The following is a 72,089-nucleotide window of genomic DNA, read 5'->3' on the forward strand; positions in this document are numbered from 1 at the left end:
CAAAATTATTACCTCATATTTAGTCATCCGACTAGGTGTAAGATACTGTGTTCGAGTTCTTGTTAATAGAATCTTGACTGGATGTCCCATCACTATTGACTCACTTTGTTCTAGGCTCATACAAGTAGCAGCTACTGCTTTTAAGCAGCCAGGTAATGCTGAAGCCACAGAATCTAAAGTGGCTGAAAAATATGCAACTGGACATCTGCTGAATCCATGTCTTTGGGTCAGAACTAAGAGTGCACAACCTTCCCTCTCACAACAGAACAGTGCAAATTCTTTTGAATAATCAGACACCTAATGCTGGGGCTTCGCATAGACAATTTTGCAATTTTACAAATGCTTCCACACTTTCATCATCCCAAACTATTGGATCTTTAATTCTTTTTCGTGTCATCTGAATTAAAGGGTTAGCTAATAGGGAAAAACCTACAATCCACTGTCGACAATACCCCACCACTCCGAGAAACATCCTGATCTCTCTTTGTGTCTGTGGTAATTGCATTTGCCTAATTATTTGGATTCTCTCAGTGGTCACTTTTCTCACTCCTCTCTCTATTTGGTGACCCAAATATTTGACTCCTGTTCTGCAAAAGTAAACATTTTCTTGGGACACTTTGTGTCTTCCCTCAGCCAAATGATTTAGTAGGGCAATGGAATTGGTAACACAGCCTTCTCTGGATTTTGATGTCACTAGTAAGTCATCAATATACTGTACAAAAACTGAATCTCTGGGCATGACCAACTTTTCTTAACACTTTTTCAATATTTGATTAAAAATTGAGGGACTTTCTGTATACCCTTGAGGAACGCGGTTCCATGCCAAGATACGATCTTCAAACTTAAACAAGAAAAGATACTGGCTATCTGAATGTAAAGGTATTGAGAAAAAGGCTTGGCACAGCTCAATGACAGTAAACCAGCCTGCGTTCCAAGGGATCTGATAGAGAATCACTGCTGGATTTGGCACCACAGGACAACAAGGTACTACGATCTTATTAATTTTCCTCAGGTCCTGAACTATTCTGTTCTTTGCACTAGGTTTTTTAAGTCCTATTATAGGCGAATTAAAAGGACTACTCATTATTTCTTTTAAAATGCCCTGCTTAATCATATGGTCCATTTCTGATGCCACTCCTGCTTTTACCTCTGGGCTCATTTTGTATTGTCTTGTGTTGGGTAAACTGCACCTTCTTTCACTGTTACTTTCACTGGGTCTATGTTTGCGAATAGCCCTATCTCTTTTCCAGTGAAATCCCATACTTCTGGATTCACAATTGCTTTAAGTTCTTCTGGTAAATCATCTTTTGTCATCAAAGAATACATTTCATCTGCTTCTGTGCCTTGTTTAGCTAACATAATTTTGTATATCATATCTTCATCAAGGGTCTGGAGAGCAACTCCATCCAGTGTGCAATAAATTGTGCAGTTCATTTTGCACAATAGATCTCTTTCTAGTAAATTTACAGGACTAGAATCACAGACTACAAATCTGTGCATATCTTTAAAGCTTCCAATTCAAACCTTCATGGGTTCTGTGACTGGGGTTCTAATGTGCGGGTTGGCAACTCCAGCTACTTGGATTGATTCTCCCGAGAGAGGTAGGTTTGGGATGTCTGTTGTTCTCACAATAGAACGGGGAGCACCAATATCCAACAGAAACATGATATCATTGCCTTCCACTTTCCCATCAATAAATGGACCTGACTGATCTATGCCAAGTACTCATTCCTCCCCTCTCAGGCCCCGTCATTGTTCATTCTCGCTATCAGGGTTGTTCAAAAAGAGATATTGTGAAATCGCTGAATATTTCTCACCGCTTCCTCCTTGAAATCCGGCGTCAGCACTCTACTTTTGCTGGTTCACAAAATTTGGCATAGTGGCAGGTGGCACCTGACACTGCTGATTAACAACCTTCTGCGGCTGATACATAAGCACCCCATTATGCGTCTGCGGATTTAAATTTTGGGTTGAGCCATTATTATTCGAAATATTTTTACACACGTTTTTCCAATGTCCAAGCTTTCCGCATCCATGACAAGGACATTTCTTCTTTGCATCCTCTCTGCTCATTTGTCCTTTTGTTTTACCATTAGTCACCACATTATCACTCTGGTTCTGTTCTTTCATCTGCCATCAGTCTGACAATTTAATTTAAGTTCCTGTTATTCTGCTCGTTTCACTTGAGCCCACATCATTTTCTCTTTTATCTTCTTATGCCTTGCCTCAATGTCATCCCCATAATACTTTGCATCCTTCAGAATCTCATCTATCATCTTGCTTTGCCAGCACAACATGTGCTGCTGAATCATCTGACTAATTTCTGGTTTCAAACCATACACAATCGATACACAAAATAACCCATATCCTTATCTCCAATGTTCTCAAAGCCACTATATTGTTTGAATACTTGTAGCAATCTTTGATAATATGCATGACAGACTCATTCGTTTCTTGGGTTGTTCTATCTATTTTTATCCAATCTGTTTCTTTCTGAGAAATCTTCTCTTTTAAAAACATAATTACTTTGTTATATTTCTTCATCACATCATCTGTAGGTGCTCCTGTTTTTGCATCTCTTGGGTACTCTTCGCCAGGCCAATCAATTGTGATCTTACATTCTGTCCACAAATCATCAAGTACCACTATTACAAACAAACCATCCAAGTCTTTCAACAAAACCTTCGAAACCTTCACAAACCTTTCAACCTGTTTGTACCATTCCACTGGCTTCTCTCTCAGTTTAGGAAAATCGTTTGTAAATGACAAAATATCCTGTCGACTCCATGGAACATGAACATATCCACCACCAGGTATCTCTCTCATGGGACACAATCTTTCTACTTTTCCTGGCTCCTTCAACTTATATGCTGTAGATGCTTCCTGTACCTGTGCTTCCAACTTCTTTCTTGTCCACTTTGTTCTCCACCTGTCAATGTCTCCCCACTTTTGCAAGATACTCAACAACTCCTTTACCTGCAACTTCTTTCCAGATACATTCCTGATTTCTAAATCTTTATCAGTAAATTCCACTCTATATGGTTTCTGTAGTACTTTTGATCTCCCTATCTCAATTTCCATTTCTGAGGCAAGTTCTGTCAATTTTGCATGAAATAATCTTGCATTCCTAGTTATACTCCTACAATGAACAACAACTCTTCCTCATTGTAATTATTACATGTTTCTATTCCCACATTTCAAGCTATCATTTCCTCCAATTCTACTTTCATCATGTAAATATCCAATATTTTAGGGGGTGTACTCTGTTTGTCTATTCCCTGTCCCCATCTCTCCAGATCTTCTGGAGTTACCACTGTTGCACTTTTGGCCCCAGAAGATGTCACTGATTTTCCTTCTTTTGAACTACTTGGTGTAGCTCTTTTTGGGGTTTCACTTACTGAGTCTCTTATCTGTAAATCCATTAATGAAATTACTGACTCACACTCACTAGCTTGATCATCTATTATCATAGTTACTTTTCTGGGGTTACGTAAGGGAGTTGTTACAACTGTTGGTTTCAAGCAATTGGCTTTGTCTCCATATAATGGGCAACTGGACCTATGGCTACTGGTATTGTCAAGGCTTCCGGGTTCAAATTTACTTGACCTATCTTCTGTATTAATTCTTCTCTGTTTTTATTCAATGCTTCCTTTTCCCTATCATGAAGTACTCTATTAATCATGTACAATTTGTGGAACTAGGGGTGTTCCTAACACCGGTGCACTTGGGATGATTTTATTTGGTCCTTCTTGGTACGGTGGAGGTTTAGTTAAAATATCTTCTAGTAATTCATCTTCTGATTCACCATATCCTAGTGGGTTCAAGTGTTTCGGTTTTTCTTTACACTTACTCCCTGCCTGTTCTTCAGCCACTAATACTGGGTATAAACGTTCTGATATCATTGCTCTTCTCCATTGTTTTATCTGATCTTCATGTGATCCATTCATATGTCTTGAATGCAATCCTGTAAATCTTCCTGTTCTACCCTTTTCTCTCTCAAACAACTCAGTTTCCCATTCTTCTAATGCCTCATACTGAGTTAATCTGGGTCTTGGTTCTAATTCATACATCCGCATCCTCAAATTCTGTAAAATTCTTCCATTAAAAGCACCATGCTCTAGGAAAGCTAAAACACGATCATCCTTTGTGCATTCCATCCAATTCTCCATCCACACACAAGTATGATAACCTCTCTCCATCATCATAAATGAAGCAAACGTTTTAGGAGGCGGAATAGGAATTCCTTCTCTTGTCAAAACAGGCTTATCTTTCTTAAAGAAATTCTTAACTTTCTTGTAAATGACATTTTCCTCCATTCTCCATATATACTGGATACTCAATATATATAAAATGATCTACAAACTCGTGTGTTTTTCTGTCAAGGTGACTTTTAAAATGCCAATGAGATTTACGCATACAAATTTTCATCAACCAATCCAAAAACAGCTTTTATTCAATCGTCCATTCGGATTGCGGCTCAAGCTCGTAAACTGACCAATGTCAGTGTGGCCTTTCTGATGTCGTCAGTTCTGCTCCTTACTACTGCCTCCTCCTTTACAATTCGCATCAGTCACACACCCGCTGTTTCAACAAATCCCAGTGCAGCACTCTGTCACGTCAGCGCAACTTTGGCAACTGACGCTCCCTTTACAAGGTAATACAAAAACGTATTTCTTAATGTTTTGCATAATTTCTTCATTAATAACAACATAAAAACATTCGCTACTCTGCCTGTTCCACTAAAACCAAAGGATAGATTACTTCTTTTCACTGCGAGTAAAACCTTCCGCATACTCTTCACACACTGTGAGTAAAACCTTCTGTTTACCCCTCATTCAAGCTCAAGAGAACCTGTTACTCCTTCAGTGTTACTCTTTCTAGGTGATATAAGATCAACGTTTCACCAGCGAATCCCTTTTGCTTTCGCTCACTCTCAACTTTTATACAACACAGTCCCTAATTTAGCACTGCCAGCCCAGCGTAGCTTCTCAATGCTATTCTAACAGACGAGTAACCTCACTGCAGTATGGCTTCTATCACCACCCGCTATTCATTTCCCCAGGAATTTCCAAACCACATGAAACAATACACTAACTCTTTTTGTTAAACATAAATCAATAATCAAAATCAATACTTATCACCAAACTATTAAATAATAACCATAGCTCTGATACCAGAAAACTGATCCAGCTGGTTACCAGCAACAGGTACCCCAATATCATATACTCACCTCTGCCCATAACCACAAATTCACACTACCTGGTAATAAACCGCTGGGGTCAATTATTTGTACTTTTTATCATTCTAGATTATTCTCAACTAATCTTTCACTGATCAAATTTTTCTTTCCTCTGGTCAATGGACCAAATTAGTTGAAGTAGTTGATGGTGAAATTAATATAAATTGAATCTACTTATATTTGATGAAATAACCACAGACTCGTGAAATATTTTGAATCTTTATTTAGATTAATTTAGATTAATTTCATGTGAACCACTTACAGAGTACAGTACAGCCACTACGTTACTCATAGGAAGGAAGATTCAGTTAATCAATCAGTCAAACAATTTCTTAATCTCTACAATGACGTTGCTCAGACAGGAGAGGATAGAGACAAAAGCACATCTGCATCAATACGGACAATATATTTACCAGGAATGGTGTGAAAACCAGCCCCCCTGGCCAAGGAGCCTGGAAGGGTCCCCTGGAAAAGATCAGGTGACAACAGCTTCAGGACAGGAATCAGGATAGGATAGATGACCACTCTACCACCCACGCTTGCGTAGCACCCCTCTCTGACACTCTCTTCCTCCTCGAGATTCTTCCGCTATCTTCTTCTAAGTAAATTAATCTAAGACAAAGTTGCTCTGCATTTGATTCTTCTTCAGCTTCTCTCGTCACTCCGACAGCGTCCCGAGCTCTGCAGCATTCAGCATCAACGGCTCTCTAACTAACTAAGAACTAACTCAGTTATACCCTACAATATTCATGTTCCTCCCAAAAATTGTTTCAATATAAAGAAACTCCTAACTCTGATTGGACCGGCCTGGGGAGAATGATCATCACATGATGCTTAATTTCCCATTTATTCTTTCAATCCATTGTTAAAAATCCCAACCCTTAATGTCTTAGTCCTAATTCTTTATTTCCCACCCATATTCACATCATATTAGAAACAAAAGTATAAAGTTCTCCCGTTTCCATTTGTCTTGGAGGTTCACAAGCTTGTTTCCAGGGTATGTATCCGTTTCGACCTTGAGCTGTGTCCAAAAGTCACCTCACTTCTTTCAGCTTGTTCCTATCACGCATGCGTAGCAATCTGATGGCAAACAGAGTTTAGACTCATCTGGAGGGCCCAAGACACACTAATAAAAGAGTTAAAAGACATATGCCAATTTGAAACTTAAATGGTTTCACTGTATACCACCGATCTCTACTCTAATCCCATTCATTTATTTAAGCTTTCCCCGCATTCGAGTTAGTAAAATAGCATGTTTTAGTTTCAGCAAAGCAGATGCTGAGCATGTAAGTTTTCAAGCAGCCATGTCAATAGCCTTTGCGCAAGCGCAAGAAATTCCCTCCAAGCGACAGCTCGTCATACTGCATAGATGCAGCTGATGCATACGCAGTACAGTTTTACCCCTTAGCGGCCATTTTAGAATTTCACTTGAGTTAATTATTAGTAATACACATAGGCAAGCTTCTCTTTCTTGTATATATAATGTTGTGCGTATTAATTTACACAATACACGGTTAATACAATATTAGAAGTTAAATGAGAGGATTATCTCCGAGCAAGTCTCTTTTCTACGAGTCCTAGCTCCATCACTGCCAATCTTGGCTGTGACCTTGGTGCAAGTGTCAGGTTAGGCTCAGCCTAAGATGAGCCGACTGCAGCGTCTAAGTCCGTGGAGAGCCAGATCCACTGAAGTGCTGATGCAGCGTCATGGCCAGTGGTGCTTCTAGTCAAAGTGCAACATGTTGTCTCAATGTTGAGCCCTTAAGAACACGTGTGATAGATTGCCAGTTTGAATACACTTAACTATGGCCTCGGCAGGCACCATGTATTGAGAGTATTCTTCTATATGATTTGACTTGCAATATTAAATGCCTAAATACTGTTCCAGCATTGTTTCCATCACTATCCCAAATGGCAGTTTCTGCTACGGCTTCAGGGTTGTATCCACTTTGATCCTTGTACAACACAGAGCCCCTATTGCCCAGGTTTCAACTTTTGGGTAGAGGGAGAGTGGATGCACAAATACTGCAAAACTAGGCCCTCCAGATTCAGATTAAATACTCTTCTAAGAGATGCATAGGTGCAACCTTTAACAACATCATGCAGTCTGTTGAGTTCTGGTAATGGTTGTGGTATGGTGTTTATTGCATTTGGCATCTTTAGCCATAGCTTGTAAATAAATAAAGAAAAGGAGTATAATTGAATAGGCATTGGGATCCGTTGCTTATGAGGCAAATGGAGAACTTACGATTCATTTCTGGATTCCCAAAGGACATAAATTTGAGCAAACTGCAACTAAGAGGCCAATTCCATGTTGCTCTTGTGGCTCAGGATTTTATTCTGCACCTATACTGGACAATTATGATTGTTCAGGCCATAATGGGAAATACCTGAAGGGGTGGAATTATCATACCGTTAAGTGCATGTTTTCCTGGCTTTCATCTCCTTTTCCTCTCAATACCTTCTCCTGCTTTTAGCAGGTGGAATTTTTTAGCAGAACTGAAGTTGTACTTACTGGATGCTTATGGGACAGTACTAGAATATCGGTGTCAGACTATCGCCTGCCATACATATTGTGTTCTATATGTAGTGTACACAAATATTGTCCAATCAACATTATGATTAGAAAATCTACACCCATAAGATTTGTATATTTGTAAAGGATATTTAGACACACAATATTTATATCAGATGATATTGATATTTCTGTATACAATATGAAGGAATATTTACAAGTGAAGATATAACTCCACACTACTTCATATAACTGGTTTCTAAAAAAGCAACATAACATAACTTAATATAACGTGTATTTGTTAAGCACACATTCACTCAAGGGTATCTTGGCACTGAATAACAGATGTGTAAACAGAAACAGAAGACGACTGCAATGGTGGGCTCAAGTTATTTCAGGCCTTATAGGGTTTGGTGGAACGGGAGCACTGGAGTAAATCAACAAAGCTCCTACCCAGACCAGCTCATGGTTCCCCCACTCTCTTCAGAGACAGGTAAAGCACAGTGTTTACACTGGTGGAGCCTACGGTGACTCGCCTAGTGAAACACTCTAACCTGGCACCTAATGCCTGACAAGTCACAGTGAGATTTGCCCGTGACGGTTCACGGATTATATCTGCCCATGTCCATCATGTGATGCATGGCATACACAGGAAGGGGAGACGTAGAAAGGCCTGGAACACATACCGAGATAATTCACTGCATGTTGGGGCAAATGTTTTTTTTGTTTAGTGGCAATGAACTCTCCCTTTGGAAGTTGGAGTTTTAATCAGTTGCCCACTCAGCAAACCTACAGTGCTGTGATGGGAGCCGCCACAGAGGTGGCTCCCTAAACAGCACAGGAAACTTGTGCAGGCTGATGGGCAACTTTAATCAGGATGCACATTCCTCCACCAGAGTGGTGGAAGGCACTACTTCAAAGAACCAGGGGCTTATTTACAAGCCCCTTGCGCCATCAGTGCGTCACTTTTTGTGACACACCGGCTGTACATTTTGCTGCTGCATGTTTACAAGAACACGAAAAGCCACCCTGTGTGGGAAGGGACACCTTCCTGCACATAAACAATCATCCTGAGACGCAGGCATCTTTGCACCATGGTGAAAGGGTGCCTGCATCAGCGGATGGTTGGTAATTGTGTGCTAGCACAGGGTTGAGCACAGGGATCTGTCATATTGTTGACAATATGAAGCATCCCAGTGGTTCAGAATTAACACAGCGTGGTGCAGCCAAAAGTCTTGCGGCACTGCACTGCGTTAATTCTTTGTAAATAAGGCGCCCAGTGGCTCAACTATAAATTACATCTTTAGTTCCTTGAGCAAAGGCAGGAATGACCCTGGAATGGAAAAAACATTTTTTATTCAAATTAATTTTATGTTGATGAATTTTTATTTTTTTATTTGGCACAATGCTGTATTATATTTGTTTGTATTTTTTTAGAAAAAGGCCCTCGCTCACTTTATTTTATCTGAGCATCTTACCATCATCTGTTCCTTCACTGTTGTACATCTTACTTAAATGTAGTTATTCTTTACATCACTGTACTTTGTTCTATACAATGGTTTTACACTTACACACTTCACTAGTTTTTTCTGCAATGGATGAATTTATTCAAAAATATATTTGCTGCATCATGTTTTATTTTAGCATGATAAAAAGCATCTTTGGTGTGAAATGCTTTCCAGCTGCTTATGTAACCTTTACATGTGTCACTACTCTACCACATACCACTTATTAGAGATTGAGGAATAATAATTCAGTTGGACTTTGCTCAATGATATATAAAATACCACAAGAAAATTGATAAAACGTTCTAATTTCCCTCCTGCATGTTTGCCATTGCAAATGTTTTGCAATTACAATGAGACCAGTTCAACCACTCCAATCTGGAAATGTTGATGTGAAATTGTACTGTTTAAATTATAACACATAGTATCAGCATGTAGCCTGTTTCTAAGAGCACCCATTTATAGCATATATAAGAACCGAAGGGTATATGGATTTAAATAACTTGCTCTAGATTACACAGTGAAGAAACAATGAGTAGAAGCTGGGAATAGAATGTGATTCAAAATGTAACAATGTATCTAGTAGACCACTAGCCAGATTTAGACCACTAGTGCCAGAGCAGTTTATTTGCTTAAGTTGCCTGGAGAGGATACTTCCGCAGCTATGGTATGTTGAAAGTGTGAGACATGTTTTTGTCTGATGTACTGTCCCATCTTGGCTTATATCCGTATTACCCCTTCCTTAGTGAACCCTTAGGGGACAACTTATATTGACTGGTTTATACAGCCTGCCATATCAGCCAGTAACAAAAGGGGCTGGAATTACCAGTACCATTACAAGGGACCTCATAGTGCGGCCTCTAGTGTGAGATTAATATGTTATGTTATGTCTCAGTCTGGTATTTTCTGGTGACTAATGCAGTTGTGAAATGATGCGAAGCTGTGAAATATATACTTGGGATGTGTTGTGTACATGTGGGAAGGCCTGTCAAATGTGTTCTGCTGGATATTTCGGAGTGGATTTTATTGGTGGTAAATGCTTTTAGGTGTACAGTGCTAGTCAAATATATGACACGTATGTGATCTGTATGAAGTATGGGAAGTGTTCTGTCTACTTTGTTCAGGGTGATATTTGTGTTTGGTTTTCTTGGGGGTAAGTGCGGTTGGAAGCACCCTTGTGTTCACTATATGTGTGGTATATAGGGTGTACATGACAGATTTTCCCTAATGTGTTCAACTAGTTATTTAGGTGTTTGTGTCGAGTTTTTTGGTGGCAAGGCAAATCCTGCTGAAAGTATTGTGGTATCTAATTATTGATATATCAGTGTGTATCATGTATAGAGTGTTAACATTTTCTGATTATTGTGCTATGCTTGATGTATGTTTGTTATAATATAACATATGGTATCCCAACTGGTATTATTTAAAGACAATTACAACGGATATGTTAAAAACATTATCAGAAAGGAAAAAGGAGACTCATTCGAAGTTATAAATGTGCTCATGGCATCATATTTATCCAAAACAGGAAGTTACAGTTGTAGTAGCACTGTAAACAAATCAATTAGTACAACCCTAATTGTACTTGGTGCTCAAGAAATGCAAGTGATGTGCCCGGTGGCGACGCAAGTGACAATGTGAACAGCAAAGGCGGCGCAAGGTGACTAGTGCAGGAATATATACAGTGACTTGAGGCAACAATATGGTTCCAGCTGAGTTGTGGTCTATTTGGTTCTACTATGGGCTGGCTATAGTTTTAGATGAACCACATTGTATGTTCGCGCCTTCGATTGCGCTGCGTGGTCGACAGCGTTTCGATCCCCATAATTTGGGATCTTCATCCAGACTGGGTTGATTGATGGACAGTGCTGATAGTTTGGTTTTCCGGGGAAAAATTAGGAGGTACTGTACGGTGAAGACAGTGGTACACATCAATTGAAGAATCAAGGTGAGTCATGGGGGTCCAATCGGGTGGGAACAAGGTAGCGATCCAAACATGATCGACGCAAGGAGACTCAATCTGGAGGCTGTGGGTGCAGGGGAGTCCCGTACAGTCGGAGATCGGGGCTCTGATCCAGCTCGTCAAGGCGGGTAAATCAAGAGAGTCCCGTCGGGTGGGAGTGGGGCGTCGATCCAAACGTGATCGGCGGGGGGGGGAATCAATCTCTCACAGAGTCGACCTTGACGAGCTGGATCGGAGCCCCAATCTCTGACCGTAGGGGACTCCCCTGCACCCACAGCCTCCAGATTGAGTCTCCTTGCGTCGATCATGTTTAGATCGCTACCTTGTTCCCGCCCGATGGGACCCCCATGACTCACCTTGATTCTCCAATTGATTTGTACCACTGTCTTCACTGTACAGGACCTCCTAATTTTTCCCCGGAAAACCAAACTATCAGCACTGTCAATCAATCAACCCAGTCCTGATGAAGATCCCAAATTATTGGGATCGAAACCCCGGCGACCATGTAGCGCTATCGAAGGCGCGAACATACAATGCGGTTCATCTAAAACTATAGCCAGCCCATAGTAGAACCAAATAGACCACAACTCAGCTGGAACCATATTGTTGCCTCAAGTCACTATATATATTCCTGCACTAGTCACCTTACGCCACCTTTGCTGTTCACATTGTCACTTGCGTCGCCACCGTGCACATCACTTGCACTTCTTGAGCACCAAGTACAATTAGGGATGTACGAATTGATTTGTTTACAGTGCTGCTACAACTGTAACTTCCTGTTTTGGATAAATATGATGCCATGAGCACATTTATAACTTCGAATGTGTCTCCTTTTTCCTTTCTGATAATGTTTTTAACATATCCGTTGTAATTGTCTTTAAATAATACCAGTTTGGATACCATATGTTTATATTATATTATTCACCCTAATCCCAACGTGGTTGATAGGTTTTTGCTCCTGTGGTTCATACATGATGTATGTTTGTAGCGCTTGCTCTTGAAACATTCTGCTACAACATGATGTATGACCTACTATTAGGATTTGGGTATTTATTTTACCCCCCTAAGGGGTTTCTTGGTACTATCTTGTCACACTGCTACCGAGAAAAATGGCAGGAACCAGGTGTTGAAGGTTGAACAAGATAGATGTTAAAAATAAGCCATCTTTTTAAGGCCATGTAGGAGCTGGGCTGCAGAGTCTGAATTATTTGGATTTTAGTAACAAGATTAATGGAAATCCGCATTGCCATAGTCGATTCTGGATTGTAGTATGGCATTAACTGCTGGGATCCTTAAATTATATTCAAGTAGTGGTTGAAGAGACAATAATATTTTTAAATGAAAATAGCGTGAATTAGTGAGGGAACTGAAATGAAACACCAGTCCTAAATTAGCAACAACGAGAATTACTCGATTACGAATGCAAGCAGCCAGTGTAGGTGCAGGACCATTTAATTAGGCTGTGTGCGTCCTACTAAAGTTCAATCTTGAGCAGTTGATAATATTTCCATTTTGCTTGTACTTAATAAAAAAAAAATTAAAAGTTGGATGACATTCATCATCTAGTTGCAGTCAAATTGTCTGCCACAGAAAATAGAGAGTATGTATATGGGAGGATTTAACAGGATCAGCATTTGGAGATATGATGAAGATCAATTGTCTGCCATTCGCATACGTAGAACAATTGGTGTCTAATTGATGTAGTAAGTGAGGCAATAGAATCATATAAATACTAAAAAGAAAAGGGGACAAACCAAACCCTGTGGTACACCATAATGTATGTTCCTAGAAGAAGAATAAGGTCTGGGGTGAGACCGTTTGCTGATAGCTTGCTAAAAGATGTTTCAATCAAATCCTTCAAATATCAATCAATCAAGAAATAAGAATGTCAATATCTGGTGTGTCAAGCACTCCCGAAAGGGTCAGAAGCACTACAACTCTGAAATCTGGCATCCTACATGCTTCTCGGGTCACCCAAAATGGAGACCACCACAAGCTCAGTACTATGGTCTCGGTAAAAGCCGGTCTGTTAAGAGTCAAGCAGTGAACTGGATGCTATGTGCTCTTGTAAGAAGACTAGTTTTCTGTTTTGACAAATACAGGACGAGGGATATGATTCTACAATTATCGAAGTCAGAGCTCTCTAAATAGTTTTTTTAAAGGGGTTTGACCACAGCTCTTTTACACAATGAAGAAATCTTCTCTGACTCCACGGAATCATTAAAAAGTAGTAATATTTCTTTCATCATAAAAGGATTTGTTTTTCATATGCCTTGCGGGAAAAACGTTGGGGGGAATCTGGATGGTTAGTTTCCATGGGACACTACCAAAAGCATAGTTTCAGCGATTGTTACAAATTAGGAAAATGCAAGAGGATTTTACGTTAGCTGAGTTTCATCTGCAATATATAAGGGGTGTACACAAGAGTCTTTCTCAATTTCTGTTGAAATCTTGTTTTTTTTTTCAGAATAGAGGATGCAAGATTGTTACAGAGTTGATCTGATCATAAAATCACTCTTTAAGTTTATTTTGGTTCTTGTAACACTATTACTATTTTGAAAAAGTTTAGCCATAGCTTAATTTAGCCGATTAGATAAATATGACTGTTTGAACCACTTAATCTGGCTATTGTGCTGCTTTACTGTAGCCTTGTATTTACTTTTTATGTCTGCATCAGAGGATCTGAGCTTTGCCCAAACTATCTGCCATAGTTCTATTTACTAGCTGCTATGTCTGCTGAAAACCATGTGTTACCTTTTGTGCAAGAAGATTTAGTTTTTTATTCTAGAGGGATTTCTTGTTCAAGCACAGTAATGATTGTTGTATTGAGGGCCATCACAATGCCTTCAGGGTACGATGCATTAAAGTCAGATCAAATCAGGTTGGCCACTAAAAGAGATTTCAAAGGTCAAAGAAGTCAGTCCATTTACATTACAAATTTTCAACTAGAATTTACAGACCTAATATCAAAAGATGTGGCCAGATGGTATGACCAACAAGTGGAATTGATTTCTCAAAAGAAATGTCATAAGCGGAGGACACAATCTATATATATAAAAATGAATGTATGTCTGTCTGTTTGTCCTTTATGCATTACTACACCATTCATCCGATCGCCATGAAACTTTGGGAAGTTGTTGAGTACACTCCCGCGAAGGTTTCTGGCATAAAATTGTTTTATATATCGGCCCCCCAGGGCCCTCATAATCTTTTGAATACTGATGTATGCACCAGAGGGAAAAACAACAAATCGTGTATCCACAAGCACTCGAATAAATAAATAGAATTAAAACCCCATTCATCCGATCGCCATGAAACTTTGGGAAGTTGTTGAGTACACTCCCGCGAAGGTGTCTGGCATTATTTTTTAAAAAATATCGGCTCCCAGGGCCCTCATAATCTTTCGAATACTGATGTACGCACAAGATGGAAAAACAAAAAATTGTGTATCCACAATCACTCGAATAAATAAATAGAATTAAAACAGCATTCCTCCGATCGCCAGGAAACTTTGGAAAGTTGTTGAGTACACTCCCACGAAGGTTTCTGGCATTACATTTTTTTAAATATCGGCCCCCCAGGGCCTTCATAATCTTTCGAATACTGATGTATGCACAAGACGGAAAAACAAAAAATCGTGTATCCACAAGCACTCGAATAAATAAATAGAATTAAAACAGCATTCATCCGATCGCCAGGAAACGTAGGGAAGTTGTTGAGTACACTCCTGCGAAGGTTTCTGGCATAAAACTTTTTTTAAATATCGGCCCCCCCAGGGCCTTCATAATCTTTCGAATACTGATGTACGCACCAGACGGAAAAACAAAAAATCGTGTATCCACAAGCACTCGAATAAATAAATAGAACTAAAACGACACTTTGAAACGTTTTCCATATTAAAATGAATACGTTTCAATAAAAATGACACAATGTAAATTGAATGTTATCATAACGAGTTTCCTTGAATTTCCTTTCTTCGGAGATCGCAGCAAAGCGCGACGGGTAAGCTAGTAGGATATAAAAGATGCCCTGCTCTTTGAGTAGGTGTTTTGAGTTGAGCTTGAGACCAAATGACTCAAGGCTTTCCACAAAACTGCAGATTTGGCCCACAGGTTGGTCAACCCATAAATAAAGGTAATCAGACAGAACCGATTTCTTCAAAAACATTAGGTAAGAAACTAAGTGGAACATCAGGTGGATGATAAAGTAAAATAAAAAATGTCTGGGTTTTATTACTATTAATAGTTAATATCAGGTAGTCATAATGGGGCAGGTTAAAGTACTATATATTCTTAAATTGTATGGTATCACAGAAAATGACTGTGGAGCCTGTTTCACGTTTATCTTTTTGGTTATTCCTGATTACAATAAATTCTTATTGGATACATTCATCTTGAATTACATTTGTGTGAGCCATTAACCTTTTTGTTAGTAAGAACACATCAATCTTATGTGAAGCTAACAGATTATGTATTTCAACTCTGTGTTCTGTACCTGAGTAAACATTACATAACATTGTATTAAGTTTGTTAATGCTTAAATCACTTTAATTGTTCTTGCTAAAAGGCATGGACGAGAAATTGGCTCTATTAAATTGAGATTAGTAATTTGGACTGATAATGTCGACTTAACTAGAAAACGTTAGCATTCGTGGCTTGTCTTACTCTACTACACCAATGAGAATGCAGTTGCTGACTTATATAGCCACATATAGGACTATCTAAGGAGTAACAAGGAGTCCTTGGGGATTCTGAAATGCCATGGTCAAAAGGGAGATATCTCTGCTCTGTTGGGTGTATGTGCAATATTCTGGTTAATGTGTTCTGATGAATGGTGGAATGTATCAGAGGGGAAATGCTAGCTAAGCAAACAATGCCACCTCACAAGACTGACGCCTTATTTTTAACTGTGGGGGACTTCAAGCTAAGGGGAATTATTTTAGGCACTCTGACACCCTGAAACACATTATCTGCTCGTGCCCAGCCGCTTCTCTTAGCCTTTCCCGGCGGCGGTGGGCGCCATCTTGTGTGAGGCTGGTGGGGACAGCGCTCAAGTCGGGCCGTCCTTCCCGCCCTCTTTTTGTATTTAGATCAGCCCATCCGCAGCGCTCAGCGCCTTTAGAAGCTCTCCCTGGTGAGGGGAACTGGGGCTGCGAGCTGCAGAGCAATTGTACTTCATGTCACTTCTGTTTTATGTATTTAAATAGCGTTTCTGGAGCGTTTGTTACAAATTTTTAAATCGCCTTATTTTTAACTGTGGGGGACTTCAAGCTAAGGGTAATTATTTTTAGGCACTCTGACACCCTGAAACACATTATCTGCTCGTGCCCAGCCGCTTCTCTTAGCCTTTCCCGGCGGCGGTGGGCGCCATCTTGTGTGAGGCTGGTGGGGACAGCGCTCAAGTCGGGCCGTCCTTCCCGCCCTCTTTTTGTATTTAGATCAGCCCATCCGCAGCGCTCAGCGCCTTTAGAAGCTCTCCCTGGTGAGGGGAACTGGGGCTGCGAGCTGCAGAGCAATTGTACTTCATGTCACTTCTGTTTTATGTATTTAAATAGCGTTTCTGGAGCGTTTGTTACAAATTTTTAAATCGCCTTATTTTTAACTGTGGGGGACTTCAAGCTAAGGGGAATTATTTTTAGGCACTCTGACACCCTGAAACACATTATCTGCTCGTGCCCAGCCGCTTCTCTTAGCCTTTCCCGGCGGCGGTGGGCGCCATCTTGTGTGAGGCTGGTGGGGACAGCGCTCAAGTCGGGCCGTCCTTCCCGCCCTCTTTTTGTATTTAGATCAGCCCATCCGCAGCGCTCAGCGCCTTTAGAAGCTCTCCCTGGTGAGGGGAACTGGGGCTGCGAGCTGCAGAGCAATTGTACTTCATGTCACTTCTGTTTTATGTATTTAAATAGCGTTTCTGGAGCGTTTGTTACAAATTTTTAAATCGCCTTATTTTTAACTGTGGGGGACTTCAAGCTAAGGGGAATTATTTTTAGGCACTCTGACACCCTGAAACACATTATCTGCTCGTGCCCAGCCGCTTCTCTTAGCCTTTCCCGGCGGCGGTGGGCGCCATCTTGTGTGAGGCTGGTGGGGACAGCGCTCAAGTCGGGCCGTCCTTCCCACCCTCTTACCTCCCTATAAATGTGCTTAGCAACCAGACGGCGCAGCGGGCTGGCGCAGCGGGGGCGCCGGATGCGCGCCGAAGCCGCGCCAAAGCCAAGCCCGTCTGCGCCCGTCCGCGCCAGGATCGCGCAGGGTGCGGGCCATGCTGTCCTAAATCCTCCCACTATCAGGTATGATTCCGATGCCCTGCTCCAAATACGCTTGACCAGCCCCAGCCATAGCTGTAAGGCTCACCTCTTAACTGAGCATCTATGGGGCCCTTTTTCATGCCGCCTCTGTAAATGGGCATCTCTAGGACCTCCTGACGCAATCTCTCCCCCTCCCCCTCCTCATAAAACTGTCACTCTCAACTGTGGCCTCATCAATGCCAGATCCCTAACATGCCACGCGCAGGATATTCACGATCTTATACTGTCGCATGGCCTCGACGCCATCTTCATTACCGAAACGTGGCTAAACGATACATCTAACCCCGATTTAGCAACCACCCTCCCCACTGATTATTCCATCCTTAGGCGTGATAGACCCTCTGGTAGGGGTGGGGGTATAGCCATTATCGTCAGGTCGTCCCTCACGTGCCATGCATTTGACCTGACCTTTATCAAGCACTGTGAGGCTATAGGATTTGTTATTCAAATCAATCCATCCACTTCTTTCTCAGGTGGACTCGTCTATCGCCCCCCTGGGAATGCCTCTTCATTTCTGGATTCCCTGGACGAGACCCTTGCCACTCTCCTGACCCACTACCCCACCTTCACACTTCTTGGTGATTTCAATCTCCATCTCGAAGCCCTTTCAGACCCCCACACGCTGAGTTTCCAACACTCCTTGGATACTTTTGGCCTCACCCAACTGGTTTCCCCCCCCACTCACCGGGCCGGCCACACGCTGGATGGCATCTGCACTAACTTGACTGCCCTAACTGTCTCGCCCCCTATCCCACATATATGGACGGACCACTGTTTCATCCCCTTTTCCATTGCAACACAACACTCTGCGCAATCTAACACCATGCGCTCTCCCGCACCCTTCCCGACTAATTGGAAGAAAGTCGCGGAACGTATTATGCTAAGTCCCCGGCCCACTGCCCCTCTTCCCACTCTTGTCAGAGATGTAACTTTAGATTCTAAAAATCTTCACATCTGGATTGACACTATGGTCACATCCTTCTCCAACCCAACCAGCTTGAAATCAGCCCGTCGCGTAAAAAAACCCAATGCCCCTTGGTATACCCAGACCCTTGCCGAATGTCACCTCAAATGCAGGGTCCTGGAAAGAGAATGGAGGAAAACATACGATGATACTTCGAGATCCCTCTACATCTTACAGAGGAAACAATACCTCTCCAACATAAAAATAGCCAAAAGGGAGTTTTTTACCTCAGCTATAGAAGCAGCTAAACAAAAACAACAGACCATTTTCAACATAGTCAAGTCCTTCACCCACCCCAAGGCCCTGATAACGGAAATTCCCCCATCTCAAGCACTCTGCGATCAAATTGCGGATTTTTTTATTGACAAAATTAACACCATTCACAGAGACTTTCCCCCCCCCTCAATTCATATGCAAGATGCCGGCCCCATACTACCTTCACTCGACAACTTTTCTGTGGTATCCCTGCTACAGACACAGAAAGCCATTATGACTTGCAAGTCAGGAGCACCCACTGACTCCTGCCCTCCGATTATTCTTCACCACCTCATTGAAGCCGTCAACCCTTCCATCAACGCCATTATTAATGACTCCCTCAGCACTGGCATTGTCCCCGCTGAATGGAAGAAGGCAACAGTCAAGCCCTTGTTGAAAAAACAAAACAAATCCCCCACAGACTTAGCTAATATGCGCCCCATTTCTCTACTCCCTGTACTAGGCAAAATTACCGAGCGGCTGGTCCACGAAGAATTAAAAGCCTTCGTGGAAAACAACCACATCTTGCATCCACAGCAATCGGGTTTTCGCCCTGGCCACTCCACAGAAACCGCACTGATTGAGCTATCAGACACCATCAAGTTCCTGCAGGATGACGGAAAACATGCCGTACTCATCCTACTCGACTTGACCGCGGCATTCGACACCATCTCTCACGCTATCCTTGTTAACAGAATGCGTGAGATTGGTGTGTCTGGTACTGCTTTAACATGGATTACATCATTTCTATCACATAGAACACAAACAGTCTCGCTTGGACCTTTTCTTTCCAGCGAAAGACCCGTCACATCCGGGGTGCCCCAAGGATCCATACTTAGCCCCCTCCTTTTCAATCTATATATGGCCCCCCTCTTAACATTGATTGAATCCCACAACATCCTCGTTACTTCATACGCTGACGACACTCAACTTGTCGTCACCATTGATAAAAAATACCCCGACACAGCTCTCAGATTCCAGAACTGCCTCTCCCAAGTCTTTTCCTGGCTCAATCTTAACCACCTAAAATCCAACAGTGCAAAAACTGAAATTATTCCACTGGGCAAAGACGTCCTTTTCTCACCAAAGGACTGGTGGCCCCAAAATTCTGATGTACCGCCTTGTGCGGTTTCCTCGGCCCGCAATTTAGGTGTCCAATTTGACTCCTCCTTGAGTTTCGATGACCATGTACGCATCACAGCTGGGTGCTGCTTTAACCTCATTCGACAGCTGAGGAAATTCTTTGACTTCCTCCCTATCTCCGCCAGGAAAACAGTCGCGGTGGCTCTAATCCTTTCCCGGCTGGACTATTGCAACGGCCTCCTGGCGGGAATAAAAAAGTCTTCGCTAAAGAAATTGCAAAGCGTCCAACACGCTGCAGCCAGATTAGTTCTTAAACTCCCAAAAAGGTCCTCGGCCTCTGCAGCCCTCAACACGCTGCACTGGCTTCCCCTTCACAAAAGAGTCCTTTTTAAACTCCTTATCACGGTCTTCAAAGCCACTAGGAACACCGGCCCTCTTTATCTAGCCAAACGCTTTCAGCGCTACATTCCATCGCGCTGTTTGAGGTCAGCCGAAGCAAATCTGATTGTAGTACCTAGAATAAAACTAAAAACAAAAGGGGGAAAAACTTTTTCATTCCTGGCATCGAAGGCATGGAACAGTCTCCCCTTTAACCTTAGGCACGTCCCCTCGGAAAGCCAGTTCAGGAAACTCTTGAAGACCTGGATTTTCCTCCAGCCCGACTCGGCAGTTCTTGCAGCCATCTGATACACTCCTCGCCATGCTGGCTCTCTGATCGCTTAGCGCCAAGATGCTCCTTCCGGAGCGATAGCCGCGCTCTACAAGTGTCAATAAATATCAAATATCAAATGTGTCAGGCATAAAACATGCTACAGTACACTGGATGCAATGCATGACACCTGGAGACACCTGTAACGACCAGTTTTTGTGCCTCAGAGTGCACTGGAATTTTTGTGCAACCCCTTTCTGTAGCACATATTGTACCGGTGCACATGTAGCACTACTGCAATATTGTTGATGCTCTAATTAAAATAATTAAGAGAGTCAAGACATAGGATGGGGACTATTGAGTCTTCCTATGACTTTAAATTAAGCCATATAGTTTTCTTCATAATTAGGATCTTTACAGAAGGTAAAAAGTAATTCGTTGAATGATCATGAATAAGCTCAAACAAAATAGTCAGTCATAATCTATGAGATGACTAAAATACGGTCAGTCTCTAAAGAAAGTCAGTAACCAACAGACAGACTAGCATAGAGTCTGCACAGTTAGTAAGTCAATGAAATTCTGACACATATCTCAAAAATATAATCTTTTATAGGGTTTACACAGACAAGCCACACACATTTAGTGGTCAGAGATAACAAAATAGGGTCGTACTAGCAATGTCACATAATAAGAATCCAAAATCCATTTTAATATATACAATATGTCAAATAAGAAACATCTAGGAACACTTACTTTACTGCACATTGATGATGCTTGTATAATACAGAAATACAATAGACAGTTCAACAAATGAATGGTTCCTATGAAAGGGTGAGTAATGGACCTTCAAAAGTTACACGCATGGACATGGCTGCCTCAAAAGGAATACAAATGAATACAATGTATTAATACTGAGACCATGGATTAGGCTTCTACTTCATTTATAAGTAAGGGTTCAGTGCACTTTTGATCTTGTAACCCAGTTGCAACAGTTTCAGTAAGATAATTACCTCAAAATTAAATGTAAAATATGATATGAATCTCTGAGTGCTACTGTGGTCTCTGGAAGTCTTGTTGCACTGTGACTGAAGAGTAAACCCCGCAAAATCAACGCAGATACTATTTAACAGGAAGGTAGAGGTGTATTCATACATTAAAGCTGAACTAAAGGTTGACAATACAATGAATTGTTGAAGTTACTAATGCTACTGGCAGGACAGCATATGTGAGTGCAACTCAGGTAAGAATCATAAGAAATTAGGTAGACTTGGGCGAAACCTATGAGAGGCACAGAGATAAACTCTTGTTGCAGAAGCCCTGTCATAGGTCAGATTTGGAATGAAAAAAGGAGGCATTTGATATTTTTAACACTAGCACAGATGTGAGATGTTGGGGTGAGTGTTGGTCAGGAGTCAATATCAATAATAACACCCCTTCAGTCATGCCACCATGTCAAAAGCAGGAATGGGTGGTGAGGCATTATTGGGAGACTAGCAGCTGCATGTAAAACCATCAAAGGCAGGTTAGAGTTTGGGAAGGAACGGATTGGCACAACTTTAAGGTCTAGAAGAAAGAAGAACCAACCGAATTGGGTAACAAAGATATAGGGCAAAAAATAGGGGATGGAGGGGCCAAAAATGAATTAAGAGAGAAAAGAAGGGGCAAACATACAGGGTTTAAGGAAGGAGGGGGGAGCCAAAAAGGAAGGTTCAGAACCAGGAGGGGCAGAAGCCTGGCTTAGAAGCAAATGGAGACAGTTGCACTTCAGTGTCCTTCATCTATCATGGGCTTACCTGCAGTCTGAGTTTCGAAAGCAGGAAACAGCTCTATTTTGCATAGCAGTAAACGATTAATGGAACACTTGGGAGGTTCTCTTTGAAAGGAATTCCCCTGTTTTCAAACTCTTTGACTTGTCAATAGTCTGAGGAAATAGAAGGCAACCATTTTGCATTTAGTTTGGCATGGTAGAGGTTCCCAACCCAAGTAATTATTTTTATGAAAGGCAAATCTGGTTTCTTTACATAAACAACATTCCATTTTCCGCAACCATCTTTAGCATAATTATGCTTTTTTTTTACTATACTTAAAACAGCATTTTTTTTAACCTTTGTGACATGCAGTGGAGTGGCAATTTTGTTTTACCCAACATAACACATGGCAGATACATTTTTCTTTATATATTTAAGTAAGATACATTTCTAATTATGAGAACATACCTCATTATTTTTCATTTCTACCCTCTCCATTTAAAATACTATAATTGCAAGCATGTATAGTTAGATTAAAGGCAAATTTTGTTAAAAAAATATTTACACAGAGAGCTTCAGACCATACTTGAAGAATGCACAATTCTAATATGCATGAGTATTCTTTTTATTCACATGTGCATGCGTCACAGACCAGAATAGATTCTGTTCTCTCCATTAAAGCATTCTGAAATAGAGTCAGTCCTTACAACTTATCATACACTAGTGAGTTCAGACATAAATTGGGTAACATCTAATGAGGGTTAAAAATTGTGATATAACACCTCACTTCTGAAAAATGCCCTATTTGCACTCAAAATATTATTTTACAGTAGATTCTTTTTTAGATGTAATATGCTATAAGGCATAAACATTCCTAACACATGGGATACACAGCAACTAGAGACTTTGCCATCAACTTTGCATCCAAGGAAAAGACATACTCAGTGAAAAATCGAATGATACTTTAAAGAACATTAAGGGCCTGATTTATATCTTGGCGGTAATGGTCCTGCTGTTACTTTTTTGATGGATTTACTGCCTGCCTATTTGGAAGTCCGCCCACCCTATTTATATGTTGTCGGGTCCATTGACGAAAGACCGCCAGAGTCCCATCAACTGCACCAGGAATCTTCACCTATGTCGATGGCATCATAGGCAGAAATAGCTGTAGTCCAGCAAAGATTACCGCTGAGCTGGTCATGATATGCCTTTCTGTCGAGGCAACCGTGGCGGGTTACTTTCTACTTTAAGTTAGCAGAATCAAAGGAAATAAGGTAAGAACGTACCTTTTTTATGTTTTCAACTTTCTTTCCATCTTGAACCCCATCGTCCATGTCCCTTCTTTGCGGCTCTGACTCCACCATTATACCAAATGACTCCATTGTCACAGGGATCTAAAGTCAGCAACCTATACAATTGTCTTACTATGAATCGTGTGTTGACTATTGCAGTAGCCATGTGTCTTTATACCATTGCTCTTACATACCATTTTTTAAATGTGTAATGGAGTAGTGTTCATTTTACAACTTGTCAAGGTAAAATTAACACACCTGTATTGACTCTTAAAAATATATATTGTTGTTGTGGTGCTTGTGGTTCCTGTGGGTGTGCATATGTTTTGTGCGTGGCATGCAATATGTATCAAGAAGGGTCATTACACATTACCTACATATGTATTTTGAAGCTAATGCAACATACACATGTATTGACACATTAATGGGTAGTAACATAACATGTGTATTTGTAAAGCGCACATTCACCCATAGGTATCTTGGTGCTGAATAACAGATGTTTATTGTTACCCAACACAATTCACTCCTCTAGGACAATGCCAGCACAATGGGAACATCTAAATAGGCTTGGCGCAATACCGTAAGCCTGACAGTAATAGAGTGCTGTTAGCTAGCAGAAGAGTCTGCCGTGGCGGTTCAGCCAGCACACATTAAATATGGCAGGCAAGATACTGTCAGCTCAATGGAGTACTTGAAACTACCGCCAGAGAGAGACAGTGGGAGTAGGGAAACATCCTTTACATCGCGGTGAGTACACTGCGATGCAGTTGCAATGCAGCCATTACAACGCAAGTCGTTACATCGACTTGCGCTGGGTGGCGCTATATCCTAAGGAATAGTAAGATTTACTATTCCAACACCTTCCCTACTGTACGTAGACTGGTGTTGGAATAGTACATCTTACTATTCTTAAGTCCAGTGCCTCCAGCGCAAGTCGTTGTAATGGCTAGCGTTGTAAAAACTGCGATGTTACATACTGCGATCATTTTGATTGAGTTGTTACATCACATATTCGCGGGTGTACCACCAAGATCTAAATCATGCCCTAAATCTCTGGAACACAAGCATTACTCTTCCAAATCTCAATACTCTTCTAAATGCATTAGAGCCAAAATAGATTTTAACTAATATAAAATCAGAAGGCAGGTGATTGTTTATATACAAATCAAGCACAGGATTTTTAGGATTATTATTGGGAAATCACACTGGTCAAAGGACTATTGAGTGGATTGTGGGGAATTGTAGAAACTAAGCAATGAGTGCGTACTGAAGAATTATTTGAAATGTTCCATAATAGCCCTTGAGCCTTCTATCAAGGTGTACTTACTGGGGAATTGCAAAAATAAGGAAATTAGCTCCTAGATGGGTACTAGGTTCTTCCTAAGGAATTTTGACAACAAGGCAAGAGGTACTTACTAGTGGCATGATGATGATGAAGAATATTTCTAAAGTGTAAACTGTATAACCTGAAACAAGGGTGTCTGGGAGCTAAGAAAAAGCTCAGTAGGGTTCAAGAGAAGTTAAATCTTTTGAAACAAATATGTTTTGAAAGCTTACAGAACTTCCAATGATTTGTTTCAGTCTTGAGCTCATCAGGAAGACTATTCGACAGCTTTGGGATGTGGGGCAGTTAATCATGAGACAAGTCTTGATCTGAAAGTCCTTCTTGAGATATACCTATGTAATTCCTCAGCTATATTAACTGGGCCCATTAGATGGTAGGTTCTATGAATTAGACATGCAGGGGATGAATCATATTTTCTCCTTCCGGTTATTAAACTTAGTGGCCCAATTTTGAAACCGATGACGTCTTTCCAGTGTTTTAGTAAGTAGTCCAAGATATAAAATGTTACAATAGTCCAACCGTGCTAGCACTAATGATTGGAGTATCAGTTTGTGGGTTCGCCTGGGGAGTAACAGGATTGCTCTTCATAATATATTTACTTGAGAGACCTGCTTATTCATACTCAATTCAGTCTATTATACCTCCCATACGTTTTCCTGTGAGAACCGGACGAGGTGCCTCTCCCAAATCAACCGGTCACTAGTTTTGGGCCTTAGTAATGGATAAGGAACCAAAATACAATAATTCGGTTTTGTCACTATTTCATTTTAGTGAATTTATCCACATCCATCTCTTAACTTCCTGCATACGATTACAGATGTTCTTCCTCAAACCAAATTCATCAGTAATCGATTCAACTTACTGTGACACAACTATATATGTACTTTTGCATGAGGGAAACCAAGGCAAGCAAAGACTGCGAAAACTTGGGGTACGAATAGTGCAGATGTGAAGGTTTGTTGATGTGATGGCTATTTATGCCATGGGGTGCATCATGAGAGCATGGCACTCAACATACCAGCCAACACAGGCTATACATTATATAAGATGCTGATGAAGCAAGATTTAAAAAATCATAATACACAACACATTTATTAATTTAAGACACAAAAAGCTGAAAGTGTACCTTGCACACATTAGATGCAGTAACACATGAAACCAAGCCAAGTGAAGTAGAAGCACTGTAAAAGTGTGCATTGAAATGAAAGATGAAGAAACATATATACAAAACAAGTTTTGTTTATTATTGACATTTACTGATGGAATAATGTTCCTTAATAAAATGGCCTACTGTTTTTATTACTTTCCATTAACATGCATCATGTATAAAAATCAGTGCAAAACTGTTACAATACTAGATATGAATGTGAAATTTAAAACAATAATACTAGAGATTCTATAGTTTATAAAAAAGTAAAAATGAATTTTGTTACATGAACCTAGAAAATAATATACTTGTGAAAGTTGTGAAAAATTGTGCTAGTAGGCTGTTTTAATGTGACAATACTTCGTGAAAGTTCTACTTTATTTCCTATATGGAATGTTTTAAATGCATTATATTTTATATAGATTTAGAGTTTATTTCATTTAAAATTGAGATGCAAACGTAAGGCCTTTTCTGAAGGTGCTCTTTCATTAAAGCTGCCTTATTCCTAAGCTTAATACAATGGTTCTTTTGCAGCATAGTAAATGCTACTTTCTTTGTTCAAGTACATTGCAATGTTCCCAAATATTTCTTCAAAGTTCACAAAGAAATGTTCTTGTGGGATCTGGGTTTCCAGCTGCTACTATAGACTGATGTTTTGAAATCTTTTTCACCGTTTTTACGCCTGTGTGGACTTTAAATCTCTCATTTCTCTGGACTAACATGGGAAACCATCTTGTAGTTGCGAATGTCTTGACATTATTTGAATATGAGTACATGACAATCTTCAGACAGAGGTGTGATGCTACATCACTAGGACTTTTACAGAGAATTTATAAAAGAAGAAATCCCAAAGGAAGGGCGACGCGATCTTGTTTATTGTCTCTTGTTGAGCACCATTCTGATTTTTTCTATTGGAGACCATACCGCTATGCTGATTTATTTTTGATGATTTCTAAACCTATCCTCTTTGACTGTTTACTTTTAGACTGCCTTTGCAAATGCTTCAGTCAGTAGATGGACTAAAAGCCCTTCTTTGCCGAACCATTTCCTTTTGCTTATTTCTTTTGCCCCATACTCATGGACGTGTCTTTAGTGGACTTTAAATCTGAGCCCTTTCCCCTTTTTTCTTTAGGATCGTGACCTGTTAGATAAATGGACTATCCTTGTGCCTTTGATGGTAGTGGGACTCTGTAACTTTGTAAATTGATTTATGCGTTAAGCATCCTTTTAAACTTGGCCTAAATGTGTGTCATTATATTGCAAGCTGTGATAATTTTAACTGGACTACTTAAAATACTGCATATTGCCATGAATTTTGAATCTCTAATACAATAACCAAAGCAATTTAATATCTGTCTGAGTTCTTTATTGAGTGTTGTTGGTTCTTCCACTGAAACTGTGCTATTCTTATAATAATTTAAATGTGTTGTAGGGAGAATTAGCAAGTTTTATGGAATATCAGGTTCTGCTTCTTTTATTGTGGGTGGCCATAGCGTAACCTTTGTTTTGCATAATGCTAGCCCAACTTAACTTCCATAGGAGGATGGGTCTTCCCATTACAATTCTTTATTTCTCCTGCATGGTTTTGAGAATTTGAGATTAGTATATTTAAACTTGATTTCAAATTTGTAAGTTGGTTGTCAATTTATGGACCTCATTGGGCAGCTAACATGGTGTTTTGTTCACCCTAATTTCCACTCCTCCTATCGGAGGAGAAAGATTCATAAGAGCATCATTGCCTCTGTGGTAAATGGAAATGCTGCAGATGGTCTAATCGTAAAGGGCCGAGTATGGTGAAAGTAGTAAGGAGAGTAAGAGTACAGACTTTTTTTTACCACGCTTGCTCTGGAACAAAGATTTAGGTTCTAGCCCATGCCATGGTATGTCTTTGCACATACGATCATGGACCATTAGTCCTTTATAGCATGAATTATTCTGTCACTTTTATATGCTGATGCAAGCAATGTACACATTTGGGCTACAATATACTAGCAAGGTTTGATGCTTGAGATTATTAATGTTTGTCACAAAGAGCCCAAGCATTGTCTTGCTGGCCATGTGAAGCCCAAAACTACCTTGTCAGTGTAAGTTCTTTTCAGGTGGTGGTGGTCTCTACTCTTGTACTAGTACTGAATCATGGCTCCGATATGGAGATATCCCACTGAAGTGCACTGGTAAAAAAGATATGACTATTAATTTCAAGCACTACTTAAAATTGTATTTTGAAACCTTACCATTTGTTTGGATGCTTTTGCCTCTTGAGCCAAAAAATGCACTGTTTCGCTCTATTTTCTTTCTAGAACATTCTTATGGTGAAAGTTCCTATGAATATTCAACCATTGTTATTGACCTAAATGATTATGTAAATAATTATGGTGGAGAAAACCAAACTAGCATATCCCACTATCCTATCAGGTTTTGGCTAACATTATAGGCTCAATACACTTTAAGAGAACTATTGGCACTTCTTTTCTAAAAACTCTTTGTATATAAAGTGTATAGTTTTCTCTTGTCTGATTAGGAAAACATAACGTAACTTTTCTGGAGAAAATCAAATACTTATCAATCATGAAAAAAACAATTTAGTATACTCATTGCTTCACAAACGAAAGTTATGAGGAACTTATTCAGGTGTGAATTTGTTTTTATGGGTTTGGACTAGAGCTTGGTGTTCTCAACAGCAGTATACATGCTTCAGTGAGAATGAATGTATGAAATGAATTAGCTGTTTATTTACACAACCCTTGAAACTGGAAAGCTCTGTATATGACCACTGCCTAATACTAATATACAATAAAATGAGTGCCGTACCTGTCAACTCTGCAGAATGCTGTGTGACTACCTTGTCTTTTGTATCCGCCAGGGAGAGAGGAAATATATGCTTGCATTGACTAAAACAAAAACAATTGCTATCTACAGTAAGAATTCTAGGAAAATACATATATTAAGGGAAAATTTGCTTGTGTGCAATGGGTTGAGATATGTCTAAACCAGTTGGTTTAATGGAAGCAAACATAGTGCTTCATTTGAGCTGGTAATTGCAGGGGCAGCTCACGAGCACTCATTTTTGGGGCCTGGCACTTATATTTCCCCATCAGACTTTGACCCAGATCAAGAGAGAGAAAAACACAAAAGAGGGAAAGAAAAACAAAGAGAAGGACAGATAAGCAGTCACGAAGGGATAACACAGACTTAAAAGAATCATCAAGAGTGAGATAAAGGAGCAGGGGGTGTCAGGTGGGAGACTAAAAGGCAAGAGGTGGAATCAAGACTACCCTGACATTCAATAGTGCAGTTGTGGGCTTCTGAGCAAACTCTGGGCCCTAGCAGTAGTTATTTTTACAAATTAAGCACTTACAAACCAGTAGAACTCTCAGAACACAGTAGGTTGTTAAATGAAAGCCTAAGTATACGGTGCCCTGAGGACAAGAAGCAAGTTTCCAACCCTATCAAAGTCTGTCACATAAACTACCCACAACACAGTACTGATTTTTTGTTGTTGTTGCAATTTTCATATATATATAGTGCAAACTCCACTTGAAGGTATTGGATGGAGCAAGTTACATGAGTGCCAGCGACATTACAAAGGGTCAAAAAAATGTTTCTAGGCACGAGGAGAATGAGTGATTGGCACAGAATCACGGAATGTTGAGCTAATGCTGAGACTCCAACCTGGCTTCCCAGTTCCAAAGTTGGCTGATTTGGCCCATAATGCCATTTAACATCCGTCAACGACAGAATTGGATGCCGTAATTTGAATATTCATAGGTAGTGCAGGGAGAACTACATTACCCAGCTCCCATCTGTAAACCCAGGAGAAGGAGGGGTTGTATCATTGAAGCACTCTTAAGCGCAGTAAGTCACCGCAGTGTGGGACGCCATTATTAAATTATTCATGGCTGGTGTGGGGAGGACTACGACTCCCAGCTCTCATCTGGAAGCCCAGGAAGAGGAGGGGCTGTATCATCAAAGCGCTCTTAAGGGAGCATGTCACCTTGGTGCGAGATGCCATAATTTGATTATTTGCAGCCAGTGTGGGGAGGACTACAACCCCCAGCTCTCAAATGTAAGCCCAGAAGGAGGACGGGCAGAGTTGCTGAAGCACTCTTAAGCACAGCAAGACACCACAACGCTAGATGCACACACCATGCGTCCGGCCACAGACAGGGCCAAGGGCGGGCCCGTCTTCACCCATCAGCAGCCTGAGGAAACCAGGCAGGGCTAACTTCCGTGGCTTTAGCCTTCTAGTTCAGTATTCCAGTTACTCTCACTGATTTCATATTGAAGGCTTCAGGTGAGATTTACACTAAAGAGACTTTCTATTTATAGTTGTCGTATCTTGTTTTGTTTCTGGACTTAAGTGTATTTGCTCCCCTCAGGGCCCGATGTAAGACTCGCACTGAGAGTATCACTGTCTATTTTGTTCTGAAAGATGGGGGTTTAAGGTCCAACATGAGCAAGCGCAAGCTGGGAGCATCCAACCATGCCAAAACCAAAAATTCTACATCGGATGGGTTTATGGAGTGAGCCGTGGGGGTTGTTGATAAAGAGATCCAATTAGCAGAGCGACGGTTGCCCCTTGCCGCTGACAGGTTTGATTTGTCCTTGCCTCCTCCCACCATTTTCACTGAACCATCCTTGCCCAATGGAGAACTTCCAGGTAGTGAGATGAATTAAACTATTTTGAATTGCTATCCCATTTCAGCATGCCCGCTACCTTTGACGTCAATTTTACACCTCCCCTGTGCCCTCCCTCGGTCTGTTTTTCTCACGCGAAGCCCAAGAGGTGTGTAAAAAGACCAAGACCAATGACTGCTATGGTGGATTCCTTGATCTCAATTAACAACAAGAGAGAAAGGGAATCTTAGGAGCACTCTTAGTCGCTTGGCTCATATAATCATAACAACGAAAGAGTGTGCCTTATCTAGTGAAGAGCAAGCATGAAGAATCAGACTGGATTCCTTGCAAACCATAATAAAGAATCCCACTGCATTCTTTAAAAACCCTCACTCACCAACCTAGTTGGTGACATGGTTCATCACCAGGCCCCACCAGGAAGACTGAATGCCCCCCTGGTGTGCTTCAATGCCAGGAATACTGCGAAGCAGGTTTTTTTGTTCTTTGTGTGATTGGTGAAAGTGCTAAGTGTAGTGGGTAAAAAACTGTCTAGATTGTGTCAAAAACATGCTTTTTATTAGGTGGCCAATCTGTCACTGTACCAATTTGAACCTTTTTTACACTTTGACCTATGGTTAGGGTGGGCCTTAGCGCACCCATACCGCTGAGGTCCACACTTTGGTCCTGAAGAATGCCTGGCTATTAACACCATATAGGCAGAAACATGTTGACCATGCACAGTGGGATGAAGCTGATCAACTTACCCAGCATACAGATCCCTCGTTCTGTTTTTATTTATGCCAGATTGGCACATCTGTGTTCATGCATTCTGTCTGCCTGTAGAGTGGCCTGGGTGGGACAAAAGGACAAGGAGTTTGAGGGAGACTGTGTAATTCCTAACTTTGCTAACCCATTTATTGCAGGTAAACTTATTTTCTCTTCCTACCAAGGTCTGGTCAGTTCAAGGAAGTGAAGGTATTGCCATTGGGATATTTCTACAGAGATCTGGGACTGAGGGTCAGTCCTATGAGGATCAGGTGTGCACTTCCACATTCACAACATGCCTCTTGTTCTGTTCCTACCAATAACCATTTTTCAGCTTTGCTTGGGGTGTGTGATACCGATTGACTTAATACCACTACTCCGCTATGTTTAGATGACTGTGGCATTGAAAGCATTGCACCTATCAGGGAGTCTATTGTGCCATCTGTTAATGTCTCCGTTGTGGAAGACAATTATTGCTGTTCGACCAGGAAACTTCCTACCACTTTCTGTCCTGAAAATAAGGTGATATTACTGAGTTGGAAAATCACAGGGCTTGAAAGCAAAGTCAATATAAAGAACTGGGTAGATTTCATATCAGTATATGATATTGTTATTTTACAGGAGAACTGGGCTCCCAAGGACCTGTTCTGTTATTGTTTCACCTGCTTTTACCTCAATGCTACTCCATCTAGGGCAGGATTGGCTACTTGGCTCCCGACCACTCTTGTTTGCATTGTTTGGCCTATTTCTACAAATATTAGGATCAATCAATCAATCAATCAGGGGTTGTTAAAGTGCGCTACTCCCCCGCGAGGATCTCAAGTTGCTGAGGGGGGGGGGGGGTGTTTGGAGGTCCATTAGCTGAAGATTTTAACAAACAAAAGGAATCCACCTGAGTATGATTGGTAGGGTCCCTATAATGTTGGGGAGCACACTGTGTTCTTTAAATACCCCTCACACACCAAAAGGGCCCTTGGTGTCATGCTTCATCAAAGGCATCCCTCTACGGAATGCGGCGTGTTACTAACCAACGGCTACACAGGAGCACTGATGTAATCACTATGTGTGGTGCGTGAGGGTTTAGATGGTAAGTGAGTGGTGTGGTCAGATGTGAATTAATGCATGAATGTTAAAAAATACCTGGCATGTGAGGGCTAAAAGTATTTTTAATAAACCTCCGTGCTGGTATTGCTAAAAGGGGTGTGGTGGAGATATTTTGTATTTAATGTACAGTACCTCTCGTGTGCGTCAACATGTTTCAAAGCGTAAAGCTTCTTCTTCTCGACGGGGTGCACAGATCCCCACCTTACTCACGTCAGGGTTGTGTATTGTCGTTAAATTACAAACAATACATGTGCAATAAATGCGAAAAATAGACTAAATGTGCCTATTTACTAGATTCCAAAACATAAGTACCTGCAATGAGGACCTGAAATAAAAAGAACACTGGGAAGAAAAAGGGTACATGGGGTATTTAGTTGCAACATCCAGCATGCTGGGTTAATGACCTAAAATGGTGAAAAAGCACTCTCTAGACATAATATGTCATCCTAATCCAGTGCAGTGCCCTGTAAAAAAGAGATGGACAAGTACAAGACTGATGAACGAATAACATAAAGCACACACTCTATCATAAGTCCACTGGATGATTAAGTGGTCTATGTTTCAAAAAGGTTCTTTGCTGAGGTGTAAAAAGAGAGAAGGTAAGAAAGGAACAGTGCATACTTGCTAAAAAATGGTGAATGGCATCATGAGCCTGTAATACGGAGGGAACCCGTGCTTAATAGCACTCTGCAGAGTAAGGAAGGAAGAAACAAACAGTCTTAGTTTAGCGCTTAGGATAGTACTCACTTTGTAGAAGTGTTAGGGTTCACGTGGTTTCCTCATCGGCTATGCCGTCCTTAAAATTCGGGAGTTGGTGCCTGCCAAGATTGTCCCGTCGTGGCTCCGTGGTTAAATGTGGAGTGCAGCTGGACCAGTATAAGTACTCTACTTAATTGGATGATTGTCAAACCATTGAGAACAGCCAAGGAAAAACTTTGTGTCAGGTCAGGTGTATCCTGCCGTGGTTACGGGCCAAGATGCCTATCGTGCCTCTTGGTCAGATTATTTTGAAACTAGAGCGCTGAACAGACTATAGCACATGCATGGAGTGTCTGTTTCAATGTGACAAAGGCTTTGTAATTTAATCGATAAATAGAGAAATCCCAATGGAGGTTCCAGTTTAATAATTGCAAACTGTAATGTGAAATAGTAGGTACTAAGGAAAAAAAGTAGGTACTAGGGAAAAAACCGGGACATTGTGACCTACTGTTAGATCGGTTCAGTTTCTTTTTTGAGGCCATCATTATCAACTTTAACATCACTCCCTCAGGCTGCACAGACCAGTGTTGTGCAGGTGTAGTTGCATTTTTAATAATAGCCAAACCCCCTTAAAAAACAGCCTTCCCTTTGCGTTACACCTACTGGCGCAGTGAAGGGGTATGTGACCAGTGTTGGCGTGTTTGTTTGTGGATAACAAGCCCCTTTAGTCTACCTACAATACCTGGTCTCTAAAAACACAAGCGATGTTATGTACATCAATAGATCTAACTTTCTCAACTTCATCGTCATGCAATAGTGTTTTGCTGAACCTATCTGACAGTAGGTTACAATCTCCTGTTTTTTCAACTATCCACATTTCAGTTTGCATATATAAATTATAAACCAGAACCTCCTTTTGGGTTTACTCTCTCCTTTTATTGATTAAAATTCATGGCCTTTTGTCACATGGAAACAGACATTCCACGCATGCACTAGACAAGTGTTTGTTCAGCACTCGAGTTTCAAAAGAAACTGAACCGATCTATGGGTAGGTCACGATGTCCCGTTTTTTCCCCTAGTACCTACTTTTTTTCATTAGTACCTACTAGTTCACATTACAATTTGCAATTATTAAACTGGAACCTTCATTGGGATTTCTCTATTTATCGATTAAATTTCAAGGCCTTTGTCACATTGAAACAGACACTCCACGCATGCGCTATACAATTGTCTGTTCAGCTCTCTAGTTTCAAAAGAATCTGATATAACGCGCATGCGCGGGCGAGCTCTGTCTCATCCACAGGAGAGGTGCGATAGGCCTCTTGGCCCGTAACCACGACCGGATATACCTGACCTAACACAGAGTTTTTCCTTGGCTGTTCTCAATGATTTGACAATCATCCAATTAAGTAGAGTACTTATACTGGTCCCGGTGCACTCCACATTTACCCATGGACCTGCGGACGGGACAGTCTTGGCTGGTAGCACCTCCCGAATTGTAAGTACGGCATAGCAGATGAGAAAACCACATGAACCCCAACACTTCTACAAAGTGAGTACTAGTTTAAGCGCTAAACTAAGACTGTGTGTTTCTTCCTTACTTACTCTGCAGAGTGCTATTAAGCACAGGGCCCCTTGTATTTCAGGCTCATGATGCCATTCACCATTTTGAAGCAAGTATGCACTGTTCCTTTCTTACCTTCTCTATTTTTTCACCTCAGCAAAGAACCTTTTTGAAACATAGACCACCTAATCAACCAGTGGACTTATGATAGAGTGTGTGCTTTGTGTAATTTGTTTGTCAGTCTTGTACTTGTCCATCTTTTTTTACAGGGCACTGCACTGGATTAGGTTGACATATTATGTCTAGAGAGTGCTTTTTCACCGTTTTAGGTCATTAGCCCAGCGTGCTGGATGTTGCAACTAAATACCCCATGTACCTTTTTTCTTCCCTGTGTTCTTTTTATTTCAGGTCCTCATTGCAGGTACTTACGATTTGGAATCTAGTAAATAGGCACATTTAGTCTATTTTTCGCATTTATTACACATATATTGTTTGTAATTTAACGACAATACACAACCCTGACGTGAGTAAGGTGGCGATCTGTGCACCCCGTGCTGAAGAAAATGCTTTACGCTTCGAAACATGTCAACGCACACGTGAGGTACTGTCATTAAATACAAAATACCTTCACCACACCCCTTTTAGCAATACCAGCACGGAGGTTTATTAAAAATACTTTTAACCCTTACATGCCAGGTATTTTTTTAACATTCACGCATGAATTCACATTAGACCCCACCACTCACTTACCATCTAAACCCTCACGCACCACTCATAGTGATTACATCAGTGCTCCCGCGTAGCCGTTGGTTAGTAGCAAGCCGCATTCCGTAGAGGGATGCGAAGACCCCTATGATGAAGCATGACACCAAGGGCCCTTTTGGTGTGTGAAGGGTATTTAAAGAACACAGTGTGCTCACCAACCATTGTAGGGACCATACCAATCATACTCAGGTGGATTCCTTTTGTTTGTAAAAATTGTGGTTGGGGAGATCGAATCCACTTGTGTGTCCAGGTGGACACTTCTCTCTCCACTCCCCATTTTGTTATACTTTGTTATACTTACCGTTAGCCCAAGAGCCATGTCTTGAGGGCCTTCCTGAAGGTGTTCAGGAAGGGTGCGAGTCTGATGTCTACCGGGAGCTCATTCCAGGTTTTGGCCACCGTGTGAGAGAAGGATCTTCCTCCTGCTCTGCGTGAGTGGGGTTTCGGCCAGTGCGAGGTTGGAAGATCGAAGGTTTCGTTTGGGGACGTGGAAGTTGATTCTGTCGTTGAGGTATTTGGTTCAGGTGTTGTGTAGGCATTTGTAGGCATGAGTGAGGATTTTTAAGGTGGCCCTTTTCTCCACGGGTAGCTAGTGGAGTCTTCGTAGGTGTTGGCTGATGTGATCATGCCAGGGGATGCCGAGGACGAGTCTGGCGGCGGTGTTCTGTATCGCCTGGACTTTTCGTAATAGGGACTTGTTTATGCCGACATAGAGAGCGTTTCCATAGTCCAGTCTGCTGGTGATGAGTGCATGTGTGACTATCTTCCTTGACTTCGGGGGGATCCATTTGAAGGTCTTGCGGAGGATGCAGAGGGTGTTGAAGCAGCTGGAGGTGACAGCGTTGATCTGTCGGTTCATGGTGAGGGATAAGTCGAGTACGATGCTGAGGTTTTTGGCGTGGTCCGAGGGGGTCGGTGGGCTTCCGAGGGCAGTCGGCCACCAGGTGTTCAATCAATCAATCAATCATATAATTTGTAAAGCGCACTACTCACCCGTTAGGGTCTCAAGGCGCTGGGGTGGGGAATGCTGCTACTGCTCGAAAAGCCAGGTCTTGAGGAGTTTTCTGAAGGTCAGCAAGTCTTGGGTCTGCCGTAGGTGGATGGGGAGGGTGTTCCAGGTCTTGGCGGCACGGTGGGAGAATGATCTGCCACCGGAGGTTGCTCTTCGGAAGCGGGGGACTGTGGCAAGGGCGAGGTCGGCAGAGCGGAGCTGGCGGTGGGGGTGTAGAAGCTGAGTCGTTAGTACACTGACCAACAGCAATTGAGCATTCAGGGAACCCTCCAATGAGGGCCCAGATTTCAATGATAAGATAGGGATTATAATATGACTATACGGACCGGCGTTCGGATCGATTCTGTATACATAGCAGGTTCTAATACACTTGTAGTTACGATAGCTTTTAGATAATCTTTTCAGAATGTACGGACATATAGCAGGATGAAACAAACGAGCGAGCAGCTAGGGGATAGGGAGTTTACCCAACCAATAGAATGGCTGGATTTCGGCTATTCTCCAATGAGGGATCAGCTCGTGGTGGTACACATTTAGACGCCACTTTGATTTCTTCCATTTACGTTCATTTAGCGGTAAGAACGCTAGAAGGTCATTTGCAATATGCATTCTATAAGTTGCTATTCCATTTAAATAGTCACATGTAAATTTAGAGGGCATTATACGGCCATACTAACACCCGACACGGACTCGGGTTGCTTCAGAGTAAACAACCAATGAGATCATCACATCTTTTTTTACCACGTCACTACGTAGTCTTTGCTCAACAAACCTCGGGAATAATAAATGAGCGGACCGAGGTGGAAGCACCGTGGAATCTAACAGGTGATAATTATCGGCACGCAATTTAGCTGCTTATTTAGCCAAATTAGCGTACTTTTGACACTATTTAAGCACGTTACTTGTGCACTAGCATTGTCAACGGATCCGGGCTGACGAGTGGATGTTCTAGAAGGCGTTCCAAGGATTAATTCAGAGGTGAGGGTTTTGGTCAAATGGGCCGTGCATTAGGTCAGGACTGAACGTATTTCATTAGGAGTAGATAAAGGTCTCGTTATCCTATCCTTTTGTTTCTTTATTGTTCAGATAATTCTCTTAATAATCCAGAGTTGAGAAGACCAGGAACATGATGAAAGTTTAAACGCACAGATGAAGGTTTTTTGTTTTTGGATAGCAAATAAAGGTGAGATAAGGAGTAGGGGAATTACCATCATCTTTTTGTTCACAGAGAGTCAGGATTGTTTCTACCTAATGTTTTTTTGGACTTGTAGAATCCTAGACTTCAAGTTATTAAGAAGCACGGACGCTTAACTGGCAAACCGGGAGAGACTTATCTATGGGGAACACGAGTCACTAAGTAAGCTGAATTTTGGTACATCACCAGGCTTGGTTATTTCGATGTTCAGGATAGACTTGGTACATAAGGATGCCATTTAACTTCTAATGTATGTTAAATACGACTAAAATTATTAGCGCTCTTACTGTACAATCTTTTAAATTGGTTGAATTCAGTTGCAGAGTAGATATTGAGAAGTAATAGGTCACCTGTTTTAAGGGGGATACAACTAATTCCTTCTGACTCTGCCTCACCTTAATGTGCACTTTATACGTGCTATATACACTTGCAGCGATTTATAGAAGTGTTTACCACTTTAAAATGGGGTTGAAATAATGGAGATGTCTCTTCTTTCATTTTGGACATCCCTATAGATTGTACATAATTCCAGATTTTGGGCCGCCTTCTGAAAAACCTAAAACCTATGGAGTATCTGTTGAACGGCTTTAGAATATACCGTGACACATTAAAATTTGCAAAGGTGAGCAGGATGATATTGTAAACTTGCTCAAAATGTATTTAAGTCTGCTGTTGACAAGAATGTATGGTTAATCGATTCATGTTCCTTTGTTTTTTCTGTATTTTAACATTGTAGACTTAATAGTGACTAGAAAAAGGAGAAATCACGTTGCACGAACGATATAGGACAAGTGTTACTTGTCTGTTTAGCTAAAGTATGACATTGACATGAGGATATGTACTTGTTCATTTATATTATGATCTTTGGTTTTGATCACATTTTTTGTATATATTTTTTCACAGCCCTGAGGACGTCCCATTTGGGGACGAAACGCGTCGGCTGTTGAAAGGCTGTTGAACGTACTTTATCATTAATGAAAATTTGTCGTAAAGAATTAAAGAAATCATTGAAAATGCTGAGAAGACGTCTCTATGAAATATGATTTATTGTGATTGATTTTTGTTTATATTTGGGTGCACATATATGTCATTATCACGCTCCTTCCTTATCTTTTCAATAAGCTGAGTCGTCTGTTGAGGTACATTGGTCCGGTGTTGTGGAGTGCCTTGTGTGCGTGGGTGAGGAGCTTGAAGGTTATCCTCTTGTTGACTGGGAGCCAGTGCAGGTCTCTCAGGTGGGGTGTGATGTGGCTGCGGTGAGGGATGTTGAGGATCAGGTGTGCAGAGGCATTCTGGATGCATTGGAGCCATCTCAGGAGTTTGGCCGAGCTCCTGCATAGAGGGCATTTCCGTAGTCCAACCTGCTGCTGACGAGGGCCTGGGTGACCGTTCCTCTCGTTTCAGTGGGGATCCACTTGTAGATCCTGTTTAGTCATGGAGAGGGTGGAGTCGAGGATGATCCCTAGGTTGCGTGTGTGGTCGGCGGGTGTTGGAGCAGTTCCCAGTGCGGGCGGCCACCAGGAATCATCCCAGGCCAAAGGGGTGGATCCATGGATGAGGACCTCCGTCTTGTCCGAGTTCTGCTTCAGTTGGCTGTTCCTCAACCATTCAGCGACGGCCTTCATTCCTTCATGAAGGTTGGTTTTGGCAGTGTGGGGGTCCTTGGTGAGGGACAGGATCAGCTGGGTGTCATCGGCGTAGGATATGATGTTGAGGTTGTGCTGACGGGCGACGTGGGCGAGCGGTGCCATGTAGATGTTAAACAAGGTTGTGCTGAGGGATGAGCCCAGGGGTACGCCCTGGGGTGTTGTCCCATGCTGAAGGGGTGGTTCCAAGGACAAGGACTTCTGTTTTCTCGCCGTTGAGCCTAAGGCAGCTGTTGGTCATCCAGACTGCGCCCTCCTCCATTCAGGATGTTTCAGGTATTTACAGTCAAGATGCCTAATAACTTGCGTTTTGTTCTAATTAATATGTACAATGGCAATTTTTATACTTAATCCAACCCAAATTTTGTCTCCCTTTTTAATTTCATGGGTGAGCTGGAATTCAGTTCAACGTATCCATACACTGGCCTGATCATCAATTTGGCAGGGGATTTTAATGCTGACCTCGGTACTGAGCAGAAGTAATAGCCAGCTTAGATCCCCGCACTTTTAACCATTATTCATTGGCCATCCCTCATGGTCCCAGGGATCACAGGGGTCTTATGTTGCTTCCTTATTGGATTAAGCATTACTTTTGTAACGTGTTTGAATGGGCTGTGGCGGGGTGTCCCTTGATTCCCACCTTTGTTGGAGGGACAGATTTGTCTACCATCAATTAAATCTTTGCCAGCAGGAATCTGTCTAACCACATTAAGGATGGGGGTGGATATTCTTAGTTCCTTTAGTGGCCATAATCCACTCTCTATCATAATGTCCAGTCCACTGCATCGTCCACAGGTTATTGCTGTGTAAGGTTCTAATTTATTCATGAGAAACTTAGGCTACTGTGGAGGTCTGCCAACTTGATTGGTCTTTGTGCCCACAACCTGAACTTGCTTCTTGATTGCCTTAGATACACTGATGGACCACAATGTAATGTGGACACTTTTGTCACCCTAGGTATCATCATTAGATCATACCTCTTGAAACCTGAAGTCCATAATAACAAATCTACACATTCTTGGTTTGACAGGACATGTAGGAAGACCCAGAGGCACCTTAATAGCACTCTAAGTGCTATGCCAAGGGATAGGGTGGCTATTGTCGCCAATAAGGGGTGTTATAAGTTGTCTATTACAAAGAGGAAGGCCAAATTGAGAGATGAAGCTTGGACCACCCTGGTTAGTTCCCATAGGGCTAGAGATACTGGTCTGTTTTGGAACACAGTCACAACAATAGAATTTGGCAATCAGATTCTGACTTGCTTCATGTCAACATTAGTGCAGATACTTGGGTTGAACACTTCAGTCAAGTGTATCACTCATCCGATACCAATAGTCTGGATATTGAATTTACCGTAGATGAAGTTATGAAGGCACTCTGCGAAAGTCCTAAGTGAAAAGCTCTGGGGCCAGATGGCGTCCTTATGGACTTTTATAAATTGGAGGTGGATTTGTGGGCACCTGTTCTTACTAATTCTGCCAAAGCTGCATGTTAGAGTGGCAAACCAGAGTCATGGTGTTCAGCTATAATTATGATGTAATCAAAAAGAGAGAGGAGAACTAGAGGCTAGTCCGTTTCCCCAGTTTATATGTTAGCAATCAATGAGAACTAGCTCTGGTTTAAATTGTCTGTATGTCTGCGAGTGGAGGAAAACCATTAGGTTTTATGTAGGCCCTCACCCACCGTCCTAGTTGGTGGCATGCTTCATCATCGGGCCCCACCCGAGGTACCGAGTGTACCTCAGGTGTGCTTTGACGCCAGATTACTGAAGAGCGGGTTTTTTTGGTTCGTGAGGGTGCTGTGAGTGTGCTCTGAGTGAGGTTTAACATACTGTCCTGGGTGTCCCAAAGACTGTTTTAATCATGGGCCCCAGGCAGTCAATAAAAACAAAGGCTTTCGGACGTGCACGGTAGGCTTATGGCCTCCGACGTCCTGTGCGGTCAACTAGTTTCAGCCAGGCCTTTTCTTCTACTGGCTTTCGTCAAGACCTTATATGTGTAGTGTGTTACAGGGGTTTGTATGAGTTTGTCAGTGCCCTGTGTGTAAAGCACACGCTACGGTGCTTATATGTGCAAGAGGTGTTTCCTCTCGAGTTGTACCTGTGGGGGGTAAAAAAGGACAGACATAACATTTAAGTCAAGGCTCTTTGTAGCGGGCTAAAAGCATTCAGTGAGGCCGCGCTGGGAGCCTAATGGTGACCACGGACAAGGCGATAGTGTTGGTGTCAGTGGCGGGCAGTGAAAGTGTGGCCGGTCTCACAATATGCGTAAATATATGTAAAATTAGGCCTAAGTACCGTAACCGGAGTTGGCGTAAACAGTGGTGAAGGAATAAAAAACATTAAAATGGAGTTGCTTACACCTGATTTTAGTGAACAACTCAGCTTGGAGCTGAGCCGGGGGCCAGGACCATGTGCACTCTAAATTGGGGGAAGAAAAGGAAAAAGGTTGCTGGGGGAGGGGTGTAGTCTGGACCCAACAAGGTAACGGTAAAAAGATGCACACACAGACATGGCCTGGGGCAGCATGAATGGTGGCTGTACCGTTAACAAAGTTGAGTTCAGGTACTTACTGCGCGATGTCGCTGGGCCCGCAATGAATTATGTTCTAGTCGGCTGACAATCATATTATTTCTGAAGTCCAATATGGCTTTAGATCAGGATTGGGCACACAAGAAGAGTGCTTTTACCTCTATTTGTTAATTAATAAATACCCAGTTGCAAAAAGTGTTCATGGCCCTGGCTTGCACTTTTGATTGTTTGGTCAGATAGAAACTATGGGAGGTACTGGAAGCAAAGGGGTTTGATCCTGGCCTCATATTCTTTCTAAGAGCCCTCTATACAGACTTGAATGCCACCATCAGATGTAGGCAGAATGGTGAATGCAGCAAGAGTTTTGTCTGGGTCGAGGCATTCAGTAAGGGTGGGTTTAGTGCCAATTTTGTTTTTATTGTGTAATAATGATTTGGATTTTATTTTAGTTAGTAAGGGGAAAGATATACCAACTGTGAATGGGCAGAGCGTCCCTGTGCTCTCGTATGCAGACAATGCTGGCCTATTGGTAAGTCCAATCTCCCTCGGCTTGCCGCCCCCTGCATTGTCCATTTAACTAAATTCATTTGCCTCTCTCGCCAGCGGATCGACTCAACCCTATCGACCGCCAAACGCTGAAATTCCCAAATCCTGAAGCGGTCTTCTCCTTTGCACCTTCCAATTTGGTAAGTCCAATCCCTCCCGGCATGGCGGCCTCCAACGCAATGCGTGCCACGCTAACTCTTGATGCCTCTCTCCCCAGTGGATCGAGCTCACCGAAATCGACCGCTCAAACAACGGAAGCCCTTCATTCTGCATCCTTAGAAGAATGGGTCACACGGGCGCCTAAAACAACACGAACCGCGCAATTGGTATGCCAAGAATCTCAACACCCCCCCTTTTAATCACTATAGTGATACCGAGACCTAACGATCCACTTTACCCCCCTTTTTAGTGTCCATAACATTCCCTCCAAATCGGGAGCACAACGCAGCCCCCGTTGCACTAACTGCGACCCTGAACGCTTGGTGGCCACAACGAGCCAACACCAAGGTAAAAACCACAACCAATCCTTCGACTCACCCACCCCCATCCACGGACACCATCACCCACCTCACTCCCTCCCAGAGATGCCGGTTAGTCGATATTCCTTCCCTAAGCGTCACTCAGTATTTGTGGCATGTCGCAAGTCACAGCATGCCATACAATTTCTCACCAAAGAATTGAATGAGCAAAACACAATTCATCACCTTAAATCAGAATGTGTGAAAGTCGCCTTGCTTGCAACTCTTCACTGCGATTCCGGATGTAAAAACGTGGCTTAGCTGACTTCTGAAGTATTTTAAACTGTTTATTTCTTGTTTTTTCTCCCTGTTTTTCCTCAACAGGCGCATTTATAATTTTACCAGGCAAATATTATGTTAAAGTCCTGATGATGATCCCTTTTTAATTAGAGCCCGGGATCGAAACGTCGACCTTTCTTAGTAGACGTACTGTCGACCATTGATATTATTGAATGTATGGTCTGCTCTGGGAAACACTGATAATCTTTGATCCTCACAGTGCCCAGACTGCTCACTGCTTTGTTGCCTGAAACACTTGTCTTTACCTTTTTTCTTTTCTCCCTCAATTTTTCAATCTTCCAGTACGGCGCAAAACCTTTTTGCTGCAAAAATGTATTTTCAAACTGTAATCACTTGAATCAATTATAATAAAATTCCTGCCCGGCTGGGCAAGGAAAGTATATAGCAGCCTATTGTGGTCTATATAATACAAGTGCATTATCCTCTCAAACTTTGGACCTTTGTTTTATGTAAAGGCCTATTGTCTAGAACGCGCAACGGTCGTCAATTAATTTTAGACACTTTTGTAAGTTTTATGGGTAGCTTGGGCCTGGTTACAAACTCAGCCAAATCCTATGTCATGGCCTGTAGCCCCAAACAATTTAAGTTGCAAACTCTTACCCTTCGGAGAGTTCCTATTGAAGAGAACACACACATTGTCCTACTTGGGGGTCACATTTGAATATCAGGGGTTTTGGGGCCCATGTCGGAAACAGAAAATACTTAAGGTTTGTAATTTAATTGGTTCCCTTGTTTGCTTAGTCTCCAAAAATAGGCAATAAGCTCATTGCGACTATGGTCGAGATTTACAAAAGAAAGTGCCTACCTGTCCTAACTTATGGCTCAGGTTTGTGGAGTTATAAGGCAGCAAAATGTTTACAAGATGAGGATAACCGACTATGTAGGCATATTCTTGGTGTATCGCCAGGGTGGCTGATGTACACCGTTCATGAGGAATTTGGATTATTGTACGTATCTGGCACTGGGAAAATACTGAAGCTTCTTTGAACAAGATTATATTGGACTGCCTCTCGTTCGACAGGGGCTTTCACATATCCTTGCTAATGTATGTAAAGGACACCTGTAGCAAGCTAGGCAGATCTGAACATTTCTTACATCCAAATAGTACCTCTATAAGGAATAAAAACTGGATTAAATCTAGCTATAGGGAATCAAGTAGTGGGGAAAGAGGATTGCTTGAACTAAAGAAGCCGGCCAGTAGGGACTACTTGCTGGGCCGAACTACATTAGGGCTGGAACCATACTTGGAGTTGGTGCCCAAAACTTGGGGTAGGGTGCTATGGTTGACAAGAATTAGACTGGGACAGATCAGGCGTCAGCTCTCATTTCCTTTGGGCCAGTACGATCATAATTCTATCTTGGTCAGCCCCGGCGATGAGCACTCATTGCAAACTCTGGCACATTTTGTTTTCTTCTGCAGGTTTTAATGCTGTTTTATTACGTTTTTTTTTAATCCCGCTCTTCTAAATTGCCTCCTTACTAGACATATCCAGGCAGTTTTACTTTTCTGAAGCTTTCTACTCTGGAAGTATGTCTAGGTGTGGTTTCTTTTATGAAGGGTGCCCTTCAGAGCAGACAAACACTATCGTTGAAGCGGACTTGCTTTTCATAGGAACACATGGTTTTTTTTTAATATTGTTTGCACATTGCACTTTGGCCAATGCTATCTGCTATTAGGTCTTGAATTTGTCTGAAATGTGAAGTGTTCCTGTGCTTGTTATGTGTATTTTTAAATGTATTTATATCATTCAAATGTTTTAATGAGTATGTGCTTTTATGGTTTGTACTTATGAAACGAATAAAAGAAGGAAGGATCCTCGCTTCATTTTTCCAGCAGGCTAGTACACGAAGTTTTACACCAAGGTTAAAAAAAAGAACAGTACAGCAAATTGATTATGCATAATTTTTGCTACTTACTTACCACATAACAGAGGCAACTGATTTGACTCCACTTTTAAGCTGCGAAAGATGGGCTGAACTTCTAGAAAAAAAATGTGTTTACATCTTCCTTAGTTATAAACACAAGGCTACTGTGCCATCTGATAAACCACACAGCAAGGAGTAATGAACAAGCAGTCATGATAGCGCTAGATGCGGAAAAAGCCTTTGACAGAGTCTCGTGGCCCTTCCTGAGGAACTGCATGGGGCGCTTCGGACTGGGGGAAAAATACACGGCAATGGTTATGGCCCTCTACAACAAACCAAAAGCAAAAATAGTGGTAAACGGAAGCGCATCCGAAACGCTCACGCTAGGAAGAGGCACCAGACAAGGATGCCCCCTCTCCCCCGGCCTTTTCCTGCTGGCTCTAGAACCCCTTCTGGCCAGAATAAGAGACAACACAGGTATAACAGGCGTCAAGATCAAAGAGAAGACAGTCAAACTAGCGGCGTATGCAGATGACATCCTAATCACAACAGCGAACCCCTCTTCGTCCATAAAAGCGCTCATGGTAACAATAGGAGAGTACGCGGGAGCCTCAGGCTACAAACTCAACAAGGACAAATCGGAATGCAAGCCAATGAATGTCCACACCACAAGAGAGGTCCTAGGAGATTCCGGACTGGCATGGCAGACGAAACCACTAAAATACCTAGGACTGCACTTTGGAAGGGATCTCACATCAACGCTCCAACACAACGAGGACCTCACACTGAAAAAAATTAAAGAAAGGCTAGAACTGTGGTCGCCAAAATACATAAGCTGGTGGGGAAGAATAGAAACAATCAAAATGATGATAACCCCAGCGATAAACTACACGCTAACAATGCTACCACTCCCAATGACAGAAGCCTTCCACAAAAAATTAGACCAACTTATAAACGTCTTCCTATGGAAAAACAAAAAACCCAGAATAAGCCTACAAAAACTAAGACTGACAAAGGACCTTGGAGGCCTCAATCTGGTAAACTTCAAAACATACCAAACGGCATGCCTGGCGAGACAGGGTATTGCCTGGATAGACGATACACAAACATACAAACCAGTCTGGCTAGAGGTTGAGAAAGACATCCTGGGAGGGCTCAAGCCAATAGCCCTTCTAACAGCAAACAGACACCCCCAAAAGACAAACGCCATACTGAAGCACACGAGGGAAGCGCTGATGAAAATAGACAGACGCATGGCGCAGAAGCTGAGAGGCACAGCACGGGAGTCTATCTGGTTCAACACAAAAATAACTTATCATGGAGCGACAATGCAAAACGACACATGGATCGAGAAAGGTATCAGCCTCCCCAACCAGGCGGAAACAAAGCAAGGACCGCTGACGTTACAGAACCTACAGCAGCTACACGACCTCCCAAACCAAGAGCTCTACAACTTCCTCAAGATCAAGACAGCCATAACGAAAGCGAACTTACACAAAGGGGAGCCAAGCATCATCAAGTACCTGCAAGTCCTCAACTCAGCAGGTCACCAAACTGCAAAGATCTACAAGCTCCTGAGCCCCTCCACACTGGCGCAGAACAAGAAAGCCACCAACGCATGGGAGACGACCCTGGGCAGGCAACTAAATGAAATAGAACGGGCAAAAATGTGGAGCTCGGCGACAACGAACAAAACCACCCCACAACTAGCGCAAACAAAGTATTGGCTACTCCACAGGGCCTACTGGACACCATCCAAGCTTCACAAGGTCGGCATCGCCGAATCGGGCAACTGTTGGAACTGCCAGAAAGAAGAGGGCACCCTCGAACACCTCATCTTCACATGTGTGAAAGTCAAGAGGTTCTGGACACAGATAAACACCTTTATAAATGATATGCTCAAAGCCGACCTAACAATCAGCTTCGTAAGCCTGGCGACAGAACACCTGACCGCGAACCTAAAAAGTAGAGAAGAGAGAGAACTACTGGACCTACTCCTCACAGCAGCCCTTAAAATAATCCTGACTAACTGGAAGAACACAGCCAAAGCAAACTTTAAAACATGGATTAATTGGGTCACCTTCCTGAGAGGGGCAGACAACATCACAGGCAACTTCTCGAAAGAACATAACGCCAAACTACACATGTGGGGCCCACTCGACGACCACCTGAGGAAAGCCCAGTAAAGGACAACGATCCCCCTCCCCCCCCCCTCCCCCTCTCTCCTTCCCTCTTTCTCTCCCTCTTCTCTCCCTCCTCGTAACTGAGGGAAAACAAACGAAAAAAGCGCGCATCCACAAATGGACTGTAGATATAAAAAACCGCTAATGTACGCTCCACCTGTATATATATATATTTTTGTATGTTTCTGTGTATTCGTGCTGATGCCAATAACAAGCCTTTTTAAATAAAATAAATAAATAAATACCACAAAATAGTAACGAGAAAATATCAAAAATGTAATGTAACATAGCTGCTACCCGGGCAGCACCTTCAGAGATACTTTGCTCTTTAGCCCACTGTAAAATCTGGGATTTTACTGCTACTAAAATGCAGGTCTAGCCTGGCTGACGGTATCAGCCATGACATGAGACTACTTGGCAGCTATTTTAGCAAAACCTGTTTGCAGCATCCTGTATTACATAAGGAATTTAAAATGGTGAAAAATGTTTAGTGCATTATTTTCCAGGCACAAAAATTACGAAAGTACCCGTTGAACATGGTGTGAAAGAAACAATGTCCTTTTTTTAAAAGAATGATTTAAGTTTTAAAATGTGCGGACATCCATTTTAGTTCTGACTGCTTCAGAGCAGTGAAATGTTTCTTATTTTCCAGGCATAATGCATTTCACGAAACCATGCTCACGTTATGGCGTGCAGGAGACAAACCGAGAACAGCTGTTCCGCCCACTTTTGACTTCAGAAATGCAAAGTTGTGAAAAGCAGCTACCTGGGGATGTGAGCCATGAAAGGATGCCGCTGCAGCATATCCAAAACAAAAGCCATGCGGGGCCCCCCACCCCCACGCCCACTGGAGCAGGCGGGCCTGCAAGCCCCGCAGCTCCGGCCACAGAGCTGTTTGATTGCTTAAGCCTGGGAGCGAGACAATAGGACCAGAAAGAATGGCCGCTTCCTTCCTTCCTGTCGAGGGTTCTGCCTGAATGAACAAACTCAATGGCGCTGTGCTTCACAGCAACACCAGGCCCTGGCGCAGGCGGAGATCAACAAAGGGCCCTTCGAGGGCATATCCAACTGCACCTAAGCCAAGCCGCTGAGCTGTGGCATCAGCCGAGCCTGGGGGAGTGGAGAAGCCATCAGAACTCAGACACTGCTGAGAGGGTGTGTGAGGGGGGAGGGGAGAGGCGCACGAGGCAGTCAGGCGGGCACTGTAAACATCCAGGTTTGCTGATCAGAAAGGCTTGGACAATTGTGACAACTCGAGATTTCCGTTTGTGTGTTTTGTCTGGTGGCCAGTTCTCCATTGTGAACTCTGTTTTGATTTGTTTTTTCGTTGGTCGGCATCCAGACTTGGTACGCTTTCTCCTCGGGAGAACTTTTGTTTCAGAACGGCTGGTGCGTTGTTGGAGATTTGAAATGGTGGATTTATGTGTTAGAATACCTAGCGTTTCATTGGACTCCTCGGGCTTTCATATTTGCATAGTAGCAAGTAGCCCCATCTCCAATATACACAGTCCGTCCCACAATCGGTTTCTGAAGTGCTTTTGCCTCAGGGCCTAGGGCACCGCACAGGCTACAGGCATGACTAGACCTAGAGGTGGGTGAGCAAACAAATTAACGGGCGAGCCAAGGGTCTGGTTTGGCTCTTAGAGCTCGCGCACAAGCCGAGCCCTGAAAACCATGCAACAAACATGACACAAAACAGCTAAAGTGTCATAAATCAAAAAAAGTGGACACTTTCACATGAATACATCACATTATAGCACTGCACTGAGAAGTAATTTCTAAACATGAAATTAGAACCGTTCCTGTCCCCACCTCCACTCTTGGGACAGTGTCATTAGTGAACCTAGAGGCAGGACAGTTGTCACATGAACCCGGTATGTGGCCCATATTGCTTTAGAAAGACAAATATTATAGTCTATTAAACTAAACACAATGTGTTTTATACAGCTGGTAATCTGAACTCGTATATTTAAAGATGCCTTCACATGCGAAAGTGAATAAAAAGGATTGGTAAAAGAAAATATTGGCCTAAGATCACACAGTTTGGTTAAGGAGGAAACCTTGATTAAACCTGGTTTTGTAGTTTCACTTTGTACATGTCAGCCACTGAATGGGTATCCATTGTCTCCCCTATTTACCCCAGATGTTAATGCTTTGTTTTTCCCTCTTTCTGCATGTAGGTAGAACAAGGGTAGCAGGTAGAAGCCCAGCTTGTTATGGGCCTGAGGTGCCAATGGGACCTCTAGATGAGCCAAAGCCAGGCTTCAGGCTCAAGACTAGCTTGAGTTTTTATCAGCTTCCCCACCTCTAGCTACATCCCGGACAGGGCCAGTTTTAGTGCTGCTGGTAGCCAGTGTGACAATAGTTGTTTGCACCCCAGCCCCAAAAGGACCAACTTCGCCATGGATTCACTTCATACCACCCTCAAATGGTGCCCCTCATCTCAACATAGACCCTCACTATTGTGTATTTCATTTCATTTATGGCGCTACTCACCCCAAGTATGTAGGGTAGAGTATCGGTATACGTTACATCACATACACATATCATACAGATACAATGATTCATATAAGTGTTGAAGTCAATGAATAGGACATGCTAATTAAGACAATGAGGGCTACGTGCTGTAGGAGTCCCATGTCATCCATACTGGTAGGCATTATCTGTTGGGAGTTTCTAGAAAGGAGGAGTGGTCCAAGGAAAAATCCAAGTCCATATCAGTTTTCACATGGTTTTTGTAAAGAGAACACACTCAAAAAAACTCTGGACCTCTTGAGTTTTAAACAGCAAAGTCTTTAGGGGGGTAGTGAGTGTGTTTAGCAGTAGTTCTTTATGTCATTAGGCTGAATCCATGCTCATATAATTTGATTCCAAAGTCCATTTTGTATGTTTCGCCCCCTATGGCGATTCGTCTGAGCGGCCCCGATTTAGCCGGACAGTCCGCTCCCCTCCTAAGGTCTAATTCCTCCGCATCGATTGCTGCCCCGGTGAATTTCTGAGCGGAATATCCCCGCACTGTGGATTCCTTTCATTGCAAAGTTCCACACCAGAACGATTTTTACTTTGAAAAACCGGATTTTGTTTGAAAATTAATACAAAATAATGATGATGAACTGGAAAGAACAATCTGTAATGTAAATAGCCTTGAGAAAGCCCTGGCGCGAATCGCCATAGGGGGCGAAACACGTGTCATGCAGGGCATGGCCAGATTCCTGAATGGGCAAACCCATGAGACAGTATGATTTTTACTTTGAAAAACCGGATTTTGTTTGAAAATTAAGACAAAATAATGATGATGAACTGGAAAGAACAATCTGTAATGTAAATAGCCTTGAGAAAGCCCTGGCGCGAATCTCCATAGGGGGCGAAACACGTGTCGGCTGTTCATGTCTTTAACTTAAATTAATAAAGAGCATCTTTCTATACAAAATGGACTTTGGAATCAAATTATATGAGCAAGGATTCAGCCTAATGACATAAAGAACTACTGCTAAACACACTCACTACCCCCCTAAAGATTATCTGTTGGGAGTGCCTGGGCTGAAGTGAAGGTGGATGAGCTGCTCAAAGCTCAAGCCAGACTCAAGCCAGAAGCCTGGCTCTAGTTCAGCTCAAGGTTCTTTTGAAAGCTCAAGGTTCTTTTGAAACCTTGAGCCCATGAGAAGCTTACATGTGGCTCCTGCTTGCCTTTCTCATTCTGCCCAGGATGTGGCATTACGACCAGAGCAGCAGACTGTGGAACTGGGGAATCAGATTCGAGTTTCAGCATCAAATGGAAATTTTTTGATTCTGGGCAGATCACTTAATCTCCCCATGCCTATGAACAATGCATGTGGCCTTGTGCAATGTAACTGGTGCTCATGTAAAGCACTCCAATACCTTTAGGTCAAGTTTGCGTTATATTTCAACAACTGCAGAAAAATGCACTAAGTGGTAAAAGGAAAGCTGTAACTAAAGGGAAGGCAAATAGATCCCCGTTTACTGGCTGATTTGTACAACATGAAGCCAGAAAACCTGAATAAATGGTGGTTTCCTGCCTAAAGTGTGTGATCTTAGGAACATATTTGATTTCACCAACTCTTTTTTTCTCCATTATCGCGTATGAAAGCACTTTCAAATATGTGAGTTCAGGCTACCAGGCTAATTTACTTTTTTTAAATTTTGAAGAGACTTTATGTTATTTTATATTGTGTTTGTTGTATGATTTACATAGTAAATATATCCATGGCTAAGACCAAGCCCGACCCTTGGCTGGGGTCTGGCTCAGCTCTCCCTGTTAATTTGCTATATCGCCTATCTCTAGTCTGAAGAAATACAAATTCAGGAATTAACCCCTTCGCTGCAAATTTTGCCTCGGCACGGGGGTGAGCGCGGCGCCGCTGTGCTCATGAAGGAACCACGCCGTCATGAGTTACGGGCGGCCTGTGCTCATGACGACGTGGTTCCGTCACGGCCTGCCCGCTCATTAATTTGCCTGCGGGGAATTAATGCCGCATGGGCGGAGCGGCAGCCGCATGACGGAACCATGCCATCATGAGCACACGCCGCCCGTGGTTCATGACGGCGTGGTACTGTCATAAGCACAGAACGGGTTAAAACATAACACAGGGGTTGGAGTTGTTTATCCTAATACGTTTTTATTATTATCCAAAGGAGCTCTATCTAGCAACCTTAGAATAATGAATGATTGAGAAAAAAACAACTTCATATATCAAAAGGACCTCTGGGACAGCAGCAGTAACACACTGAGCTATCTACATAAAAAAGCAATTATTTGACCTACATGTTACACTTTGTTCCTTGCAAGAGGCACATTATCCCTTAACAAGTCTCTGCTCAGCAAACTCCAGACCATACCGGACACCGCAGCCCGACTCGTCCTCAGCATCCCTCCACACTAACCCATCATCCAAAATGGTTATGGGATAGCAAGACAGGATTGGGATGGACAGAGGGGGGAGGGGGGTTGCTATAATCTATAAATCACCTATAAAATGTGACATTAAGGAAGCATACCTAGAAAAATATGAGGGTATCTTTTTTACACTCTCTATAGCAGGCAACAACACTATGTCTAGTTACGTGATTTACCGTCCTCCTGGCTCAGAATCGCAGTTCATCACCAGCCTAGGGGAAAAAAGAATTCACACAGCTATACGTCACAGTAAACTCCTCGTTCTAGGGGACCTCAATATACATTTTGATGAACTTACAAAACCAGAGGTAGAAACTATTTGCAAAGACCTCATGATGTTAACTTAGTACAAAAAGTTAAGGCTCCGGCACATCTAGCAGGACATTGATGTGGGAGCCTCCTGGCTAATTCCTTGGTCAGATCACCACATAATCCCTTTTCAGATCCCACGCCTGAGCCCACGAGCAGGTCAACCTAAACTGACAGTAACCCATAGGAAGTGGGACAAGCTTAATCCGGATTCCTTCACGCAGGCACTATTAAAAAACAAGCATTTACAATGCAATAGGTCTTGTAATTACATTATTTTGAGCTATTGGCATTGTAAATGTCATTCTTTTTTTTTTTTCCTTCGTGAAGCATTAATGAAATGGTGTAACGCAAAATGGCAATAACTCACTTTGTTGTAACTTCGAAATCTATTGCATTGCATTTGTACTAGTGTCAGTTTTCAACTGCATTGGAGACCAATTAAATGTTCTTCCCAGGTATTTACCATGGCTTCTACATTTGACACTACATATCACAGTAATTTTGACCAGATAGCCAAGATTTCTTCCTGGCACCCATTTGAAGAGGCGTCTTTCCAAAATTGTTTAAACAGTATTAAATCTGGGTCTCCTCTTGATCCTTTGCCTATTAACATACTTTGTCAGCTCTCTGCCACATCTAAAGGCGTCCTTATCGATCTTCTTAACGCCTCTATGCGGTAGGCCTTGGTACCCCAGAGTGGAAGCGAGCCATGGTCATCCCTTTGTTGAAAAAGGCCAGAGCAGATCCTTCTGTACTATCTAACTTTAGACCTATATCTCTGCTTCCAGCTTTCTCCAAAATTTTGGAGAAACATATCAATACTCAATTGACACAACACATAGATAAAGTTGGCTTTCTTCATTATTCACAAACTGGGTTCAGAGCCAACTTTTCAACTGAAACCGCTCTGCTTGGGGTTACTGAGAAACTGCGCCATTATTTAGATCAAGGGGAAACTGCGGCACTCATTCTATTAGATTTGAGTGCCACATTCGACACTGTGTTGCATAACATCTTGCTTAACACCCTTAGGTCTCTTGGGCTGGCACAGCACTGCCCTATCCTGGCTTGCTTCATTCCTTGAGGGTCGCACTTTTCAAGTCTTTTCTGCTAAGGCATCATCTAAGATCTGCGCATCAGGAGATGGAGTCCCACAGGGATCCATTTTAAGCCCCCTGCTCTTCAACATCTATGTCAGACCTCTGGCAGAGACTGTGGAAGATGCAGGTCTTTCCCTATATTCGTATGCGGATGATACGCAGATTGTCTTCTCGCTTTCCACCACTAAAGACGCTACGACATCTGCCCTTCAGTGCGGCCTACGGCAAGTGACAGAGTGGATGCGCCTTAACTTTTTTAAGTTAAATGGGGATAAGACTGAGGTCCTTATCCTGGACAAGCACAAGGACCTATGGGGCCCTCACCATTGGCCTCAGGAAATGGGTTCCTTTCCCCTACCTGTCACCGATGTCCGTCATCTGGGCATCATTATTGATGATAGTCTCTCTATGAGACAACAGGTGGCGAGTGTTGCTGCCATCTGTTTTACCATCTTGAGGTGGCTTCGTAATATCATTTGGATGCTTCCTGCCTCAACCCAATGCACGATAGTCCAGGCACTCATCACCTCTCGCCTCGATTACGGCAATGTTCTCTATCTCGGTAGCTGCCAAACAGTACTGAAAAAGCTACAGGTAGATCAGAACTCTGCAGTACGCCTTCTTTGTCAAGTTCCTAGACAGGCTTCCATCTCGCCGTAATTACGTGACCTTCACTGGCTTCGAATTGATTAAAGAATTACATTTAAAACCCTGTGTTACATCTTTAAAATCAAACAAGGTGTGACACCAGCATATCTGCAAGAGCTCATCCATCCTTACATTCCTTCTCATCCCCTGTGCTCTACAGCCCACAGAGACTTTGTGATTCCCAGATTTAAACTTGCAAGAATGGGAGGCCATTCCTTTTCTTGTCTTGGCCCCAAAATCTGGAATTCTCTTCAGGTGTCCTTGAAGAATGACCCGTCCTATCTCAGCTTTCGAAGAAATCTTAAAACTTGCCTCTTTTAGTAGCAAATGGTTCTTGACTGCTCCTTTTCTAGCAATTTGTGTGTTAGGTGCCGAGAAACCCTTTTTGGGTAGCTGCACGCGTTACAAAACTAATTTAATAATAATAATAATAATAATACTAATGATGGTCTGTGGTGATCAGAGTTGTTTTTTCTCAGATAGCGCCCTGGGCTAACCCAAACTTGCCTCCCCATCCTACTTGTCCTCTTTAATGGGCTGTGATTCAAACATTGTGAGGAGTGGAAAGAAGGTGAAGGTGGCAAAATTAAGGAGATGCATGAAAAGAAAAACAGAATGTGCGGATATGGGAGCCAGCGAGCCTAATAAAGGAAGTGAGGCACGGGGCTATAAAGCAATTTGTCAAGGACTGTTGAGCTTTTAAGTGGGGGAAGCCGGGATCGGAACTTGTTATTTGCACACTTTGCCGTTTAACCATTAGCCCGCACTTCTTCTCGAGATGCTAGAGGATGAATCAATAGCCCAGCCTGGCCGGTACCTGTCCACACCTTCCAGATCAGGTTTCCGGGTGAATAAGAGCTGATGACGGAACATGGGCTTGAGTCAGGAAGCGCAAGGGCGAGAGACCAACATTCCACCACGGCTAAACACTGGAAGTGCTGGGAATACCCAAGTCCACCTTCAGATCACAAACAAACCGATAGTTGACTTATTCACCTTGCAATGACGAAGGTGCAACAGAGAGCGGCAGTAGGAGCAGTAGTACAACTAATTCACAAGCTGGGGGCAGATTAAACAACCTTTGCATGGGTGGAGGGGGCTATATTACCCACCCATGCCACAGACTAAAGCTCAGACTGCGCCCAGCCCTCTCCCCCAACCCCCCATTAAAAGAAACCACCACGCGTAGAGCATAAGACATTGAACCTCAGATGTGCTTGTACAGAACTAAATGACTCTGATCGACCCCAACATCGGCCCCCACAGGACACCGACCCCTTGCCCTAAGTAAAACACCCCTGGAGTAATATGGAAGATAACACTCCCCCAAATAAGACTCTGAGCCAGTGGCATGTATGGTGGCCTTGGTGGATGGCCATGGCGAAGGTGGGTTCTTCACCTCTGAGACTAGTACAGCAGCCACCGATAAAAGCAGATGTGTCAAGACAAGTTCAACATGACAAATATATTATTATTATGTCTGTTTTATTACCTCTTCGACTGGGCACTGCAGAGAAGGCCCAACAATGCTCCACAGGGTATATGCCATTAAAAAACCCTAGGAAACTTTGGTATCTCCTACGCTGAAAAGTTAAGGAGAGAGGCGTTAGCAAACCGACATCACAGTGAAGCAGAAAGACACAGCCTAAAGCGTATGCAGAAAACAGCAAGTAAGCACTAACTACATCAAACACTATACGCATGCCAACCGGCTACAACTGAAGCAACGTTTCATCCGCGCCAAGAGACAACCGAGCAAAAGTGTCTTCAGTGCCAATGAGACACCCGAGATTATGTGCCCCATGCCCAGGTGGCCCTCTAAACTTAAGCCTCACAACTCCCAGCCCAAAGCGATATATGTCCCCATGGTGAATGTGCCACTGGGATCCAATGTATATGCTGACACTGCCTGTTGTACATAACAAAGGCAAATAAACCGGTGTGCTGACACAGTTCGGCAAATGTGGACCCAGCGTGGTAGACTTGAGCCCTCAACTTCCGACCGCCAGTGAATATTTAAGATTAAAATCAATGATGCGAGAGCACTTCTTCCCTACAGACACCTCTTTTTGAACTTAAAAAACAACAGAAAAAGAATGTTTGAGGCGTCATATAATGCGATATACACAGTATATTTTTGGAGACCTGTCATCGGTGCCATGCGCTGATCAAGCTCCCTGAAGCTTCAGCTCTGATGGGAGACCAAGCCAAGCTAACCTTGCGCATGATGCGGCAGAGGCTGTCTGTCAAGTAGGGCTCTCCGGTGCATGGACAGGCTAGGCTCCCTGCAAGAAGTCAGGGTTAGGCGGCCTTCCTGGAGGGTCAAATTCAAGAGTCCGCGGGTGTCTGCAGAGTGAATGCGTGAATGAAAAGAATCCCTGGGTGTCTGCAGAGTGAATGCGTGAATGAAAAGAGTCCCTGGGTGTCTGCAGAATGAATGCTTGAATGAAAAACAGGAGTATCGTGCAATAAGACAGGGCGAGAGCAGTCAGGCGGCATTAGAAGTGTGGCGACATGGACAGAAATGTTGGAGTGGGTATGGAAAGCACGCATTGCGCAAATGCCGTGAGCGCGCATTGTTTGGAGGGCACTTACCATGCTGTGCAGTGCACATATATGGAGGCAACATCCCGGGGCGCACTCCCTGCCTCCGGTGTAGATGACGACAAAACCGGAAGTCAGGCAGCCTTCGTTGGAACGTGGGCGGGGCCTGCCAAACAAACAGGAAGCAACCTCCAGAGAGGACGTCCGGAACACTGCAGGCTGCATGTTGAAGTCCCGGCCCCATCAGAGGGACTGGGCGAAGAGTGAGGCAGACTGAATGGATGGCTCCAGAAACAAGACGGGGCTCCCGATTGGTGAGGAGAGCCCCACGCAGTGCCAAGGAGACGGCCAGGGAACCTGCAGACCGGTGAGACATGTCTGTAATGCGCACGCTGAAGGAAAGGCCATGAGCGTGCACATCAGCTGTCTGAAAGAGACACCGTGAGCGTGCACATGGCCTGTCCTGCCACTTCAGCTAACGCTGCCTTACGCGTTCACAGCTGATGTCTTTGGAGCGCGTGCACCTATCCTGTCTCGCATCGCAAAGCAAGTCGGCGACAATAGACCTCGCTAGCGAGCAGCTGCGCTGCGTCGCGTCACTAAGCGAAACCTAATGAGCCTGAATTGGATAAGGATATTAACTTAGCCAGCAGACAAGTTGGAACATGGATAACAGAAGCACTGAATGAAGTAGCACCCTGGACGACTAAAAACACCAGGAGGGCGAATATTTCAGCTCCATGGTTCAATGACACTTTAATGAAGACCAAACAAAAGTGTAAACAGAACACAGGTGGCGTAAGAATTATTGTGCAAAAATCCAAGAAGAGTACAAACAACAACAAAAAACATATTACTCACTGATAAAGAAAGCTTGCTGTGATTTCTATACAGGGAAAATCTAAATGGCTAGAAACTCCTCAAAAGAAATGTTTGCCATGAAATCCCCACAGTCAGCGGATAGACTGACAGAACCCCCCTCTATATCAGAGGAGTCATGCAACTGAATCGCCAATTTCTTTGCTGAAAAAGTGGCAAGAATCTATGATACGTTCCCTAGGGAAGCACATCAGGGTACATGCTCCAAAGGTACCACTAATACTATAGTCAAAGGAGCAACCCTAGCTGAATTCAGAATGCCTAAGCCAGATGAAATAAGGAAGCTAGCAAACAGAATCAAATCGGGTTCCCCAAGGGACCCAGCTGATCCTGAAATTATACTACAAGGAGCTAACTGTTTTGTACCATTCATATCGAAACTTATCTTCTTCTTCCAGTCGGGCGAAGTTCCCTACGAATGGAAGCAAGCCATGGTCTGTCCATTAAGGAAAAAACCACAAATAGACCATGAGGTACTAGAAAATCTACGCCCCATTTCGCTCTTACCTTTCTTTGCCAAAATTGCAGAAAAGAACAGTTAACAAGCAGCTTACTGCCCACAGTGATTGTAACGACCTACTACACTGCTCACAATCAGGCTTTAGAGCTGCACATTCCACTGAGACCGGCTTGCTCCTGGCCACAGAAACCCTGAGACAACGGGCGGACAAAGGGCATACAGCTGCACTGATCCTGTTGGATCTCAGTGCAGCATTGGATACAGTCTCCCATGGTCTCCTTCTTCAGAGATTAGAGTCTTGTGGAATCAGGGGCTTGGCTCTAAGCTGGATACTGAGCCCCACGCTGTTCAATCTATATATGGGACCACTCGCCAGTATAGTAGACGGTCACAAGGTGTCCATCGTATCAATTTGCTGTCGACACCCAGCTTATCATCACTCTATCCCAAAACTCAGAACATAATGCCCACCAATTCTCCCAATGTATGGGGAGAGGTAACAGCTTGGATGGCAGATCACTGCCTAAAACTTAACGGCAGTATAACAGAGGTGATGATAGTGGGAAGGGCACCATCTATCTGGACTTCGGCCTGGTGCCCAGAAGTGCTTGGCCAACTCCCAACCCCTAAAGCAGAAGTTAAAAACCTTAGAGTATAGCTGGATACCAACCTGACAAATGAAAGTCAAATCTGAGAAATAGCAGGAAAATGTTTCCGTATGCTGAAAATCCTGCAGAAGGTCATTGATCTGCTACCAGTTAAGGCCAGCAAAACGATTGTACATGCCGTAGTCACTTCTCAGATTGACTACGACAATGTCCTATACCTAGACGTAGCTAAAAAAGGCTGCTTAAGCTGCAATAAATCCAAAACGCGTCATCCCGCCTAGTGTTGCATCTCCCTAAAAGAGCATCCACCACGAAGGCCTTAGCCAACCTGCATTGGCTACCTGTGGAAACAAGCATTTACAATGCAATGGTCTCGTCTTTGTTAAAGTTAGAGCTATTGGCATTGGTCATGACATTATTTTTGTTTTTAAAACATATCAATAAATGGCATTGTCATTTCCAATGCCGATAGCTTAATCTCTCACAAATGCGAGACATATTGCATTTGCACCCACACACACACACACACACAGAGCAACACACAGAGCCACACGCACCCACACACACACACAGAGCCACACACAGAGCCACACGCACCCACACACACAGCAACACACAGAGCCACACACACGCACAGAACCACACACAGAGCCACCCACACACACAGAGCTACAAACCTATAGAGCCACACACCCACAGAGCCACACACACACAGAGCCACACACACACACAGCCACACACACACAGAGCCACACAGACAGAGCCACACACACACAGACAGAGCCAGCCTAATGGTACTAATAAATGACACTCTTACTACTGCTCTTAACGCATGAGTAAATGGTGTTACCCGCAAACTAAACAACCCCGTACCAGGCTGCCTCACCCCTCTTGGCCACCCCCCCCAGGGAAACAGCCCTCCACCGCGAGGGCAAAGGAGGCCATACGAAACGCTCGTGCACCCGGCCCCTACATGGACAGTTAAAATTATTGCTGCAGGGCATACATAAATCACGTGGGGTGGCTGGCACAGGAATAGAGACCGCCCCAAGTAAACCCCCCCTTCGAGCTGCGGGGGGGAGCGCCATTGCTGATCGCAATGGGAGGCATCACCCCGGACCCCTGCACTCCACCACCCCTGAATGACCATGAAGCTCACACATGCGGCCGCATCGCTGGAGTAAGGGTTGTCTTATCCCCCTCACTTACGGGGGGAAGCTGCTTTGCAGCGACGATCCTCCTAGTGCGCAAATGCTATATTAAAGGTTGAGCACCCACACGTTACCAGCTCTGCCGTGCCTGCCTCCCTGGCACTACGGACCTAATAGCGCAGAGAAGCATTAAGCTACAGCGACAGTTGTGTCCTCGAAAGTTTGGGTACTCTTCAATTAAATATATGTATCACGTCAGTGCTGAGAATTGCAGTTACTCTTAGTTCTATTTAAACTCAGTTAGGATCACCCACACTTCCGCGGCCTCAAGCCCGCAGCACACCAGGAGGGCGTAAAGAACTGGCAGGCTCCACGAGGTGAGTAGGGAGGTCGGACCCCTGGTGCTGCCGTTTGTACCCGGGAGGGAGAAACCCCCAGGCTGCAGCGGACTCTGAACACCGCTGAAGAACCACCGGGGCACCAAATGCCCCTCGCCGGGGAGGTGCATGGCAAAATTGCAACCTCCCCTATGAAGACAAGCAAAGCGTGCGTCTGGGCTGACATTACTGAACCCAAGGGATAGTCATTCCCCCCTCCCCAATGGGTAGGCAGGCACTCACAGCAGGCGCACAGAGGGAAACCAAGGCATGCCCAGCCTGCACACCTCGTTGCTATGTTGATTTGTTCAATTCCTCTGCTGCTACGTGACCGGACGAGGAGCAAACCACAGTGCGACTAAAGGGGCATGGCCTCAGTGGTACAACTCACGATTTCACATCAATGGCGGGGCAAAGAATTTAGAGATGGAAACGTCACTCTCCCTCTTCACATTGGGGCACATCCAGCAATCAGGCCAACAACCCCACAATGTGGCGGCGGCCATGTATCCATGGCAGTGCACCCAGCCCTCCTGCCCGCAATACACTCTGAATCATACATTTTCGAGGGTTAGCATCTCGTATCGCCTTACTAGTGGGGCGGGCCTGCCAATTGTACCCCACTTCCGTGCCCCCGCGCTCGGGCCTTAAACAAAGACGCAAGCACAGCCACCGCCACTGGGACCCATGCGGGTCCAAGGTAGGCTGATCCCAGTATTACAGGAGACAGTTCTGTGACGGGTCGACTCACCTCGCGTTCTATATACGACGATTTACTGACTGATGGCACCTCCCGCAAACGACCAGCCAGCACAGGAACAATTTCATCTGTACAGTGAAGGCAGGAGAAGGGCGGCATCCCGAGCAGGCAGCCAGTCTGCCCCATTGCACGGAAGTTACACATCAGCTTGGAGAGGGGGGAGGGAATGGCACAGCAGCAGCAGAGCGAAACCTTCCTGCCCGCGCCGCCATTTCCACCCGGACCGCTTCAGGTGCACACCCACTGCCTAACAAAGACCATAAGCCCAGCAGAGAGAACGGAGGCGCCGCAGCACCGTGCGAGCAAGGGGTCCGTGGCCCTGCAGTACGCATGACCGAAAATGCCTTTCTTTCGTGTTGCTAGTCATCCTGCTTCCTGGCTCGGAAGCGTTGCAGACAGTCGTGGCTGCACATTCGCTACTGAAGAGACAGACCGAGCAACCATACATATAAAGAGTTGAAAACGGGGCAGATGAGGGGTAGGCTCCCTCCAATTCCGAGGTCATGCAGAAATGGATCAGAGAAACGCCCCATCATTTTCAGACTGGGGGTGTGTTTTTCTTTCTCTCCTCTTCCCATTGGCTGGAATGTAAACAACGGGCGTGTTTTGACTTGTTGTTGTTTACATTCCAGCCAATGGGAAGAGGAGAGAAAGAAGAGAAAAAAGACACGCACCTCAATCCGAAAAGGACGGGGCTTAAATTGACAAACAAACCTCTTCTCCAATGGCTGACCGCCGTTTAGGAAGCCAGCCAATGGAGAAAAGAGGCAAGTTTAAGCTCCATACTAAGAGGCATATAATCTCGCCAGCGAGACTGCACAAGCGCAGCCTACGCTAGCCGAGACCTAAAAAGGATTCTGTTCAAGGCAATGTGTTACTGTCACCGTATCCTAGCTAATAAAGGCCCAAGATATCTGCAAACCTTGATAACACCCTATACCCCCAGTAGGAACCTAAGATCTGACTGAAAGATACTAGTAAGGATACCCAGAATTAGGATGGCCAGGTTAGTTGGCTGATCTTTTAGATACTTAGCTGCCAAGCGGTGGATATGAGAAAAGAGTCATGTGGAACTGCCTTCTGGAATAGTCTGAAAACGTGGCTTTTCTCCGCCAGCAAATCAGAATTGGACACAAGAATCTAGCTTGCTAGGGCACTCTTACCTATCTCCTGTCAACGGAGAATCCGCTTTTAGCTCTGGGACACACCGTCGGTGTAACGAGGTGCCCTACAAATGCAAAATGACTGAATGAATGAAAACCTGCAAGACCACCACTGGCTCCCAGTCATGAAGAGAGTAACCTTCAAGATACTCACCCATGCCTACAAATGCTTCCACAACACCGGACCCCAATATCTCAATGAAAGAATCTCCTGCCACGTACCCAGGAGAAGCCTCCGATCTGCTGACCTCGCTCCCGCCGAAACCCTACGCATCCAGTGTGGAAGATCCTTCTACATTGCAGCTAAGACCTGGAATGATCTCCCGAATAACATCAGACGCACTGGAGCTGCTCCCCCCCAGGACCTTGAGTCCCTCACAGTGAGTAGAGCGCTTCAAATCCACGTATTGATTGATTGATTGCTACTTTATTAGTCAAACATTCAACTAGGCAAAACTCAGGTCTCTTCAGCTGATACATTAATCACCAGAGTTAAACTGGCATTTTTATTGTTGCTTAAAAATTGCTGGCACATGAGAAACTCTGAATTCTTTGCAAGATATTTCAAATTGCAACCCCCATCCTCCCACCCCCAGAGCTTTCCCCTGGTTCAATGACATGAGCCCTTGGACAAAAGCAGAATACTGTGCCCTAGACCGGGGCAGGAGGAAGCCCACCAAATGCTGTAACTTTCCAGACTAACCCATTGATATTCTGTATTTGGCAGTCAGCCAGCAGGCAGAATGACAATGGGTAGGTTGACAGTCAGTGTGAGGTCGGGAGGGGCTGCTCTTGAACTCGGAGGAGGAGGAGTGCGAGCTCACCCCAACAGGGAGTTCTGCAGAACTCTGATACTTCTTGTAGTGGAACAGCACAGCTCACTGCAATCCCCAGAATTACAGACAAAAGGCGTCTATAAAAGGGATGAATATGGACAAAGAATGTGAGGCCCAAATAACGGGCAGTCCTTGAAATGTACGGACGGGTGTTCACTCTACTACTACCTGTCCTTTCTACCAAAGTACTGCAATATTTGTATGTCCCACATTAGAAAATGGCGTTTGTCATGCATGTTGACTGTGATTATGACCCAAATCAATGATACACCTTTCAGAATCTTACTTCTGACATAGCTTGCAGCTGGCACTCAACCACAGCTGCAACACTAGTGTTATGTTCTAATTCAAGCAAAGAAAATGAGCCCTTGATCCTTGGGCAGTAATAAATGATTGCTATATGCAGGTAGTAGTTCCCCTGCACCCATGAGCATCAACGTTACTGCATCTGCTTTAATAATAATGGCTGTGCCTCTGTTTAGGGGTCTCAAAGTTGTCATACTACCTGCCTTTGCTCTCTCTTCCTTATGCACAGCCCTCTATCCACTTCCAGTGTCTTTTCCCATGCTCTTGCTCATTCGCCCTTACTTTATGCCCCTTTTTAGGTCTTGCCCACACAACAGATGCACTGTACTGTGAGACATATTGTTTACTCTTCAGTGGGCTGAGAACCTACCCACAGCATGCCATTAGTTGTTTTCATTGTCACTCATTTGCAATCTTTCAATTGCTTAGCTCCTGTAGGATTTCCTTTCTTTCATATCTTAGCTCCCTTGGGTACATGGACCAAATACACATTTCTTCCCTGTCTTTGTTCTTCCTTGTTTTTTGCAACACACTATTTTTTATAAGCAATTCAATTTTATTCCTGGATGTTCGATGTGTTTCCTACTTTTAACATTGGCATACAGCTTCTTATTTAGGTTGCTGTCACTCTATCATCCATCTCTAGCAACACTTTAGTTACTTACGCCCACCAGTGTACTACTCTCCTCCACTTCACTGCACAACACTTTTCTCTATGTCACTCCACTCTATGTTACTCTACTCTACTCTACTTCATGCAATGCCACTCTACAGCACTCTACTCTACACCACTCCACCTTATGCCACTCTCATCTTTGCCACTCACTCTACTCTACCACACTCTACTCCACTTCACTCTACACCACACTTCACAACTCTATTCTACTCTACACCACTCTATTCTAGGTCACTCCACTCAACTCTGCACTACTCTACTCTGTGCTACACCACTGTATGCAACTCCACTCTGCGCTTAAGTGGCGTAGAGTAGAGAAAAGTTGCATAGAGTACACTGTAATAAAATGCCACTTAATGGCACTATACGCCCCTCTAAGCCACTCCACACCACTCCATGAAACTCTCAACCACTCCACTCTACTTTAAGCCACTCTATACCACTACACGCCACTCTACTCCATTCTAGGCCACTTCATGCCACTTTATGCTACTCTATGACTCCATGCCAGCCACAGTTCTCAGTTGAGGACCCTTTTGCTCTTTTATTCTCCTACAGTGGCTCGAGGATTCTCTCCTCCTCTAACACTACAATCAACATTCCTACTATTATCTCGGACCCTTACAGGGAACCTAGTGTCAACCATAGATCGGTTAACATGGAAAACCTACTTTAAATAACTACCTCTCATCATGAAGTGATCACTACCACCCATAACATCAAATCGATGCTACTCAACGGCAGATCAGCAGTGAAACATGCAGCGGATATTTCGTAACTCACCATTTCGCAAGACTTGGACCGTCTGATTCTCATTGAAACCTGGCTCAATGATGCCTCTTTCCCTGTCCTCGACATCTTAATTCCCCCTGATTATGCCACTATCAGACATGATCAACTTTTTAAAACGGTGGGGGCGTTGCATACATTCATCGCCCCAGCCTCATTATAAAGCAATCACAATGTGCTTTGCTGTCTTCTTGTGAGCAACTAGTCATCGAAATTTGGAATAAGGACAAAATTGTCGGTGTGCTTCACTTGATTTATCCTCCACCGGGGATAATCTGATCTTTATAGAGCAAATCATGGAGGTCATTAGCTTGAGTTTGGACCAACACTGGAATGACACAAATGATCATTTAGTCTGTTCCTTTAAGGCTTTCCTCGCCGATCTTCATTTCTCACATGTCTTAAAGAGACCTACCCACAACAAGGGCGCCACTCTCGACCTTATCATTGCCAAAGACAATAGCATACAACTGGGTGACATCCTACCCTGTGACTGGTCGGATCATCATCAAATTTCCTCCCACTTCTCGGAAAAGGTCATGTGCAGACAGGGCCAACCTCTTAAAGCTAAACAACTGACTTGCAATTTGAGAGACATCAACATCAATGTTCTAATTTCCATCACCAAAAATAGGCTTCAGCCCCCTCCTAACAACACAAACCTCGACAATCTTTCTGATCACTACATTAACTCTATGTCTAACATTTGTGATACTATTGCACCGAAGCAACTCAAAAGGATTCCATTCAAACAACCCAAATCTTGGTTTAATGGTGCCCTAAATAATGGGATAAAAGGGGGTGGTGATGGACGGAGCATCTGAATCAATCAAACACTCACACCCAGTCAAAAGATCTGGGTTTAATCCATCACCGTTCTTTAGCCCACTCTGCCACCCCAGTTCAGACATGGCCATATGCAAATCAGTCTGACCCTGTGCCTCATGGGAACAGTCCAGCCCGAACTGCCAAGCGATGTCTTCCCTGGACCGGAAACAAGCTTCCGAGGACCAGTTTCTGGCATTCCAGCCGTCTTCAGCCCGGCTTGCTTGAATCCAGTGGCAAAGTGAGCAAGGGACTCACGTCTGAGCATACCCTGCAACACTTATGGCGGCCAAAAGCGGTACAAAAGGGGGTGGTGATGGACGGAGCATCTGAATCAATCAAACACTCACACCCAGTCAAAAGATCTGGGTTTAATCCATCACCGTTCTTTAGCCCACTCTGCCACCCCAGTTCAGACATGGCCATATGCAAATCAGTCTGACCCTGTGCCTCATGGGAACAGTCCAGCCCGAACTGCCAAGCGATGTCTTCCCTGGACCGGAAACAAGCTTCCGAGGACCAGTTTCTGGCATTCCAGCCGTTTTCAGCCCGGCTTGCTTGAATCCAGTGGTAAAGTGAGCAAGGGACTCACGTCTGAGCATACCCTGCCACACTTATGGCGGCCAAAAGCGGTACAAAAGGGGGTGGTGATGGACGGAGCATCTGAATCAATCAAACACTCACACCCAGTCAAAAGATCTGGGTTTAATTAAATAATGGGAGGCGCAATCTTAGACTCTCAGAGAGGCTTTGGAGAAACACACCCTCCACCACAAGTCTTTTTCAGCTAAGGAAGGTGAGAAGTACTTACAACAAACACATCCGCATTGCTAAAACAGACCTCTTCAGGGCTCAGCTGGATGGCGCTAAGAATAGACCCAAAAAGCTCTTTGAAATCATCAAGCAACAAGCTAACCACTCTTGCAACACTATCTCGACTCCCATGTCCCATGTCCATGCTTCCTAGTGGGGAGGACTTCTCAGTGCACTTCTCTGAGAAAACAACGAAAATCGAACTGGTGCCGCTACCTGACACTCCCATTTTGCATCCTCTGAACCTTACCGCATCATCAACTGAGTTGGCGGAACCTTCAGCGTTGTCCTTACACATTGATTGTTCGCTCAAAAACAACGCCTCTTAGAATTCCGTCCTCCTTCCAGATTTCACGGAGCTGCTCCACCACATGGCGTCACTTAAACCTTCCATCCATTTCAGCGATCCACTACCCGCTAAGTTTTTTAAAGATCTAAATTTGGCCATTCTCCCTCTGTCGTCCTGGATCATTCATGAATCTCTCTTACAGGGAAAGATCCCTGATTGCCTCAAGATAGGGCAAGTTACTCCCATCCCTAAGAAGCCCAATTCTGATTTATCGGATTCTAACAACTTCCGTCTGTCATCAGTATCATGACTCTATCTAAATTGCTAGAGAAATTTGTCCGCTCGCAGTTATGCAACCACATAGAGCAAGTTCAACTCCTTGACCTCTACCAGTCGGCTTTCAGAGCAGGGCACAGTACTGAAACATCACTTAACGCACATTGTGGATGACGCCTTGAGATCCCTTGATTAAAATGTCCCTTGTCTCCTGATCCTTCTTGACCTGTCTTCAGCATTTGATACCATCAAACATGAAAACTTGATTGGTCTTCTTTAACATAGGATGGGTCTGATGGGCCCGATCCTAAATTGGTTTTCCTCTTTCTTACATAACCACACACAAAGAATCGAAGTTAACCACTACCTTGCAACCAGTACCCCTGTTACGATTGGAGTTCCACAAGGATCCGCAATTCTCACCCACTCTTTTCAACCTTCTTATGCAACCATGTACCTTCATTCTGAACCATTATAACATTCAGTACCACATATATAAGGATGGTACGCAACTGTACTTGAAGATCTCCTCTCAAGAGGACATACAAATGCTAAATGGTGTTTTCTCATAAACTCAACAATGGTTAGCCCAGAACCATCTTTTGTGAAATACCCTAAAAACTGAATTCCTTCTGATTGTTCCCCCCAACCACTCTGCACCTACCCTGGAATGGCTTAAACAACTCACTGCTCTTAGCTGCACCCGGCATGTGGTTGACTCTGCTAAATCATTAGGCATCACCTTAGAAAAGTACCTAAATATGCAAGCACACATCAGTGCAACCATTCGGGGAGCCAACTTTCCACTCAACACCTTTAAGAAAATCAAGCATTGTCTTCCCCCCAAAGACATCAGACCTGCTGTACAATCTCCGGTTATCTGTTGACTGGATTATGGTTTGGTGACCCTTTCTGGGCTTCCTAAGGCTTGCTTGGCCCCGCTCAGAGCTACTCTAAACTCATCGGCCAGGCTCATCACTGGCTCCAGAAAGCATGACCACATCTCCCCCAACCTTTTGCAACTAAATTGGCTATCTATCGAAGCTAGGATACGTTTCAAGATAGCTTGCTTGATGCAAAAAGCCATACATTACAAAACCCCGGCCTACTTGGCAAATAAACTTGAACTATCGGGCTCATGTCGGAACTTAAGAAGTACGTCCACCCTACTTTTGAAACCTACCAAAAAGAAAAGATCTTACAATCGTGCTTTCACCGGTCTTGCTCCAAAAATTGCTCCAAAAACGCTCTTCCTCCCAAGATCAGATCCAATCCTTCCACTGCATCTTTCAAGAAACATGTCAAATGTCTATTTTTGAGTGAACATTAACAGCATCAACTTGTTCTCATGCTCTGTCTACAAATGTGATTCTTATTTTACACTGTTGTTTCAATTAATTTTATGCTTGTCTGTTAAATTGGTATCTTGCTTCAGGGCAATTCTGATAATGTACTGGTCGGGGCAACTCCCCAACCACTGACCTTGATTGTTTTCCCCCTTTGTTTGACAGTGTGTGGACTTAACTACACCATTTGTACCATTGTGTTTGATTTTATTCGTGCTTTTGCCACATCTGTACAGTGCTCTAATACCCGTAAGGGTCTTGTTTGCGCTTTATAAAACTTTTCAAATAAATAAATGAATGCCATTCTACACCATACTACAGTATTCCACTTTATGCCACTTCACTCTACGCACCTCTACTGTCTGCCACTACACTCTACACCACTTTACCCCACTCTGCTTTACGCCACTTTACTCCATGCTACTAAACTCTACTTTACTCCACTCTCTCTACTTTACTCCACTCTATGCCACTCCACTGCAATAAAATGCCACTCCATGGCACTCTAAGCCAGTCTCCTCAACACCACTCTATACCACTCTACTCCACACCACTCCACTCTACACCACTTTATTCCTCTCTGTGCAACCCTACACACCTTTTCTCCACTCTACTCTACACCACTCTACTCCACTCTGTGCCTGTCTACTCTATACCAGTCTACTCTTTTCCACTCAGTCTCACTCTATGCCACTCCACTCTGCGACACTCTGATCTATGCTATGCAACTCTATACCTCTCTACCCCACTCTGCTATATGTCATTCCTCTCTACTTCACGCAACTCCATGCAACTCCATCCTACCCCATAATATGCAGCTCTACTATGCGCCACTCTGCCTCAATCTACTCTACACCAATGTACACCACTCCACTTCACTCTAAGCACTCTATTTAATGTTACTTTATGCAACTCCACTCCATGCCACTCTACTCTAGGCCACTCTACTCTATGCCACTCCACTTTATGCTAATCTACTCTGTGCCACTCTACTCTATTACACTTCTCCAAAACACTCTCTCCACTCCACTCTACTTTTTACCACTTCACGCCACTCTACTTTATGCCGCAATATGACATTCTACACCACTCTACTCTATCCCACTCCACTCTGCTCCATGTCACTCCTCTGTATGCCACTCTACTCTACCCCAATCCACTCTACTCTATGCCACTCTATTCCAAACTACAGCACTCCACTCTATGCTGCTCTACTGATTGCCACTCTACTCTGCGCCACTTGCATCACTCTATGCCACTCCACTCTATACACTTGATGCTGCTTTATTCGCCTTCACTCCAGGCCACTCTGCTCTACAGCACTCTAGTCTATGCCACTCTGCTTCAAGCCACTATCCTCTATGCCACTCCACTCTACGCCACTCCATTCAATGCCACTCTACTCTAAGCCAAACCACTCTACACTACAGCACTCCACTTTATGCCATTTCACACCACTCTACACTACTCCACTCTACTCCACCACACGTTACACCACTCAATGCCAGTCCACCGTACTCTTTGCCACTCTGCAACACTCTTTTCTATGCCACTCTATGCCGCTCTACTCCACTCTCCGTTACGCCACACACATAACTTTTAACCCTGCTGAACAGCAGCCATGCTGCCCTACAACATGGCTAAAAAGAAATTGGCATAGCTTACAGCTCTCACACAGGAGAGACTTATTGGCTTTGCCAGTGCTTGTTTTCTTTTCCTCATTACACATGTTTATCCTCTCTCCTTCTTCCCCTTTTACCCACAAAACATCTGCATCCTCTTTCCTCTCTTCTATCTATATCTCTTCCTCAATATTCTTTATACTTCTTCCTTCTTTTTACCATTACATTTATATTTTGATTTTCTCTCTTCTTCTCTCATACCGTTTTCAATATAATCCACATTTTAGTAGAACTAAGATGTTTTTTTACCTGCCATTCTGGATTGTGAATCATAGGAGAGCAGTTAACCCAGTGGCTGTGCCTGTAGAAAATGGTTGCCATCCATGGAATTGTTGCAGAATGTAAGCCACAACATGTATCTCGGAGGAGAAAAAGGCAAGAGGTGTGGCCTTCCCTCATCAGGGTGAAGGGAGGTCTGGAAAAGGAGGCCCTACCAGAACACAAGTTGATTGTTATTTTGGATAGCCTATCACTCTAAAAAAGGCATGGGAAAGGTCTTAAAGAAAATCAACAGACACCCCACTGAATACCTCAACGACTACCTACTCTTCGACCACACTCTGTCCAGTTTAAGACAACCAGCGTATGATACCTCATCAATACCGCTAATTATATCCGCATGACTCTGGGCAGATGAGACATTGCAGCATTTGACACAGTGTTTCACCCCATCCTCATCCAGTGCCTCTGCTTCTTCCTGAGTGGAAAGACCCAGTCAGTCAACCTGGCACAGTATACTTCGGACACCTGCAATCTCATCAGTGGATATCCACAAGAATCCTCCCTAAGCCCAACCTCCTTCAACGCATACATGGTCCCTATAGCCAGCAACATCTGCTCTCAATATATCAACGTCCTCTCCTACGCCGACAACACACAACTCATTCTCTTACTCATGGACAAGTTGCACAGGTTCAATGCCTGACTGAAATCACCCACTGGATGAAGACCAACTGTCTAAACTTGAACTCAAACAAGACTGAAATTGTGATAGTCGGGAAGAGCACATCAATATGGGACTCAACCTGGTGCCACCAGAGCTAGGGCCAACACCCATCCCCACCTCCCACACCAAGAACCTTAGGATCATCATCATCAGCAGCAAGCTCAACATGACCACCCAAGACAATGCCATCTCCCTGCCTCATGCTTCCATACCCTGAAGATGCTGAGGAAGATTTTCAAATTACTCCCAATCAGTACCTGGAAAGCCATTACGCATGCCCTAGTCTCAAGCAAGCTTGACTAAAGGAACACCTCTATGCCGTGATCAACAAAAAACTCACCAGAAGCTTGCAGACCATTCAGAACTCTTAAGTATACAAAAAGTGATGGATGGAATGCTTGAATAATCTCAGCTACTGGTAATTATTTGCGGCCATATCCCAGTCCATCATTATTTTGCACACCACGTTACCCCAAGTTTGCACTCAGCCATATGAAAATCAGTCTTGGCCCTGCTCCAATAGAAATAGTCCAAACCGAACTTCCAGGAAAGGTCCTCCATGAACTAGACCACAAGCAACCCAAGACATGTTTCACACTTGTTATGGGCTCATCAGCCTGGTACTGCTGAGATTCAGGGCAGTGAGCATGGGACCCATATCTGGGCATTACCATCCTACTTAGGACAACATACTAAAGTATACAAAAAGTGATGAATGGAAATCGCTGCGGTGCGTTACTCTTCCCTGGGAAGGCGCTCCGTGGGCATTGCATAGGTGTTGACACGTAACTGCCAAGGATTTTGATGCATCTATAGGTTTACAGGAACTTGTAAACTGCGTATGCCCCAACATCTTACACCTTCCCAGTGGAGGCCTGACAAGGATAAATATCTCAGTTTATCCTCGTCTCTACCTTTTTCTATGTGCACACATAGAAAGAGGAATATGAATCCCAGGATAGTTTTTGTGCGCGAAGGTAACCCTTTCTGTACAAAAAAAATCCTGCATGCAACACAAGCACCCTTGCACCATAGTGCAAGGGTGCCTGCTTTGGCGCTAGGATGCCCA

This window comes from Lissotriton helveticus, chromosome 8 (assembly GCF_964261635.1).
Source record: "Lissotriton helveticus chromosome 8, aLisHel1.1, whole genome shotgun sequence".
Classification (NCBI taxonomy): domain Eukaryota; kingdom Metazoa; phylum Chordata; class Amphibia; order Caudata; family Salamandridae; genus Lissotriton; species Lissotriton helveticus.